The sequence below is a fragment of the Oncorhynchus nerka genome, linkage group LG6, assembly GCF_034236695.1.
Source record: "Oncorhynchus nerka isolate Pitt River linkage group LG6, Oner_Uvic_2.0, whole genome shotgun sequence".
Lineage (NCBI taxonomy): Eukaryota > Metazoa > Chordata > Actinopteri > Salmoniformes > Salmonidae > Oncorhynchus > Oncorhynchus nerka.
The window spans coordinates 61,680,240-61,752,328 of record NC_088401.1 but is presented as its reverse complement, the minus strand read 5'-3'; the positions used below and the strand labels follow the sequence as shown (position 1 = coordinate 61,752,328).

General features: G+C 42.9%; 2 protein-coding genes across 2 annotated transcripts in view; one reads left to right on the top strand and one right to left on the bottom strand.

Moving 5' to 3' along the window:
- LOC115131178 (leucine-rich repeat, immunoglobulin-like domain and transmembrane domain-containing protein 3) overlaps positions 1-10,719 on the top strand; it is a 25,725-nt gene extending 15,006 nt beyond the window's left edge. Inside the window, exons 3-4 of the mRNA XM_029662773.2 lie at positions 5,367-5,672; positions 5,874-10,719. Of these exons, the coding sequence (XP_029518633.1) occupies positions 5,367-5,672; positions 5,874-6,910 (1,343 nt within the window). The 3' untranslated portion in view covers positions 6,911-10,719. The remainder of the gene's footprint in view (positions 1-5,366; positions 5,673-5,873) is intronic.
- A 30,370-nt stretch (positions 10,720-41,089) lies between these two features.
- Positions 41,090-67,053, bottom strand: elovl6 (ELOVL fatty acid elongase 6). Its single transcript, XM_029662258.2, has 4 exons — positions 66,774-67,053; positions 47,100-47,231; positions 46,637-46,788; positions 41,090-42,735 (listed from the first exon to the last, which is right to left on the bottom strand). The coding sequence occupies exons 1-4, from the start codon at positions 66,854-66,856 to the stop codon at positions 42,272-42,274; spliced, it is 831 nt and encodes a 276-aa protein (XP_029518118.1). The 5' UTR covers positions 66,857-67,053; the 3' UTR covers positions 41,090-42,271.
- Between the last annotated feature and the right edge of the window lie 5,036 nt (positions 67,054-72,089).

The window sequence follows — 72,089 nt, the reverse complement described above, 5'->3', positions numbered from 1 at the left end:
CAACCTTTCACCCTCACGAACTACAGATGTAGGATCTTATTTTGATCACCCCGATGCTTATTTGATCACCCTGCATTGCAGTATTCCTGCAATGCAAACTTGTAGTGTATTTGAGTTTAAAAAAGGGTTCTGAAGTTTGTAATTTTCCATTAGAAATCTCTGACTTGATTTTCCTTTACAAAAAATGATTTACCCCTACAAAATGTTCACATTACATTTCCTGTTGCTGCAGAATTATTTTCCTGCTGTAGCAAATTGGCTCAAATCCTACAAGATCCTACATCTGTACTGGTTTTGCAGGCTTTTGCCCTGACTACAACACGTGCTTCTACTGATCAGCTACTCTTCAGGAGGACACACCTGAGATTAGCTGACCCATGTGTTAGAGCAGGTCTGGAGCAAAACCCTGAACTCCCAGTGGCTCTCCAGGAGGTGGGTTGGCCACCCCTGCACTAAAGCAGTGTTTGGTGATAACAGAACATGGCACTGGTCTGCGTAGGAGTTTTGGGTTGTTACGTAGCCGTAAAGGGCGTTTGCTGACGAACATTAGGAAGTTGTACATACATGAAATCCATGGCAATTGTTATGACAACACCTCAACGTGATGTCACTTTTTGTCTGGCACCTGGACTGCAACGCAATGTGTTTACTTAGTGATGGTTACATTTAACCCAAAGGCATATTTCCATCTTCACATTGAGGTTCCAAAACATATTTGGGCTGCTCTTTATTTGGAAAATCTATCTATAGATGCTCAGCAAACTATCAATAGACTATCACCTACACGTCCACAACGCTTGGACTTCTATGTGCTGTAGCTGCAGGTTAGCAGGGCAACCTATTTTAGATCCACCTCATAAGCAGCAGGGAGTTAAAGTTATCATGCAATGATAGTCCCTTTCTAAACTTTGGCTTTGACAAATCTAATTAGTTATCTTTCCACGCTCTGATTTGTACAAACATGCCATGTATTTTGGGCTTCACACTGAATCTCACAGAATGTGGGAAGGTGTAAGCAGGCCCTGAGATGTACCCAGGTTTTCATTTGCATGCCAGATGCTGAGTAGAACGCTGATGTACAAACCGACATATACAGTACATTGTAGAGAGCATTCGGATACAAGACCAAACAAATAAATACATCAATAAATAAACCGGGACTTGTTAAGGGGCATTCCTAAAACAAATCACATGTACAGTCTTCTTTATGAATGAAGTATAGAATTGATTATAAGTGACGATTGTCCATCTTTAAGAAAATACTCTCTTTCACTCTGTCTGAGAACTAGCTTGAGGAGTGAGATAATGTTCATGGGATGTTAAGGACCAGCTAGCTTATCCATGCTGAAAAAGCTTGTTCTATTCACTGGCATACTGGAAGGAGAAACAAGATCAGTCTATCCCAAAGGAAGACACATAACATCCCATGTACAGAATATAGACTCTTCCCGTACCATCACATGATAGAATTAAACTAAAAGGCATGAGGGGGTGTGGTATATGGCCAATATACCACGGCTATCGGCTGTTGTTATGGATACAGCCCTTAGCCGTGGTATATTGGCCATACATCACAAACCCCCAAGGTGCCTTTTTGCTATTATAAACTGGATGTTCTGTCAGCCAATCAGCATTCAATCTGCCAGTTCAAACAATAACAAAGTGTACACCCCGCCACGGTTTTGGTAAAAGCTGAGGAATGGGGCTGGAGAAATGTCAACACTCTCAAATTCATAGACAGAGCTATGGATGGAATGACTGACCATCCATGATGTCACAATATAGTTTTAGGAAAAGGGAAAAAGGAAACCGCACACTGCTCTTGATAGTATCACTGATCTTTAATAAGTATACGTATCGGCCTCACGGCCATCGTCAGAGCTTTTTGGATTTTTTAAAAATTTGCACCATTATGTAGACCGAGCCCCACCCACATCCGTTCCACACATCGAAGAGGGTTGGAGGCGAAGGAAAAACAAATAAGAGCTACCAAATATAACAAAATGCATTTCATAAATATTACAAAAGTGTATAAATAAGACATATGAAACACGTCTGTAAAACCACAATGAGGACATAGCAAGTTTTCATTAGTCACTGGGTACATCGTACGAACAACAGAGTCATCTTAAATAGGCACATAATTCATGTTCAAATTCAAAACATAACATACATAGGCATTTCATCATTAAGTCCTTTAGGAAATAATGTCTGGAGTGTGAAAATCCAAAAACATTCTCTTTTACTCAGAGTATTATTTTAACATCTCCTCCCCTGTCTGATATCTTAACTTTCTCTATGCCACAAAATCTAAAGGTAGAAATGTCATGCTTCAGGTCATTGAAATGCACTGCGACTGGATAATCCCTGTCGTTTCTCCTGATTTAACTTGTATGTTCACTAATTCTCTGTTTGAGAGAACGAGAGGTTTTACTGCCATAGCAGAGCCCACATGGACATAGCAGAGCCCACATGGACATAGCAGAGCCCACATGGACATAGCAGAGCCCTCATGGACATAGCAGAGCCCACATGGACATAGCAGAGCCCACATGGACATAGCAGAGCCCAAATGGACATAGCAGAGCCCACATGGACATAGCAGAGCCCACATGGACATAGCAGAGCCCACATGGACATAGCAGAGCCCACATGGACATAGCAGAGCCCACATGGACATAGCAGAGCCCAAATGGACATAGCAGAGCCCACATGGACATAGCAGAGCCCACATGGACATAGCAGAGCCCACATGGACATAGCAGAGCCCACATGGACATAGCAGAGCCCACATGGACATAGCAGAGCCCGCATGGACATAGCAGAGCCCACATGGACATAGCAGAGCCCGCATGGACATAGCAGAGCCCACATGGACATAGCAGAGCACACATGGACATAGCAGAGCCCACATGGACATAGCAGAGCCCACATGGACATAGCAGAGCCCACATGGACATAGCAGAGCCCAAATGGACATAGCAGAGCCCACATGGACATAGCAGAGCCCACATGGACATAGCAGAGCCCACATGGACATAGCAGAGCCCAAATGGACATAGCAGAGCCCACATGGACACAATATAGTTTTAACCATGTTGAGGCAATACAGTGTTTGTTTAAAATTAAAGTGTTTACAAACAATTGAGCAAAAAAAGTTTATATTTTGGGTTTTTATGGGGTAAGACAATTGAACTAAGCTCATGTAGTATTTATGAGTACAATTCTTCAAGAATCAATGGTATACTGTACATCGTTCATTCAGAAGTGCAAAAATGTAACAACTACAAATTGCTCCTTTTGTACAACACTTTTGTATTCTGGGAAGAAAGTCAACACCAGGTTTAGAGTTTGCGTTTGGGTTGTCCCCAGTTAAGTACAACTAATCTGGTTAAGCATAAGGGGTTTCCACAATACACATGCACTTCCACATGCGTGTGTGTGTGTGTGTGTGTGTGTGTGTGTGTGTGTGTGTGTGTGTGTGTGTGTGTGTGTGTGTGTGTGAGTGAGTGTGAGTGAGTGAGTGAGTGAGTGAGTGAGTGAGTGAGTGAGTGAGTGAGTGAGTGAGTGAGTGAGTGAGTGAGTGAGTGAGAGAGAGAGAGAGAGAGAGAGCGAGAGAGAGAGAGCGATTGTATATGTGTTTGAGTGTGTGTTTGTACAGTAGCTGTGTTTCCGTTTGCTTTTGTGTCTGTGTGTGTGTTCTGGGAAAGCGTCTCTACCCTCCTTTCCCACACATGTAACATGCTAGTAACTTAATGTCATTTGTAAGAGATGATATGACTCCAAATTTGACACGCCTGACCCTCGGTCTGGGAAATCCCATTATTAGGGTAATAGAAGGATGGCTCAGTTGTAACGTATTCATACCTAGATTTTTTTTTAAACTAGGCAAGTCAGTTAAGTCTTATTTGCAATGATGGCCTACACCGGCCAAACCCGGACGATGCTGGGACTCCCAATCACGGCCGGTTGTGATACAGCCTGGATTCAAACCAGGGTGTCTGTACTGACACCTCTAGCACTGGGATGCAGTGGCTTAGACCGCTGCGCCACTCACCACTGAATGAAAACACTAAGTTACACATGCTAGCTGTACAGAAAATTAACGGTGTATGTTTCATGTGTGTTTTGGCGGGAAAATAGATGAACATGGAATTCATAGCATAAAAGTAAAGATACCTTATTAGAAAATGACTCAAGTAAAAGTGAAAGTCACAAGGTAAAATAATACTTGAGTAAATATCAAATAGAATCTGGTTTTAAATGTACTCAAGTAAATGCTATACATCAAATTTCTTATATTAAGCAAACCAGATGGCAGGATTTTATTTTTTTATTTTTTTATTTACGGACAGCCAGGGGCACACTCCAACACTCAGATATAATTTACAAATGCAGTATTTGCATTTAGTGAGTCTGCCAGATCAGAGGCAGTAGGGATGACAACGCATTATATTGAGAGGTGCATGAATTGGACCATTTTTCTGTTTGCCTGAGAATTTGAAATGTAGCGAGTACTTTTGGGTGTCAGAGAAAATGTATGGGAGTAATAAGTACATTACGTCTTTAGGAATGTAGTGGAGTAAAAGTAAAAGTTGTCAAAAAATATAAATAGTAAAGTCAAGTACAGATACCCTAATACTACTTAAGTAGTACTTTAAAGTATTTGTATTGAAGTACTTTACACCACTGTTTATTCATCTTTACTCCCACATGTCAACGTCAGTAACCTAGTTATTCACACATTTACAAACAACTATCAAAGTGTTTAATAATGATTCATAAGATAATTAATGACATGTTAAATATAGGTCCTTATAAACCATGTATTAACCATTTAGCAGTCTTTTGCGTGGCCTAATGTGTGTTCTATTTATACTTTATAAATACTTTATACATTTTTTGAGTGACCAGTGGAATTTCTCACAAAAAGACAGACATGCCATTGGTTGTTTAGCAACAAAACCGATGCGTGTGCAACTATAGGGAAAAACAGACATCCTTTTTTTTGCCATGCGAAAATCCTTAACTAATGATTGTTTATATGGGACAATATTAAACATCTTATGAATGGAGTAATGATTAGTAAATTATGAATAAACTTTTTACCAATCAATTATAAATTATTTGTTACATGGAGTTGTAATAAAGTGCTACCATTTGTATAATTTGTGTATCAGCTAGGAGAGACTGGAATCCACTCTTTGAGTTTGTTTACATTCGCAGCCACATTACTATTAGCATTGATAATTGATAGCATGTTCCTCATCTCTGAAGCACTGCATGTTCCTAACCTTTTTACAAATATTCATGTACATTTTATTTAGCATAACTATCACAAACATTTCCTCTCTTGTCCCCTCCAGGTCTTCAGGACAACCCGTGGATCTGCGACTGCAGGATCTCCAAGCTGATCGAGCTCTCCAAAATGTCTGACACATCAGTGGTACTAATGGATCAGTTCCTGTCTTGCAGTGGGCCTGAGAACCTGGCCGGGGTTATGTTCCAAAGGGCGGAGCTGGACCAATGTCTCAAGCCGTCTGTCATGATGTCAGCCACCAAGATTACAGCCTCGTTGGGCAGCAATGTGCTTCTGCGCTGTGATGCCACGGGTTACCCCACACCTACCCTAATCTGGACCACTTCAGATGGCTCACCTGTCAACAACACAGGTATCAACAGTGAGACATTTTATTTTAAGAAAAGGAATATAGTGTCTTATTCAACATGGTTATCAAAAATAGTTTTAGATTATTTTGAAATTGATTTGATAGGATTTGCTTTTACTCCACAGTTGATCTTTGTGTTTCATTTAAAGAATGTCTACATCTTGGCGATTACTAAGTCTTGGCATTTTCATGATCTACCTACAGTTGTCCAGGAGTCTCCGGGAGAAGGTGTCCGATGGTCAATCATCAGCCTAAATGGGATCTCGTACAAAGACAACGGGGAGTACAGCTGCAAGGCTAAGAACTTCGCCGGTAATGCAGAGGCTGCCATCAGCCTGTCTGTGGCAGGTTATGTCGCTTCAACCATGCCCCCACAGAGGTCCAATGGAGAGACTGGAGGGAGTAGCCCATCCACAACATCCTCTGCTCCGGCAACTGACTTCTCCAACTCCCCTAGCACCCTGATTACCACTACCACCCCAGCCACGACCACACTGCCACCCGTTCCCACCAAGAAGAAACTCATGCCCAGCAATGTGCAGCAGAAAGCCCCACCCAAACCATCCAAGATCCAGCAAGGCAGCGACAGGATGCTGGCGGCGGATCAGAGCAAAAAGAAGGACGCTTCCAAGTCCGTCCAAGATCTCGAGATCGTGGAGGAAACGGCGGACAGCGCGGTTCTACTCTGGACGGCAGACGGTTTGCAGAGCGATGCCCCTCTCACCGTTGTGTACTCTACTTACGACGATGAGGACGACTCCAAACGGACAATGGATACTGATGCCGGGAGTGGCAAGGTCCTTCTCGAAGGCTTAACTTCTGGAATGAGGTACCAGGTTTGTCTGGTTGCCAAGGGAAGTGCGGCGGGGATAGACCCCTGCATCAACTTCTTCACCCTGGACATTGTTGAGGACGATGCCGAGAACCAGCTGCTGATGCTCATCAGCGGCATTGCCTGCACCGTGGCTTTACCTGTCATCGGTTTGCTGGTCTACAAGATCCTCTCACTCTACTGCCAGGGCAGTGTGCCAGGTTTGGACGACGAGCTGTCTAAAGACACGTATTTGAAGTTCGAGACGCTGTCGATGAAGCAGAGGACCTTGAACGCTAATCCCAGTGAATTGTGGGCCCACAGGCAGACCGAGGAGTCCCAAGAGAGGATGCTCCTCTTCTCCAGGTCCAGCATTGACTCACAAATGACATACAGGAGTGACAGTTCCAGGTCAGAATTTCTGTGCTAGCACTAGATGAAGACTACATGGCATCACTGATTGCTGAAGCATTCATGTCTTATTTTTTTAACCACACTTTGAGATTTGGTTTGTCACAATACCAGTATCGCAACATTCAGAAGTATCGTGGTAAGAAAAAGTAAACATGTTCTAAATGCTTTAGGAAAACAGCCCTAATACTGGAAACAGACAGCATCATGACAACTCAATTTTAAGATTGCTGTCTTTGCAGCTCAGCACTTATTCACATTTATTATCACATTTATTCTCAGTTTAATGCAATTTTCCATAATACCAGAATGAAATCATCTGCCACAGTGTTCATTATGTCTTGCTTCTTTGTCACTATACACCACACCAGGTTTAAACAGACTAGACATTCATTGATCTCAATATGGTATAAATAGACATGCCGACTATCCAACAACACATTGATTTAAACTGCTAGCAATGGTTCACTCAAAAGTCAAACCTTCAAGCTAATTGTTGCCTTACTTTACTAAAAAGCTTTCTCGAACCCTAGTATATTAGAATATTTGTCTTGCCCGACATACAACGCAACAGTTTCTGTGTAACGTATTGTTTTTACTTGTACATACAATGGTATTGTATTCTTCTTTTTAATAAAACAAATCTTTGTGTATTTCATGTCCTCATATTTCATATAAGCATTTGGTATATATGGCAGTGTTGGTCAATGTGAAATACCCCTTACTGTGCTGTCATCGGCTCTCTGTACAACAACTCCACTATTGTCTATGACGTGTGATATTTCCCAATGTGATCATCTCTGGTCTTTAGCCATGAGGAATAGGATTCTGTGCTTTTTCCTCACTTGAGCAACAGGTGTATTAGTGGTATAGATAGCGTTCAAACGTAGCGTTCAAACGTTCAAAATGAGATCCGGTGACTGTGCTGGCCACTCCATTATAGACAGAATACCAGCTGACTGCTTCTTCTCTAAATAGTTCTTGCATAGTTTGGAGCTGTGCTTTGGATCATTGCCTGTTGTAGGAGGAAATTGGCTTCAATTAAACACCGTCCACAGGGTATGACATGGCATTGCAAAATAAAGTGATAGCCTTCCTCCTTCAAGATCCCTTTTACCCTGTACAAATCTCCCACTTTACCACCACCAAAGCACCCTCAGACCATCACATTGCCTCCACCATGCTTGACAGATGGCGTCAAGCACTCCTCCAGCATCTTGTCATTTTTTTCTGCGTCTCACGATTGTTCTTCTTTCTGATCCGAACACCTCAAACTTAGATTCTTCTGTCCATATTTTTTTTCTTCCAATCTTCCAGTGTCTGCGTCCTTTTGCCCAATTTAAGCTTTTATTTTTATTGGCCAGTCTGAGATATGGCTTTTTCTTTGCAAGTCTGCCTAGAAGGCCAGCATCCCAGAGTCGCCTCTTCACTGTTGACGTTGAGACTGGTGTTTTGCAGATACTATTTTATGAAGCTGCAAGTTGAGGACTTGTGAGGTGTGTGTTTCTCAAACTAGACACTCTAATATACTTGTCATCTTGCTCAGTTGTGCACCAGAGCCTCCCACTCCTCTTTCTATTCTGGTTAGAGCTAGTTTACTCTGTTCTGTGAAGAGAGTAGTGGAGAGCGTTGTATGAGATCTTCAGTTTCTTGGCAATTTCTTGCATGGAATAGCCTTCATTTCTCAGAACAAGAATAGACTGATGAGTTTCAGAAGAAAGTTCTTTGTTTCTGGCCATTTTGAGCCTGTAATCGAACCCACAAATGCTGATGCTCCAGATACTCAACTAGTCTAAAGAAGGCCAGTTTTATTGCTTCTTTAATCAGGACAACAGTTCTCAGCTGTGCTAACGTAATTGCAAAAGGGTTTTCTAATGATCAATTAGCCTTTTAAAATTCTAAACTTGGATTAGCTAACACAACGTTCCATTAGAACACAGGAGTGATGTTTGCTGATCATTGGTCCCTGTACACCTATGTAGATATTCCAATAAAAATCAGCTGTTTCCAGCTACAATAGTCATTGTCAACATTATCAATGTCTACACTGTATTTGTGATCAATTTGATATTATTTAAATGGACAAAAAATAGCTCTTCTTTAAGAATCAAGGACATTTCTAAGTGACCCCAAACTTTTGAACGGTAGTGTATTTCTCAACATTTACAACCCTTCCTCTGTCCTCTCCACTTCCACTGTCTCACAGTTGTTACTTAGTGATTATGTGGATGTCTGTGTGTCCACCAACATGCATGTGGCTGTGTATTTGAGCATGTCAACATTAGAATGTATCTGCTTATGACCCATGGGTGTTCCTCTCCTATCCTTTAGCCCCACTGGCTGGCTGCACAGTGAGAGAGCGGGACCGTAATCAATGGGTCAAGGCCTACTGTGTGCCTGAATAGGCGTTACCATAAATCCTGATAACATGTGTGGAGCTAGAAAGCCATTCCCATGGATACCCTGGCCTATGCCACCCTCTGCACTTGTCTGGGCACTAACCGTCATACCAGCTATTCCATTAACATGACAACAACCAAGTTGTTTGACTAACAGATGGGTTGAGTTAGTGGGACCTGCTAGTCTTGAGGCCCACCCCCCCCCTTGAACACTTTACTGTGTTATTACTTCTGCATTCTGAAGGATCCGTGTAACATATAATATTTATAGGTAAACACTAGTTATAGTAACACAGTAATAAGAACCCTAGTTTGTTTGTTACCATGTCCCACATACATACTTAAAATCTTAGGTAGATGATTAATGTATGATTAATTTGGTCTACATGTAAACATTGTTTAGCATCAGATTGGGCATACTAACAAAACAGTGAACAGTGACGCAGTATTCCAAGGTGCACTCCATGACATTTCCCAATACATCGTAGTGTTCCGATGACAACGAGAGTTCAATATGTGCAGTATTTGACCTAGACTGACCTAGACTGACCTAGACTGACCTAGAGTGACCTGGAGTGATATATGTCTTTCAAGTGCTATCAACAGGGGTGAAATCGCAGGGCAAAAGCCATTGAGCAGGCACATTTCTAACTCAACTCAACTACAGCTGAAGACACTGAGCCCTTCCCAGCCTTGTTAGCCCTCCTACAGATACTTACAAAGCCACTTGTGACACTGCTGCTAACAATATGCTATAGTCATCCTGAGTATGAATGGTGGTTTGGTTGGTGGAGTCTGATGATGGCTCTCCTGAGTAAGCAGAAAACATGTCTTCCCCACTTTTCCGAGTTCCCCCGTTTACTCATCCAGCCTGATTCACTCAGGGAGAGGAAGATGCTTATACAGGATAGAGAGACACACATACCGGGTACACATTCTAATCTGAACACACACACTATCTGGACAACACGTTACATGACTGTCTCTGGTGGAGAAAATGGAGGGAAGTGGATAACACGTGATAGAGGAAAATATGGTTGAAATGACTAATTATGTATACATTCCAATCAGAAACTGACTAGTCCAAATGCTATAATGTACGGTACATGTGAGTTATCCCTCTTGCTCCCTTTCCCAATTGTATATAATGTAGTCAGGAGTTAGTAACAATAATAGGTCTGTTCCTTAGTTCATTCAGTTGTACAAATCTCCAGGTGGTGGGAACGGGCCATCTCCAAATGGTCGGGAATGTTGATTTATGCTGACTGGCCTTGACTTCGTGCTGATAACGCGGAGGCTTGAAAGTTAGAGGGGCCCTCTGTTTGTGAAACGGAACGTTTGGAAAACGCTGACGTCATTTTCAGTTTATAACCTGTGGAAATGTGTGTAAGCATTCAGTACTCTCTGGAATTAAACGCTCTTTACCTGGCTTTTAAGACTGGTCTCGATCTACTTCATGCATAATTAATGAACTTACACCTCATTAATGAATAGAAACGAGTGTGAAATTGGTTTTGGCAATTAAAACATAGAGTAATTTAGAATTTCTCTATCACACGACACGACACAACACACCACAATACAACACAACTAGCGTTCATGTTTTGGACCGTTTCACCGGGTGGCAAGAAAACGGTTGTCTCAGCTATTCGTTTGCCACTTAAAAATAATATATTGGAATCACCCAGTTAACAGTTTCTCTTCCAAACAACATGACATATTGATATTTTAGTGTAATATAACATTACATGCCAAAGAAAAAAATGCAATGTTCTACTATTTCAATCATTATTACTCTGCTTGAAAGATACAAACGATCTCCCACATAAGATATTGTACAAGCCAGACTGTCCAAGACTGTCTTCACTGACATATGAGGATGTTTACCATGTGAAAGGAGAGTGTGAACGCATATGTTGCTAAGAGACGACTGTTAATTGGGAAAGCCAGAGCTGCCTTGAACTCCACCCCATTAGGGCCATATGAAGAAGCTTTTATCCAGCAACATTGATTCAACAAAGGTATCAACACAATGGTCCACTGTGTTGAAATATTCTATTGAGATCATGTTGCATTAGGGCAGCTATCTGTGTTTGGCACTAGAGTAGTTCATAATTAGATATCACTTGTAGATTGGTGTATATCATTGCTAACTTCTCAGTATTCTTCCCATCAGGTGTCAATCTTTGGGGATGTTTGTGTCCCTGGATCAAGTCTACTACACTGATGTGAAATCCTGGACCATACGGCAAGTCAATTAGTACTCAGGGGGTGAGGCAGAGAACGTCAACCTAAAGTGAATGACCCACAATAATCACATCCTAGATGTCAACGACTCTTACATTCCAGGCTCCTACTTCTGCACATGTCCCAAGGGTTATGTTCTGCTGTTTGATAGGAAGACCTGCCAAAGTAAGGCAATGCTGCTGAACTACTGATTATCCTATGCTGCTCCTTGACCAAAAGTGGTATTGTCTTGTTGATTTGGAAAGTGTGGTTATTTATACTCATTCATGTAAGCAACAAACACTTTGTTGTACATGTTGTGTTTTTAGACTTTGAGATTGTGCGCAAAGGGAGTTTGTTTTCACATAGAAGTAATCATCACTAGTTCCAACCAACATCAGTAGTTCCCACATCATATGGTGTGGTATTTGTACACATTAATTCTTACACTGCCTTTTGTGGTATTTGGGGCCCCTGTGTGACAGGTATCAAAGCCCTGTTTGGGGCCCCTTTGTGACAGGTATGAGAACCCTGTTTGCGTCCCCTTTGTAATAGGTATCAAAGCCTTGTTTGGGGCCCCTTTGTGACAGGTATGAGAACCCTGTTTGCGTCCCCTTTGTAATAGGTATCAAAGCCCTGTTTGGGTCCCCTTTGTAACACGTATCAAAGTGCTGTTTGGTGCCCCTTTGTGACAGGTATCAAAGTCCCGTTTGGGTCCCCTTTGTGACAGGTATTAAAGCCCTGGTTGGGGCCCCTAGACCTTACCTTGACCCCTGAGGCCTAATAAAAGAGAAAAGAAAGACAGACAGAGGCTAGGTGCCAACTCTCACTCAGGTTATATAGGTATAATCACAGAAGTGGAGGGGACTTAGTCTTGTGACTGGCTGTATATAAGAGTATGGGGGGGCCCACTGGAGAGTAAGGTGTAAGGTAGACAGAGAAAAGAGAGGAAGAAAGGTCAAGGTACAAAATGTTGAATGTAGGCTGTACCATGTTTTTAAGCTGATGCAGAATATGATGTTTTCAAGGAGACCTTGAGCCAAAGTGGTCTTAATCATCATGAAGATGACTGAATCCTACGCATAAATTGAATTCTTATTGTGTGGTAGATGTGTATTTACATGTAGGGTATATGGTAGTTTAATAGCTTTTAAATGCTAGTGAATGTAGGCACTCTGTGTCAATGGCTTGGCAACGCTCAAACCTTCAGCGATGCATTCAATTACTCATGAGAAAATTGCATTACTAGATTACAATCAAACCCAAGTTAATTGGTTTAACCTACATCCTAGAATTATGACGACACAAGAAGGGTACTGTATAGGTACTGTATAAGCACTGCAGTGAGAGTTTGTTTGCAGTCAGCTGCAAAGCAGTTAAGTACCTGGTAACTGTGTCAACCTGCATAGCAGTTACAGTGTTTCACTCTTTGTGTAATTACATTGTAATTACATCGTTTAAGGGTCTTAAAATAACATTTATATATTTTTTCAATTCCAGGTCCATATCTAAGACTGGGATAATAAAATGAGAAATGGGACTGTAACAATTTTCAACATGGTCTCATTAGAATATATAACAATAGCAAAATCTAACCATTAAAAAATAAGGCACAAGAGAGTGCTATATTTAAGCAATAAGGGCCAAGGGGGTGTGGTATATGGCCAATATACCATGGCTAAGGGCTGTTCTTAAGCGTGACGCAACGCCCAGTGCCTGGACACAGCCCTTAGCAGTGGTATATTGGCAGAATATTAGCAGTGCCTTATTGCCATTATAAACTGTTTACCAATGCTTGGTACATTATTGAAGATTTATGTTAAAAACATCCAAAAGATTGATTCTATACACCGTTTGACATGTTTCTCTGGACTGTAACGGAACTTTTTGACATTTTTGGACCACGGGGCAGGGGTTTCCAGTACCTGGTTTACTGGGAGGGTTATGGCCCGGAGGAGAGGTGCTGGGTTCCCGTTAAAGACATCCTGGACCCAGCTCTCATCACTGACTTTCACCGCTGGCACCCTGGTCAGCCAGGTATGAGCCCAGGTAGAACACCAGGTGGCGCCCCTAGTGGAGGGGTGGGGAGTACTGTCACGCCCTGATCTGTTTTCACCTGTCTTTGTGATTGTCTCCACCCACCTCCAGGTGTCACCCGTTTTCCGCATTAGTCCCTGGGTATTTATTTCCGGTGCTTGTCTGTTGCCAGTTCATCTTGTCAAATCACAGCATGTTTTTTCATGCGCCTGCTTTTTCTTATCTCTCTTTTGATAGTCCTCCCGGTTTTGACCCTTGCCTGCTTTGACTCTGAACCCGCCTGCCTGACCATACTGCCTGATCTGACCTTGAGCCTGCCTGCCACTCTGTACCTCCTGGACTCTGACCTTGTTTATGATCTTTTGCCTGTCCACCACCACTTTATTGCCTGCTCCTGGGATTATAATAAATATCAGACTCGAACCATCTGCCTCCTGTGTCTGCATCTGGGTCTCACCCTGTACACTTATTGTAACAGCAATAAACCCTCCACTCAGTAACAGCAATAAACCCTCCACTCAGTAACAGCGTTAAACCCTCCACTTAGTAACAGCAGTTCCATCTGACGGAGGAAGCGCAGTAACGAAATCCAGGGAAATATGGGACCAGGGGTGATGAGGGACAGGAAGAGGCTGAAGGAGGCCAGACGGATGTGGCAATGAAGGCCGAGACATCAGGAGCCATGGTGGGCCACCAGAAGCGTTGTCGGAGGAAAGCCAGGGTACGATGAGCCCCAGGATGACAGGTAAGCCTGAAGGAGTGAGCCCATTCCAGGACCTGAGGCTGGGCCGAATGAGGAACGAACATCCATTTAGCTGGGCCCCCCCAGCGTTCCCCGCTGGGAACATTGTGCCTTGCGGACCAGAGCCTTAACAACCGAAGCTGGCAGGGAGGATGGTCTCAGATTCAGAGGGAGTGGCAGTGGAACTGTACAGACGGGAGAGAGTGTCCGGCTTTATATTTTTGGACCCAGGGCGGTAGGAGATGGTGAAAATGAACCTGGTAATTAACAGGGCCCAACGAGCTTGCCTTGGGTTGAGGCGCTTGGCAGTGCGGAGGTATTCTAAATTCTTATGGTCCGTCCATACCAAAAATGCATGTTCCGCCTCTTCCAGCCAGTGCCTCCACTCCTCCAGAGCCATCTTAACTACTAGGAGTTCCCGGTTTCCAACGTCATAGTTCCTCTCCGCAGGGTTGAAATGATTGGCATGAAGGCACAGGGATGAAGGCACAGGGATGAAGCTTTGGTCCTGGACGGATCGCTGGGAAATGACGGCCCCTACTCCCACGTTGAAAGCGTCAACCTCAACCACATACTGACGAGTCTGGATGGATGAGGATGTGGGCAGTAGTAAATCGCTGCTTTAGATCCCCAATATCCTCGTCCACTGCTGGAGACTATCAGAATGGTAACTTGGGAGAGGTGAGTGCAGAGAGGGGGGCCGCCAGGTTGCTGTAGCCCAGATTGAAACGGCGGTAGAAATTAGTAAACCCCAGAAACCGTTGTAGCTGCACCCTGGACGTGGGAGGGGGCCAATCGACCACCGCTCTCACCTTTTCCGGATCCATCTGAACATTCCCTTCAAAGATGATGTATCCCAGAAAGGAGATAGTGGAGTGATGGAACTCGCACTTCTCAGCTTTTAAAAACAACTGATTGTCCAGGAGGTGCTGAAGGACCTGTCCAACATGGATAATATGTTCCTGGGCAGAAAGAGAGAGAACCAGGACGTCATTGAGGAAGACAAAAACAAAACAATTCAACATGTCCCGGAGCACATCGTTGACCAGTGCCTGGAAGACAGCGGGCACGTTGGTGAGTCCAAACAGCATGACCAGGTATTCAAAGTGTCCACTGGCAGTGTTGAAAACCGTCTTCTACTCATCTCCTTCTGGTATCCGCACAAGGTGGTAGGCATTCCGAAGGTCCAGTTTGGAAAATATGGTAGCCCCCTGGAGAGGTTCGAAAGCTGAGGAGAGGTAGAGGATACTGATTTTGGATCGTAATGCCATTGAGGCCCTGGTAATCAATGCATGTACATAGGGTCTTGTCCTTCTTCCCCACAAAGAATAATCCTATGCCAGCAGGAGAGGCAGAAGGACGAACACTCCCAACAGCCAGAGAGTCCTTGATGTACTCCTCCATGGCCTCGGTCTCAAGACCAGACAGGGAATATAGCCAGCCTCAAGGCAGTGTGGTGCCCAGGAGGAGGTCAATAGCACAATCGTAAGGACTATGTGGAGGAAGGGAGGTAGCACGAGCCTTGCTGAAAACCCTGGAGGCAGACGTTCCCGGGGAAGGCTGCGCCGCCTTCTGGCAATGTAAATGGCAGAACGGGCTCCATCCCAGGATTGAACGCCTGGTCCAGTCAATATCGGGGTTGTGCTTCTAGAGTCAAGAGAATCCTAAAACAATAGGGATGTGGGGAGACTCAATGAGGAGAAGCTGTATTGACTCACTGTGGTTTCCAGATACCCGCATATTACTGGGAACTGTGCTGTGCGTGACTTTCAATGGAACGTCCAGTGCCCTGGCATCCATGGGAACGGAGAGGAGTTGAGTAGGGATTCTTAGTTCCGATACCAGGGTAGCGTCCATGAAACTCTCATCTCTCCCAGAGTCAATGAGCACATGGAGAGACTTAGACTGGTCACCCCACAGCAAGATCACATAAAAAGGAGTTAATGGGAATTAGAGGGTTCTCAGTCAGGCTCACAGATGTACTTGTGCCTACTAAGGATTCAGGTCTCTTCACTGGGCCGATGGCTATGTAATGCCCTACAGCACCACAATACAGACAACTACTGGAGCTTAGCCTGTGTGAACATTCCCTAGACGATAATCTAGCCCTTCCCAGTTGCATAGGTTCCAGTGTTTCCGACTCACCCATCGTCGATTTGTACGGGTCCAGGTTTTGGAGCTCTTTCAGAACATCTGCTATCTGGATTTGGGTAAAGGAGAACCTGGAGAGGCTTGGGCGAGGAGCTGCGGGGGGGACGGAGCTGTTGGCCGAGGTTGGAGAAGCCAGGCGGAAGGCATGGCCAGCCGTTGAGAAATGCTTATTGAAGTTTTCGATAATCATGAATTTATCGGTGGTGACCGTGTTACCTAGCCTCAGTGCAGTGGGCAGCTGGGAGGAGGTGCTCTTGTTCTCCATGGACTTCACAGTGTCCCAGAACTTTTTGGAGTTGGAGCTACAGGATGCAAACTTCTGCCTGAAGAAGCTGGCCTTAGCTTTCCTGACTGACTGCGTGTATTGGTTCCTGACTTCCCTGAACAGTTGCATATCACGGGGACTATTCGATGCTATTGCAGTCCACCACAGGATGTTTTTGTGCTGGTCGAGGGCAGTCAGGTCTGGAGTGAACCAAGGGCTGTATCTGTTCTTGGTTCTGCATTTTTTTGAACGGAGCATGCTTATCTAAAATGGAGAGGAAGTTACTTTTAAAGAATGACCAGGCATCCTCAACTGACGGGATGAGGTCAATGCCCTTCCAGGATACCCGGGCCAGGTCGATTAGGAAGGCCTGCTCACAGAAGTGTTTTAGGGAGCGTTTGACAGTGATGCGGGGTGGTCGTTTGACTGTGGCTCCGTAGCGGAGACAGGCAATGAGGCAGTGATCGCTGAGATCCTGGTTGAAGACAGCGGAGGTGTATTTGGAGGGCCAGTTGGTCAGGATGACCAACGATGATTCTCAAGGGAGCTCGGGTGGCCTCTGATCCTCTCTGAAAAACAGACTTCCAAATTCTTTCTGAGTTGAGTGAGTGGATGGACGAGTGTGACCTAGGCCAGACTTCCTCTCAGTCCTGTGTTCCCGTAGACGTCCACTCAATCCTAATGGTGAGGGCGATGAGGGAATCGAGGTCCACCAGTAACTCCTGGGCAGCTAGCTCATCTTTTACCACCTCAGATAATCTGTGACGGAAAATATCGATTAGGGGCTCCGGATTCCAGGCACTCTCGGCGCCAACGTGTGAAAGTCTACAGAGGTGGTGAGCTGCCTATGAGCTAACTCTCTGATTTGCTCCATAATAGCCTTGAACCCTTGGTCGTGGCGTTCCGTCAGGGAACGAAGCCCTTCCAAAAGGTCCAGCAGTAACTCCTCATGTCTCCCAATGGTGGCTCCCTGCAGGGAGACAGCGTGGCAGAGCTGGTCCAAGTCTGCTGGGTCTGTCATGGCCAGTTCGTACTATAAGGGCACAGGGCGAGCCCCAGATGCAGACACGGGAGGCAGATTGTTCAACAGACAAACAGGGAATCCCAGAATAAATACCCAGGGCCTAATGGGAAAAACGTTACTGATAGGAGGGTTTATTGCTGTTACTGAGTGAAGGATTAGTCATTGTTACTGAGTGGTGTGTAAATCATTGTTACTGAGTGAAGGGTTAGTCATCGTTACTGATTAGAGTGTTTATTGCTGTTACTGAGTGGAGGGTTTATTGCTGTTACTGAGTGGAGGGTTTATTGCTGTTACTGATTGAAGGGTTTATTGCTGTTACTGAGTGGAGGGTTTATTGCTGTTACTGAGTGAAGAGTTTATTGCTGTTACTGAGTGAAGAGTTTATTGCTGTTACTGAGTGGAGGGTTTATTGCTGTTACTGAGTGAAGGGTTTATTGCTGTTACTGAGTGAAGGGTTTATTGCTGTTACTGAGTGAAGGGTTTATTGCTGTTACTGATTGAAGGGTTTATTGCTGTTACTGATTAAAGGGTTTATTGCTGTTACTGATTGAAGGGTTTATTGCTGTTACTGATTAAAGGGTTTATTGCTGTTACTGAGTGAAGGGTTTATTGCTGTTACTGATTGAAGGGTTTATTGCTGTTACTGATTGAAGGGTTTATTGCTGTTACTGATTAAAGGGTTTATTGCTGTTACTGAGTGAAGGGTTTATTGCTGTTACTGAGTGAAGAGTTTATTGCTGTTACTGATTAAAGGGTTTATTGCTGTTACTGAGTGAAGGGTTTATTGCTGTTACTGAGTGAAGAGTTTATTGCTGTTACTGAGTGAAGAGTTTATTGCTGTTACTGAGTGAAGGGTTTATTGCTGTTACTGAGTGAAGGGTTTATTGCTGTTACTGATTAAAGGGTTTATTGCTGTTACTGAGTGAAGGGTTTATTGCTGTTACTGAGTGAAGAGTTTATTGCTGTTACTGAGTGAAGAGTTTATTGCTGTTACTGAGTGAAGAGTTTATTGCTGTTACTGATTGAAGGGTTTATTGCTGTTACTGAGTGAAGAGTTTATTGCTGTTACTGAGTGAAGAGTTTATTGCTGTTACTGAGTGAAGGGTTTATTGCTGTTACTGATTAAAGGGTTTATTGCTGTTACTGAGTGAAGGGTTTATTGCTGTTACTGAGTGAAGGGTTTATTGCTGTTACTGAGTGAAGGGTTTATTGCTGTTACTGAGTGAAGGGTTTATTGCTGTTACTGAGTGAAGGGTTTATTGCTGTTACTGAGTGAAGGGTTTATTGCTGTTACTGAGTGAAGAGTTTATTGCTGTTACTGATTGAAAGGTTTATTGCTGTTACTGAGTGAAGAGTTTATTGCTGTTACTGAGTGAAGGGTTTATTGCTGTTACTGAGTGAAGAGTTTATTGCTGTTACTGAGTGAAGGGTTTATTGCTGTTACTGAGTGAAGAGTTTATTGCTGTTACTAAGTGAAGGGTTTATTGCTGTTACTGAGTGAAGAGTTTATTGCTGTTACTGATTAAAGGGTTTATTGCTGTTACTGATTGAAGAGTTTATTGCTGTTACTGATTGAAGAGTTTATTGCTGTTACTGAGTGAAGAGTTTATTGCTGTTACTGAGTGAAGGGTTTATTGCTGTTACTGAGTGAAGGGTTTATTGCTGTTACTGAGTGAAGAGTTTATTGATAGCCAAGTAGAATATTTTCAATATGTTTCTTTATCAGTATTTTTGCTACACGTAGTGGATGGCTGAGTTATCATTTCTGGTTTTGTTTTTAGGAAGTTGTTCTGAACCAATATGGGTACCAGGCCTGTGGTGCAGAGTGCGTCTTTAGAAGGAAGTGACCATTCAGTCATCGCTGGTGCTGACTTGTTGTCCCCTAGTGGTCTGACCGTAGACTTCACTGAAGACAGGCTGCACTGGTGTGATAGCAAGAGTGGTGTAATGGAGATGGCATCCCTGTATGGCTCCAACCGACGAGTCCTGACAGAGAATAATGTAGATGAGGCTTCTGTGGAACACACACACACACAAATATGCACACATACAGTACACATATACACACACACACACACGCATGATTTTTTCTACAGATTCTGGAGATGGTGATTCTGCAGACCAGTTCTCTCTGAAAAACCAAACATTGAATGATGAGAGCATGCTGCTCTTCATGCCTGTTCTCTCCTCTGATGGGGAGGCAGAGGACAACATGGTCAAAGAGTGAGCCCACTCTCTTCACTGAAAAGATGGTGTCAGATAAAAACCACACCTCTATAACAACAATACTGGGGAGTACATACTGGCACAAATTGGCTGCCACTGATTTTTCCAGATACTGTACATATTATAGTCCCAGTGAAACTGGTCTTTTGAAAAAGTGTTGGCAACATCCTTGCACTTACAGACCAGGATGACTAATGTCTGCTGGATGGAGGCAACCCCACCTGCCACTGCCTGGAAGGCTTCACTAGGGATAGAGAGCTGTGTGTGGGTGATTGCAGCGCTACCCCATAGTATTCATGCACTCAGCTCGCTTTTCACATTTGTGTGTTCTCATTTTACATTCATCAATATCTAGATGGGAGTGAAAACGACATGAAAATGTTGAAATTAAGAAACTAATTTCCACCGGCTGTGTTGACACACGGAGCTCTGGCTACTACACGGGGCCTTCCCTGTGACCACCAGTAGCCATATTGACATCACCAGCCAGTGTCTGAACACCAACACAGTGGAGAGCTGCCTCTCCTCTCACCTCATGATACTTACTGTCTCTATGAGGGAGTCTGCTTTTACTTCGCAGAGATAGAGTCCTACACCTGCAACCAAGTCCCCCTCCTTGTACATGGATCAACACTATTGTGGACTGACTATTCTACAACATTAAGGGGGCAAAAATGCTGTTTTTTATTACACTAACTTGGAGTTGGGGTTGAATATTGTTTCTGGATAGGGATTTTCAAGTAAGCCAGTCTAGACAATGGCAGTAGGTGGCACTATTGTTCCATGTGTAAAGCATTTTCTTTGGTAGCTATGGTAACAACGTGAGCTGTAGGGTAAATGTCACGAATCCCGCTGAAGATGGTGCATCTTCCTGTTGGGGCGGCGCTGGGCGGTCGTCGTCGCCAGCCTACTAGCTGCCACCTATCCCCTTTTCTGTTTCATTTAGTTGTGTCTGATTAGTTGCACCTGTTTCGTGTTTAGGTTTTGGTTGTGGGCTATTTAAACCCGGTAGGTCCGCCGGCTTTTGTGCGGGCTTGTTTTTCTGTTTATGGTGTGTGATTTTTTCGTGGTATTAATTTTTCCGATCAGTTTCGTCCTGTTTGTTCGGACTGGGTCTTGTGTGTGTGACGTGACCGTCTCTCTGGTTTCTTGGAAAATAAAGATCCACATCTTTTGAACTACCCTGCTCTCTGCGCCTGACTCCTCCACCCACTACTTATAGAAGCCGTGACAGTAAAACAGTAATATTTACGATTCTAAAGTTTAAATCTGCATGGAACTGCAAGATATACAGGACGTCCTCGGTAGACTTTTCTCATAAATCAGCCAACACTGATTTTGAGCTTCTTGTTTTCAGAAGTTGTGTTATGTTTACACAAGTAGGTGAAACTGTGTGATCTACACTAACAGTGAGTTTTGTGCTGGTGAACCCAGCTGTGTCTCTGGCTACATGTGTGAGCGCTGTCAGTTCAGTTATCAGGAGTGGTGGGAGCTGCAGCAGGCCAAACAGGAGAAGAGGAGGAACATGGCCATCGCCCTGGGCATGCTGGTCCTCATTCCACTACTCGCCATCACTGCCTGCGTCAACTACTGCTACAGGTGAGAGGGGAATGGGGGGCGGGAGGCTGGAGGCTGGAGGAACGGGGTGAGAGGGGAATGAGGGTGAGAGGGGAAGGGGAGGACGGGGTTGAGAGGGAAACTGGGGTGAGAGGAGAATGGGGGACGGGGGCACAGTGGTGAGAGGGGAACGGGGAAATGGGGGATGAAGGTGAAAGGGGAACGCAGGTGAGAGGGGAACGGGGGGACGGGGGAACAGGGATGAAGGTGAGAGTGTAATGGGTTGAAGGGGAAAGAGGAGAGAGAGGAAGAAGAGAGGAAAATGAGATGAAGGGGGTTTGCTGGTTTGGTCACACTTTACATAAGGTGGGTCTTATACCACAGTAACCATCAGTGTAATAAAACCAATGTACTTACAGGCTATAGTCCTTACCACATATGCTAGCTTTCTTTATGTATCTTGGTGGAGGTGGTCGTGGTGATGGTGGTGGTGGTGGTGATGGAGGTGGTGATGATGTGTGTGTGTGTGTCTTTGTGTGTGTGTAAACGTATAAACGTGATGCATCAAATCTTGTTAGATGGAAGCATCTAAAAAACAGTTTAAAGACGTGGACCCTTCGTGGGGTTAACACCACGACAAGTATCCAATCCCTTTGTAGAAACATGCAGAGGTGTCCATCAAACGCACCTTGTCATGGTACGTGTAATATAGGTGAAGGCACAACAGCAGGGAATAAACAAGAATTAAGCTAATCACATGGAACAAATAGTGGCTTTTGCTGAGGTGCCTGTAGCATACATAAACTCTATATTCTCGTCCATTTGATGACACACACACACACACACACACACACACACACACACACACACACACACACACACACACACACACACACACACACACACACACACACACACACACACACACACACACACTCCCCTATCTGAGTTAAGTGGCTGATTCTCTTGACAGATGTTCTGGTGGCTTAAAGAGACACATAGGTGGCTCTGTGGTTCTTCTGACTCACAAAGCAAGGCTTTTTCGAGGGTGTTTTCGTTTGGCTTCCTGGTGGAAGAGGCACGCTTTCAATGACATGCTTGGTTTAGCTTGTTCTACAGCAATTACACACGAAAATAGGTAATTTCTCTGCCTCAAGATGGACCCACTGAGCTATAACCCAGTTCAATCTCTGCACAGTTGACAATAGGTAATAGTTCTTCCCCCAAATTGCCTTTCGCACTTGGCTGCATGTGCAGACATACCCTTGCGGTTTAGTTTTTCTAGCTGATGCACCCCACACATACAAGTGTTTGGGGACACTCACACACACACACACAGTCACAGTCACACTCACACACTCGCTCTCTCTCTGCCTGTCTCTTTTTTCACATCTGCTGAAAATGTAGTTTACTTTCAAACATACACACACATACATACACACACCTCTCTTCTCCAGGTGGAAGGACAGGTCACATAGATCAAACATACACCATTGTAAAAGTAATAAAGCCACTTACTCTATCCACTGTAAAACATACTTTATTAACTATATAATGTTGTTTTCCTTTGAGTCATGTCTGTTTGCATGTAATATTATCTAGGGAGTCTGTAGGCCGTGGGGGCAGGTTTTACTGTGGAACCGATATGGTCTGTCAAAATGATATCAAAATGATACCATCAGTCAGGATTCCCAGGTCACCATTTACATAGATAGGAGCAACCATATTTACATGACGGTATTTACACAGCTTATATCCGTAGTGACACTGGTGTTGGAGTTGTCATGTGAAATGTATTGAAGAGAACTGAACATAACGCCATTCCCTTGACCTTTGACCTGTGATTGAGACTCACTATGTTGCAATGGGTGCCAACATTATGATGTGAAGGGAAGTATCTTCCATCATTCTATGCTTGTTAACAGCTCATGGTAGCTAACAGCAACCTATATAAATCATGCTTATTATGCATTATGGACAGATGGATCACATGTTACTCTATTCTTTGTCTACCAGAATTATTTGAGACATATAACATAGGACACAATGATATACAGACTCGTGGCTGAAGGACAACATTAAGAACATACAGCTGGCGGGTTATACACTCTATCAGCAGGACAGAACAGCAGCCTCTGGTAAGACACGGGGTGGAGGCCTATGCATATTTGGAAACAATAGCTGGTGCACGAAGGAAGTCTCAGGGTTTTCCTCGCCTGAGGAATCTCATCAAGAGCTATAGACCACACTATCTACCTAGAGAGTTTTCATCTGTATTTTTCGTAGCTGTCTACATACCACCACAGACCGAGGCTGGCACTAAAACCGAACTCAATGAGCTATGTTCTTCCATAAGCAAACAGGAAAACGCTCATCCAGAGGCGACGCTCCTAGTAGCCGGGGACTTTAATGCAGGAAAACTTAAATCAGTTTTACCTAATTTCTATCAGCATGTTAAATATGCAACCAGAGGGAAACAAATTCTAGACCATCTTTACTCTACACACAGAGACGCGTACAAAGCTCTTCCTCGCCCTCCAATTGACAAATCTGACTATAACTCCATCCTCCTGATTACTGCCGACAACAAAAATTAAAGCAGGAAGCACCAGTGACTCAGTCTATAAAAAAGTGATCAGATGAAGCAGATGCTAAACTACAGGACTGTTTTGCTAGCACAGACTGGAATATGTTCCGGGATTCTTCCGATGGCATTGAGGAGTACACCACATCAGTGACTGGGTTCATCAATAAGTGCATCGAGGATGTAGTTCTCACAGTGATTGTACGTACATACCCCAACCAGAAGCCATGGATTACAGGCAACATTGGCACTGAGCTAAAGGGTAGAGCTGCTGCTTTCAAGGAGCAGGACTCTAACCTGGAAGCTTAGAAGAAATCCTGCTATGCCCTCCGACGAACCATCAAACAGGCAAAGCATTAATATAGGACAAAGATTGAATCGTACTACATCGGCTCCGATGCTCGTCGGATGTGGCAGAGCTTGCAAACTATTACAGGCTACAAAGGGAAGCACAGCCAAGAGCTGCCCAGTGATACGAGCCTACCATATGAGCGACATAACTTCTATGCTCGCTTTGAGGCAAGTAACACTGAAACATGCATGAGGGCATCAGCGGTTCTGGATAACTGTATGATCACGCTCTCCACAGCCAATGTGAGGAAGACCGTTAGACAGCTCAACATTCACAAGGACGCTGGGCCAGATGGATTTCCAGGACGTGAACTCCGAGGATGCGCTGCCCACTAGCAAGTGTCTTCATTGACATTTTCAACCTCTCCCTGTCTGAGTCTGTAATACCAACATGTTTCAAGCAGACCACCATTGTCCCTGTGCCCAGGAACACTAAGGTAACCTGCCTAAATGACTACCGACCCGTAGCACTCATGGCTGTAGCCATGAAATGCTTTGAATGGCTGACCATGGCTCACGGCAACACCATTAACCCAGAAACCCTAGACCCCCTCCAATTTGCATACCACACCAACAGATCCACAGACGATGCAATCTCTATTGCACTCCACACTGCCCTTTCACACCTGGACAAAAGGAACACCTATGTGAGAATGTTATTCATTGAGTACAGCTCAGCGTTCAACACCATAGTGCCCTCAAAGCTCATCACTAAGCTAAGGACTCTGAGACTAAACACCTCCCTCTGCAACTGGATCCTGGACATCCTGACGGGCCGCCCCAGGTGGTAAGGGTAGGTAACAACACATCTTCCACGCTGATCCTCAACACGGGGGCCCCTCAGGGGTGCGTGCTCAGTCCCCTCCTGTACTCCCTGTTCACTCATGACTGCACGGCCAGGCATGACTCCAACACCATCATTACATTCACATCCGCCACGCTGTTCACCGACAACGATGATACAGCCTATAGGTAGGAGGTCAGAGACCTGACCGTGTGATGCCAGGACATCAACCTCTTCCTCAATGTGATCAAGACAAAGGAGATGATTGTGGACTACAGGGAAAGGAGGACCGAGCACGCCCCCATTCTCATCGACGGGGCAGTAGTGGAGCAGGTTGAGAGCTTCAAGTTCCTTGGCGTCCATATCACCAACAAACTAACATGGTTCAAGCACACCAAGACAGTTGTGAAGAGGGCATGACAAAACCTATTCCCCCTCAGGATTTTGCATGAGTCCTCAGATCCTCAAAAGGTTCTTCAGCTGCACAATCGAGAGCATCCTGACTGGTTGCATCACTGCCTGGTATGGCAACTGCTCGGCCTCTGACTACAAGGCACTACAGAGGGTAGTGTGTACGGCCTTGTACATCACCGGGGCCAAGCTTCCTGCCATGGCTACCCAGACTATTTGCATTGGTGGCGATGGAAAGGTCATTCAGGTCATGAGCTGTCCAAGAAGAGCTGTTAGTCCCTCTTGCTCCTCCGAAACTGGTACCATCACACATGCTTGTTTTGAGGATTTCCAATCAAACAAAACATGTCATTAATGGGTTAAAACTATGTCATTATGAGTTTACTATGATATTTCTTTCGTAAATACCTTACAAATCCTATATAGTGAAGCAAAGCTCTGGTCTGAGATGAGCTTGGATTTTTAAATCTATTTTATGTTTTATTATTTAACTAGGCAAGTCAGTTAAGAACAAATTCATATTTACAATGACGGCCTACTTGTAAAATTAGCCTGTCCTTCATTCCACTGGGGTTTCAACTAGGATATTTGTTTATAGTCACTTTTCCTTGATGCTGGTTTAAAACAACATTGTTTTGTTCTGGAAGGTTCCATTGGAGATGCTGGGGGTGTCTGAATAAAAAAAGAAAGAAGAAAGAGAAAGCATCCCAAATAGCACCCCACTTCCTATGTAGTGCAGGGCCCATAGGGCTATGCAGGGAGCACTTTGTAGGCGGTGCCATTTGGGACGTAACCATAGCGACACACTATCTGTGAGTGCTGGTGTAGAACGCTACTAATAGGAAAGTGGAGACTTGTTATGCTGCTGATTTCTGCCTTTTCACTGCTTCAATGTGATTTTGTCTATTCCTGGTCAAGTTATTGACAGTGAGTGTGATTTTCAAGAACTTGATAACAACTGGTTTCCTTTTCTATTTGGTTTTGCTGTATTTTTGTTGTTCATCATACACATTCTCCATTTAACTGGACTGACCTGTTAAAGCTTACATATGGGTCAGTGCTTGTGTATTTTTGTGGCCGATAAAATACTTATATCCATAAAAAACTGTCTGATGGAGAGACGGATGTCTTTTCAACAGTACCAGAAAATACCATTTCAATCCAAGTGTGATATGAGTTTGTCTCAGTGCAAAAAAAAAAAAAAAGTAATACAAAGTCAGTAGTCAATAATCAATGGTAACAACCATACTACATGACCTTAGTTCTTTAAAAAGGAAAAGCATGTACCACCATCTCAAGATCATACCACAAGCACGCCAACTATGGCTAAGAGTAAGATGTTAAAAGATGTTAAAAGAAGAATAGTTCAAAAGCCTTGGGGGGAGATGACCCTTATCAGCCTAATGCCTCTAGCCATAAGAAGAGCTAACAACGAGGAGAGAACCATTGGCACTGACTTCTTTGAGCAGTCATTGTGAAACTTCTAAATAACCTTTTCGAGAAAGGCTATTGGTGATTATTTCATGGAATACCTCATGGATTGCCTGAGCCTCTCTGGCTACAATTCAAGAATAACAGATTATCTCTCTGTCTGTCTGTCTGCTTGTCTCTCTCTCTCTATCTGTCTGCCTGCCTTCCCGTCTGGCAATATTTTTCTCTCTCTTTCCCTGCCTCTCACCTCACCCAGGTAAAGACGGTTGTGCTCCAGCGATGATGCTTTCCCGTCAAGGGACCAAATGATTATATCTGTAACACTCTGGCAACTTTGGTGCCCAATGCACCTGCGTTTCTCTCAAGCCTCACTGGGGATGGTTAATGGCGGGCCAACGACGCTTCTTTGTTTCGAGCTGATAGGGGAAAACAAAATACTTTCCTTCAAAAACTATTAGAGGCCACATCGATATTGATTTCCTGGCAAGGGAACACATCTATATATTGCCCTCCATTGTAGCCTTTTTAGCTCTCTACTCTAAAATAGTGGTAGATCGGCCGTGAAATAAAGATGAAATTGGACCCGTGTCAATTTATTTTGTATTAGGGGCAATAGAGTCAATGGTAAGTAAAAGGCATTTTCTCTCACAATATTATCCTCCCATTTTCAAGGATGTTTTTATATACTCACCATCTAAACTTTTGTGTTTAAAGAAATTGTATTTGTTTGACGATGAGGTGCTAGTTGTTTGACCTTGAGGGATACATATTTAATCTAATGAATACATGACCTGGGTTGAGCTACAATTACTACTACTGCTACAACTACTGCTACTGCTACTACTACTACTACTTCTACTACTACTACTACTACTACTACTACCGCTACTACTAGTACTACAGCCACTACAGCTACTACTGCTGACAACTAATATGACTACAACTACTGCTACAACTACTGGTACAACTACTACTACTGCAACTACTACTAATAATATTACTACTACCACTGCTGCTACTACTTATACTACTACTACTACTAATGCTACTACTACTACTACTACTCCCTCTACAAGAGGGTAGAGGGAGTCCGATAGAGAGGGAGAGGGATTGATGATGTGAACTGTGTTTACCATTACCAAGGGCTACTACTACTACTACTGCTACTACTACTATTACTAATTCTGCTACTGCTACTACTACTACTACTGCTACTACTACAACTTCTGCTGCTACTACTACTACTAACACTACTAATAGTTCTATGGCAACTAATATGACCACCACTACTGCTACTACTACTACTGCTACTACTGCTACTACTACTACTGCTACTACTGCTACTACTACTGTTGCTACTACTGCTACTACTAATAATACTGCTACTACTACTGCTACTACTACTACTGCTACTACTAGTTTTACTACTACTGCTACTAATAATGCTGCTACTACTTCTACTACTGCTGCTACTACTACCACTGGTGCTGCCACTACTACTACTGATACTGCTACTAATACTACTACCACTACTGCTGCTGCTACTATTACTACTACTACTGCTACTACTACTAAATACTACTACTACTACTACTACTGCTATGACTACTACTACTACTAATGCTGCTACTACTACTAATACTGCTACAACTACTACTACTACTAACACTGCTACTACTGCTACTTATACTACTACTACTACTGCTACTACTACTACCACTGATGCTGCCACTACTACTACTGATACTGCTACTAATACTACTACTACCAGTGATGCTGCTACTGCTACTACTACTACTACTATTACGAGTACTAAATAATAATAATACTACTACTAATACTGCTATGACTACTGATACTATTACTACTGCTTCTACTTCTACTACTAATGCTACTACTACTACTACTTCTACTACTACTGCTACTAATGATACTACTGCTACTACTACCCCATACTGCTTCTACTACTCCTACTACTACTACTGATACTACTGCTACTACTACTCCAACTGCTACTACTACTACTACTACTACTACTACTACAAATACTGCTTCTACTGCTACTGCTGTTGCTACTGCTGCTACTACTGATACCACTGCTACTACTACTGCCATCACTACTACTAAGACTACTACTGCTACTACTTCATTCAGTGTGTGTGTCCAGTCCCATTTTCGCTTCAGCTGTTGGGAATTTAAAATGAGGGATCAAGGGATGAGGAGATTATCCACCTGAGAGAGGAAGGGAGAGACAGAGGGAGGGAGAGACAGAGAGAGGGAGGGTGAGAGAGAGAGAGAGAGAGAGAGAGAGAGAGAGGGAGGGAGAGAGAGACAGAGAGAGGGAGGGAGAGACAGAGAGCGAGGGAGAGACGGAGGGAGCGGGAGAGAGACAGGGGCGGGGGAGAGACAGGGGCGGGGAGAGAGGGAGGGAGGGAGGGAGAGAGAGACAGGGGGAGAGAGAGGGAGAGAGAGAGGGAAGGAGAGAGAGAAGGAGGGAGAGATAGATAGAGAGAGCTACAAAGAGAATGGGAGAGGGAGAGGAGAGAAAGAGGAGAGCGAGACCGGGAGAGTAAGAGAAAAAGCAAGAGAGCGAGAACGACAGAGAGAGAGAGAGAAAACAACAACACCTTACCTTCCCAGAAAAAAATATTGCTGTATCTTATTCTTACCCCCTAATTTCCCAGTCATATGGTAGATTGAAGCAGTTGGCCCAAGATGGCCATCGTCTATTCACTCTGCTAGGTCCACAGATGAGAGTGGCTAAACACAGTATTAGCTGTCCACTCAAAGGCTTTACCCTGATCCTTCAGGTCACTTCTTTGTCCCCCTGGCATCTAAACTGGGTACTTTAGGTCTGTTTTGCAAGCCTTTGGGCAGATTTAGAAAGAATGGGGGATAATGTTTAGTTAGTGTATTTTGGCATGAACACTTGTGCCCAAAAGCTGAGTGAGTGACTTACTTGTTACTCCCTTGATTGAGTTGTCGAGAGGTTAGAGGTGGTAGAGGGAGTCCAATAGAGATGGAGGGGAGGAGGGATTGGTGGTGTGAACTGTGTTTACCCATACCAAGGACTAAGCCATGCAAGATGGTACGCTGGTAACCTATATCAGCATTTCTGCAGCAGTATGTCTTCAAGTGGTGGTTCCATAGTGCAAAGAAGCATATATTCACAGAATATCAAGCAACTTGATCTATCCAAGAAAAGTCAACTGACTAAATATATGATAACATTTCCAACTATGTCTAAATGTACTTCCGGGTTGGAGCGAGCGGTCGCATCCGCACTCGGTCCGCAGGTAGTATTACATTTCATTACATTTCATTATAGTACAACGGTTTGATTTGTCTAATCTTAGCAATTTCTTCTTAGCTAGCTACATAGCCGTCTTTGTATCAAAGATAATTGCGTAATTATCGTATTTCGTCGTTCTAACGTAGTCTACACTGCTATCTGCCCAGCAGCTAGCCAGCTAGCTAACGTCCACCGTCTACCGATTAGCAGCACAACTATTACACTCAACTGAACGACTTGATTAGTGTAGTGTTAGCTAGCTACATAGTTGTCTTTGCTGTCTTCGTATCCAAGATAATTGTGTAGTTTAGAGTGTGTAGTGTGATTATCTTAATTTACCGAGGTTAGCTAGCCAGCTATTTGTCGTCCTTAACGTAGGAGACACTGCTAGCTAGCCAACAGCTAGCCAACGTCTACCGAACAGAACTTCCGCACTCAACAACCCGGTCGCATTTCGCTTCGCTCCACAGGTAGTATCACATTTTCATTTCATTTCATTACAGTACAACGGCTTGATTTGTTTGATCGTAGCTAGCTACATAGCCGTCTTTGTATCAAAGATAATTGTGTAGGCTAGAGCGATTTCCTAGGTTAGCTAGCCAGCTATTGTCGTTCTTTTAACGCAACGTAACGTAATCAACACTGCTAGCTAGCCAGCTAGCCCCGAATAGCAGCACAGTAGAAACTATTACACTCAACGGAACGACTTGATTAGTGTAGTGTCAACAACGCAGCCACTGCCAGCTAGCCTACATAGTCAACAACGCAGCCACTGCCAGCTAGCCTACTTCAGCAGTACTGTATCATTTTAATCATTTTAGTCAATAAGATTCTTGCTACGTAAGCTTAACTTTCTGAAAACTCGAGACGTGTAGTCCACTTGTCATTCCAATCTCCTTTGCATTAGCGTAGCCTCTTGTGTAGCCTGTCAACTATGTGTCTGTCTATCCCTGTTCTCTCCTCTCTGCACAGACCATACAAACGCTCCACACCGCGTGGCCGCGGCCACCTAATCTGGTGGTCCCAGCGCGCACGACCCACGTGGAGTTCCAGGTCTCCGGTAGCCTCTGGAACTGCCGATCTGCGGCCAACAAGGCAGAGTTCATCTCAGCCTATGCCTCCCTCCAGTCCCTCGACTTCTTGGCACTGACGGAAACATGGATCACCACAGACAACACTGCTACTCCTACTGCTCTCTCTTCGTCTGCCCACGTGTTCTCGCACACCCCGAGAGCTTCTGGTCAGCGGGGTGGTGGCACCGGGATCCTCATCTCTCCCAAGTGGTCATTCTCTCTTTCTCCCCTTACCCATCTGTCTATCGCCTCCTTTGAATTCCATGCTGTCACAGTTACCAGCCCTTTCAAGCTTAACATCCTTATCATTTATCGCCCTCCAGGTTCCCTCGGAGAGTTCATCAATGAGCTTGATGCCTTGATAAGCTCCTTTCCTGAGGACGGCTCACCTCTCACAGTTCTGGGCGACTTTAACCTCCCCACGTCTACCTTTGACTCATTCCTCTCTGCCTCCTTCTTTCCACTCCTCTCCTCTTTTGACCTCACCCTCTCACCTTCCCCCCTACTCACAAGGCAGGAAATACGCTCGACCTCATCTTTACTAGATGCTGTTCTTCCACTAACCTCATTGCAACTCCCTCCAAGTCTCCGACCACTACCTTGTATCCTTTTCCCTCTCGCTCTCATCCAACACGTCCCACACTGCCCCTACTCGGATGGTATCGCGCCGTCCCAACCTTCGCTCTCTCTCCCCCCGCTACTCTCTCCTCTTCCATCCTATCATCTCTTCCCTCTGCTCAAACCTTCTCCAACCTATCTCCTGATTCTGCCTCCTCAACCCTCCTCTCCTCCCTTTCTGCATCCTTTGACTCTCTATGTCCCCTATCCTCCAGGCCGGCTCGGTCCTCCCCTCCCGCTCCGTGGCTCGACGACTCATTGCGAGCTCACAGAACAGGGCTCCGGGCAGCCGAGCGGAAATGGAGGAAAACTCGCCTCCCTGCGGACCTGGCATCCTTTCACTCCCTCCTCTCTACATTTTCCTCTTCTCTCTCTGCTGCTAAAGCCACTTTCTACCACTCTAAATTCCAAGCATCTGCCTCTAACCCTAGGAAGCTCTTTGCCACCTTCTCCTCCCTCCTGAATCCTCCTCCCCTCCCCCTCCTCCCTCTCTGCAGATGACTTCGTCAACCATTTTGAAAAGAAGGTCGACGACATCCGATCCTCGTTTGCTAAGTCAAACGACACCGCTGGTTCTGCTCACACTGCCCTACCCTGTGCTCTGACCTCTTTCTCCCTCTCTCTCCAGATGAAATCTCGCGTCTTGTGACGGCCGGCCGCCCAACAACCTGCCCACTTGACACTATCCCCTCCTCTCTTCTCCAGACCATTTCCGGAGACCTTCTCCCTTACCTCACCTCGCTCATCAACTCATCCCTGACCGCTGGCTACGTCCCTTCCGTCTTCAAGAGAGCGAGAGTTGCACCCTTCTGAAAAAACCTACACTCGATCCCTCCGATGTCAACAACTACAGACCAGTATCCCTTCTTTCTTTTCTCTCCAAAACTCTTGAACGTGCCGTCCTTGGCCAGCTCTCCCGCTATCTCTCTCAGAATGACCTTCTTGATCCAAATCAGTCAGGTTTCAAGACTAGTCATTCAACTGAGACTGCTCTTCTCTGTATCACGGAGGCGCTCCGCACTGCTAAAGCTAACTCTCTCTCCTCTGCTCTCATCCTTCTAGACCTATCGGCTGCCTTCGATACTGTGAACCATCAGATCCTCCTCTCCACCCTCTCCGAGTTGGGCATCTCCGGCGCGGCCCACGCTTGGATTGCGTCCTACCTGACAGGTCGCTCCTACCAGGTGGCGTGGCGAGAATCCGTCTCCACACCACGTGCTCTCACCACTGGTGTCCCCCAGGGCTCTGTTCTAGGCCCTCTCCTATTCTCGCTATACACCAAGTCACTTGGCTCTGTCATAACCTCACATGGTCTCTCCTATCATTGCTATGCAGACGACACACAATTAATCTTCTCCTTTCCCCCTTCTGATGACCAGGTGGCGAATCGCATCTCTGCATGTCTGACAGACATATCAGTGTGGATGACGGATCACCACCTGAAGCTGAACCTCGGCAAGACGGAGCTGCTCTTCCTCCCGGGGAAGGACTGCCCGTTCCATGATCTCGCCATCACGGTTGACAACTCCATTGTGTCCTCCTCCCAGAGCGCTAAGAACCTTGGCGTGATCCTGGACAACACCCTGTCGTTCTCAACTAACATCAAGGCGGTGGCCCGTTCCTGTAGGTTCATGCTCTACAACATCCGCAGAGTACGACCCTGCCTCACACAGGAAGCGGCGCAGGTCCTAATCCAGGCACTCGTCATCTCCCGTCTGGATTACTGCAACTCGCTGTTGACTGGGCTCCCTGCCTGTGCCATTAAACCCCTACAACTCATCCAGAACGCCGCAGCCCGTCTGGTGTTCAACCTTCCCAAGTTCTCTCACGTCACCCCGCTCCTCCGCTCTCTCCACTGGCTTCCAGTTGAAGCTCGCATCCGCTACAAGACCATGGTGCTTGCCTACGGAGCTGTGAGGGGAACGGCACCTCAGTACCTCCAGGCTCTGATCAGGCCCTACACCCAAACAAGGGCACTGCGTTCATCCACCTCTGGCCTGCTCGCCTCCCTACCACTGAGGAAGTACAGTTCCCGCTCAGCCCAGTCAAAACTGTTCGCTGCTCTGGCCCCCAATGGTGGAACAAACTCCCTCACGACGCCAGGACAGCGGAGTCAATCACCACCTTCCGGAGACACCTGAAACCCCACCTCTTTAAGGAATACCTAGGATAGGATAAAGTAATCCCTCTCACCCCCCCTTAAAAGATTTAGATGCACTACTGTTCCACTGGATGTCATAAGGTGAATGCACCAATTTGTAAGTCGCTCTGGATAAGAGCGTCTGCTAAATTACTTAAATGTAAATGTAAATGTAAATGTACGTTTGCTATTTTTGAAAATATGTACATAAACACACATAAATCCAACAGATGCAGAATCAGAGGAAGAGATTGATCATAAAATATGATAGGAGAGCTGTAACAGAGATTCAAATGTCAGTGAAGTATGCAGTGCTCCAGGCCATGAAGTAGATTGACACCTAAATCTGAGTTGTATGTGTCTTTTGTCCAGGAGATGGCGATAGAGGACTGAGTAAACCTTGACAATAGTTCTTGCTCTGAGTCAGCTCTATTCCACCACTAGGGACAATCCACTGCTGAGTCACACATTCACAATGACAGTTTTTGACAACTGCTTACACATGATTTCTGAAACTATGGCTCCTTTTCTCTGGACTCTACACACAAACCCCCACAGACACAACATGCAAAACGTCACACAATTCTTGTAAAACCAAACGCTTCATTCTAAACTATTTAAACACTTCTCAAAATTGTGTTTTTGCGTCAAAACTCTACACACAAACCATCAAATGATCAGCTCTTATACACGCCAACTAGACACGGATGTGACAAATGTAAAACACGACTATCTTGTGTCTTTTGCATGTTCAGTGCGCAGTGGAGTCCACGGCAGTTTGTCATAGCACTCACACGTACATGTATGTGCACAAATATATACAGTATGTATACATATTCAGTATATATTTACACTATAAACAGAAATGGAAGGTGGGGGTATGAAATGTATTTCTTTCTGAAAACATTGTATTTTCATCCAGATTTCGGGATGAACAGTAACAGACAAAACACATACTGTAGATGATAAACAAACAGGCTTGTTACTATAAAGGAAAAACAATTAGGGTGCATCCTGTCTCCTATCTGGGTCTGGCCACAGCACCTAATCAACATCACAAGCGATGTTCTCTCTGGCTTAACAGCGGGGGAAGTAGCATCTGGAGGGGCGTATCCAGCCCTGGCACGCCCCCTCGTCTGTGTCACCACAGGCCTCCTCCGTCACCTGGAGAAGGGGTATGCGTTGGTGGGGTTGGCGATCGTACACCTTCCAACGCCACATCGAAAAGATCTCTTCTATTGGGTTTAGAAATGGAGAATATGGTGGCAGGTTGAGCATCAACTTGCGGATGGTCAATGAACCAATTGCGGACCACAGCAGCCCGTGTCCCAGATGACAACAAACCTGGACTGCTCTGGCCCATTCCTCTGGTCATTGGGAATGAGGATATTATGCAGGGTGTCAAGGAAGGTGATAATGTGGGCAGTATTATAAGAACCAAGAGTGGCATATTGATGAAGGACACCGTTCTGACTAATGGCTGCACACATTGTGACGTTACCACCACACTCTCCAGGGATATTGACGATGGTGTGGTGTCCTATGAGGTTTCTTCCCCTGCGTCTTGTTTTGGCTAGGTTAAAGCCGACCTCATCAACGTAGACCAAATCATGATGCTCTGCAGCAGCATCTAGATCCAGAACTCTCTGAAACAGACAAGACAAAACATTATTGTATGACAGTATGAATAGACATAGAGCAGTCAATATGTAGCACAATACACTGGAATACAGTACCAATGACAGGAGAGTGATAGTATAGCTTACTTGTACGTATTAATAGCGCAGTTGTTTCAGTTTGTCAGAATTTCGCTCAAATGGTACTCTGTAGAGCTGCTTCACACGAATCTGATGGCGTTTCAGGAGACTGCCAATGCGGATAAACTCACCATATTTATGTTACTGAATGTTGTGTTGTCCGTGATGATGTTGTGTTGCAGATGTTGTAAACGTATGCTGTTGTTTGAAATGACCATATTCACTATGTGTTGCTCCTGCTCTAATGTGAACAGCCGGTTTCTTCGTCTAGCAATTCTGCAAAAACATGGTGTGAATGGTTAGGGTACAAGATTTCTTTCTGTGTGAAATGAAATGTTACTGGAGTGCTATAAGGGCTACAGTGCTGTAAGTACACCAGCATGGTATAGAGCAGTGGTTCCCAAACTGTTTATAGTACCGTACCACTTCAAACATTCAACCTCCAGCTGCGTACCCCCTCTAGCACCAGGGTTAGCACACTCTCAAATGTTGTTTTTTTGCCATTATTGTAAGCCTGCCACACACATACAATATATTTATTAAACATAAGAATGAGTGTGAGTTTGAAAGCATGCACATAACTCTGCAATGTTGGGTTGTATTGGAGAGAGTCTCAGTCTTAAATCATTTTCCACACAGTCTGTGCCTGTATTTAGTTTTAATGCTAGTGAGGGCCCAGAATCTACTCACATACTGTACGTGGTTGCAAAGGGCATCAGTGTCTTAACAGCGAAATTTGCCAAGGCAGGATACTCTGAGCCAGCGACTGCATTTATTATTATTTTTAAAGTGAATCACATTTTTATTTGGCGTACCCACGGCGGCATTGCGTGGACCCCTGGAGGTATGTTCAATCTTTTGATGTTAAAGTACTGCAAAGTCTCTCTCTCTTATAACACTCACACATTTACAACAAATTTACAAAAAAAATATGGCAAATTGAAATCACAACTGGTTTTCACAGATAGATGGGAGGGGTTGAGCGTAGCTTGAAGGATGGGACTAAAAACAAACAAAAGATAACTCATGTAAAATATACTGTTCTTGTAAAATGTATATAGTATGTATAAGATGGAAGCAGGAGCCTAAATGTTGTTGTCCATTAGTTTACTCAAATTAGGGGAGAGTGGTAGGGTTATGGGAAAATAATAACGATACCAAAAATAATAATAATAACAAAAAAATAAGCTATTTTTGTTTATTTTTGAACAATATAATCAAAATCAATCACAGTAAGATACCTAATTGTCATCCAGAAATGATTTGATATTGAGATAAATAAAAGAGCTGCATTGGAACTTTAAAGTATTTTTTAAAGATATTATTAATGTTACTGTCCCCACTACAACAACAAACATACTTAAATACATTTTGTCCTTGAAACATTAAATTGAAATCCTGTAGAATTCTGTTAATTCCTATGGGGAATGCTCTGTTACGTTCCCCAGTTTATGTATTGTAGTTTGTATATTTGCATGTGTTTATTTTAGGAAATGGCTTCCTGAAATCCCTCAAGCAGCTGATTGGTCGACTCCATGGCTAATTGGAGAGCTGACCCCGCCCCCTCGTCAAGACTCAGCTGTCTCCAATTACCCATTCAATCTGAAGCTATATAAAAGCCAGTGTTCTGTTCAGGAGGTCTTTTTTTAGAGAGATTTGCTGGGAGGTCAAGAGAGATTTTCTGGGAGGTCATTGCAGAGAGATTTTGATAGAGGTTGATTTTGCTGGGAGTTCATTACTGAGAGTTGGTATGTTTTGTGAGTTTGTTGCTCAGATTGTTTCTTAGTTTGTTTGTGAAATTGTTTAATATTCTGTTTCATTTGTTCCCAGGGGGGGAAGGGGAAGGCACCTTGGAAGTGCTTAGGCAAGAGGCCCGCGGGCATACATATACCCGTAGCATATTCGCTGTCTAGGCACACTAGGTAAGACCTGGGCGGACCACCCCCTGTATTTTGGTTAGGGCACCAGGTGGTGCTAAATTAGGTAAGTAGTGGATAGGCAGGTAAGATAGGAGAGGGGGCTTTGAGATTTACTTTCTTTGCTTTGGTTCCGTCCAGCCCCTTTTCCCCATATTACCGTGTAAAGGAAAAGTCCTTGTAAACGGTACCACATTCTGCTTGTTGTCATTCTTACTCGCACCTACAGTCCATACCTTTTTCACTTCACGGAGAGTTTAATTGTAGCAGGGTGTTGCGTTCCCTCTTCATAGAGGCGTGCATAACATGCTCCAACTGGGGAGTACCAATTTGGCCGCCAGTGACTTTAAAGCCTCTCAATGGGCGATACATACCATGAGCAATCCAGGGTTATATAAACACTGAACAAAAATATAAACACTACACGTAAATTGTTGGTCCCATGTTTTATAAGCTGAAATAAATCATGTAAAACATAAAGGAAAACGCTGCACACTGCTGCTTATGCTCCCAGGTGATTTTATTTATAACAAAGTTTTGACCCTTAGGGCTTCACCAGGCGTCCATATCCTAGGTGGGGGTGGAAGGTCCTGTATATAGGGGCAGTACTCAGTCAAATAAATAATAAATTATGCTATAAATGTTCCATACGCACAAAAAGCTTATTTCTCTCAAATATTGTGAACAAATTTGTTTACATTCCTGGTAATGAGCATTTCTCCTTTGCCAAGATAATCCATCTACTTGACAGGTGTGGCATATAATTTGATTAAACATGATCATTACAAAGGTGTGCCTTGTGCTGGGGACAATAAAAGTTAGTTTTGTCACAACACAGTGTGCAGTTTTGTCACACAATGCCACAGATGTCTCAAGTTATGAGGGAATGTCCGATTGACATGCTGACTGCAGGAATGTCCACCAGAGCTGTTGCCAGATAATTTAACGTTTGTTTCTCTACCATAAACCACCTCCAACATCGTTTTAGAGAATTTGGCAGTACGTTCAACCGGCCTAACAACCGCAGACCACATATAACCGCGCCAGCCCAGAACCTCCACATCCGGCTTCTTCACCTGTGGGCTCGTCTGAGACCAGCCACCCAGACAGCTGATGAAATTGAAGAATACATTTGTAAAAAAGTCCTTTTGTGGGGAAAAACGTATTCGTATTAGCTGGGCCTGGCTCCCCAGTAGGTGGGTATGTCTTCCAAGTGTGTGGGCCTATGCCCTCCTGGGCCCACCCATGGCTGCGCCCCTGCCCAGTCATGTGAAATTCATAGATTAAGGCCTAATTAATTTATTTCAATTGACTGATTTCCTTATATGAACTGTAACTCAGTAAAATCTTTGAAATTGTTGCATGTTGCATTCATATTTTTGTACAGTCTACATTATTGGTCTCTCCTCATGTTCACAGTAAGTATCGGTAATGTAATCCATTTCTAATGTATCTCGGGTGAAATGGTGAATTCATTCTAACTCAGTTCATAACTTTGTCAAGTCCCATTTCTTTCTCCTATGCCGGTCTTTTAGCCTAAATATTTTCCTTTAGATTTCCTATTTTTAATGGAATTGATAATGCCAGTAGCACGGTAACATGCTCGACAAGTACTCATCTCCTGCATTTCATTTGATGAAATGTTGTTTTATATCCAGTCTTTATATCTTCCATAATTGTCCATAGTCCTACATATTTAAGTAATATGTTGATCCAGTTACTGCTATGTTGAAGATGCAATCCCCCCAGAGCCTCACACACACACACACACACAATACCTTTATCTCAACATTGACCAACTCTCTAAAATGCAGTGTTTATGATAACACCAGAGATATGGCGGAATAGAAAGGATATTGAGCTTATCTGACATGAATTTGCTTATCTTAATCTCTATGATGATAGCAGCCTAATTCCACATGTATGGTATGACTGCTTATCACCCACCTACAGCTACTGACCATAATTGCAGGTTGATTCACATGTGACTATAATTGAACCAATAGCAGGGTTGATACACATGTGACTATAATTGAACCAATAGCAGGGTTGATACATATGTGACTATAATTAAACCAATAGCAGGGTTCATACATGTGATGGCCAAAGGTTCCAGTGTTATGGCACCTATACAGTACCTGATTGTTGCTTGTGACACCAGTGCAGACAGATATGCTTGTTGCCATCGAGAGTTTTCATTCTCTTCAGCTGTAATGAGCAATGAAATGTTCTCACTTAGGATATAATTACATGTTTATTTTGTTGTAGAATAATGCATGTTTCCAATTACTTCCATTGACATTTGTGAGAGATGCAGTTACTTCCGGATGTGATTAACAATGTTTCCTTAACCTTAGGTCATTTAGTTCCGTCTAAACTTTAAATAACCTCATTTGTTTTGTACCTATGATGCGTGTTTCAAGGTATGTTCTGTGTGTGAAGCTGTTTTCAGTATCCAACAAACACTAGAACCATAATCTATTATGATGTTGTGGCTTTGGATTCTCAGCCTAAACTAGCTGGTGGAATCTCTGCAATGTTTTGGTCAGACCATGCTCCAGGTATGCAACTTAACCAGTTTAGCTCTTGGTTAAAGGCCCAGTTTAGTCAAAAACATGATTTTCCTTTGTTCTATATATATTGCCACACAATGAGGTTGGAATAATACTGTGAAATTGAGAAAATTATGATAATGCAATTTGTTAATAAGACTAATAAGAGAGTACCAAACCTCTCTGCCAATAACAGCTAGTTTTCAGACAGTCCTAGCAAAATTATTGTTTGAGAAATTGCGCTTTGCTAAGAAGCTATTTTAATTTAATTTGACCCTTTAAATTGAAAGCAATCACAGTAAGGTACTTAATTGTTACCCAGAAATGATGCGATATGAGGATAAAAACGGCTGCAATGGACCTTTAAGATGTTATGCAAAATAGATGAGGTGCAAAAGCTCTCTTTCTCACACTCTCATACACATGCAGCTCTCACACACATGTGCATGCACACACACACCTTCTCTGCCTGCTGTGAATAAACTCCAATGAAATTCAAGCTGCTAAGGTCCGGGGCATGATTTCCCCTTGATTTGTACTCTTCACTTTTACTGACATACAACTAAACCACAATGACTAATTGGTATGGAGTAAATGGTATATGTGATGCCAATGCCAAGACAGTCGTTGCTGAGATTAAAATAAGCAGACGTGACACTGTAGGCATAATGACGCTCCTTGTTTGCACTCTTGGTTCTTTAGCAACAATGATTTAAATTGATACAGTGTGAATGCACAATAACATGACAGACACCATTAAAAGATACAGGTTCCTTAAAGTTATAACATTGAATTTTAACAATTGCATGTTTGTTTTTTTAACATAAATATGTTTTAAATTCAATACACTTCGATGTCCACTGGTCTTGAGGCATTTTTCCGTTACCGTTTCTTTCATTAAAGTCTTTGGAAATGTATAGCGTCTCACTTTCAAATGTGGTCTGCGACTTTGTGAGGTCATTACTGGCAGGTGAACAGATCACTGTCAGACTCCGTTTCCCATCATGCCACACATTGAATCAGTGTGGTCACAAGATTCATTTTCTCCAATGGGCCTTCAGATGTTTGTATGTAACTAAGCAACCTTTCCCTTTGATGCCTTTTGGCATTGTTTAAGCCCATATCTGACCTTTATCAAGATCTTTATCAAGATGATATGCATATAATATGAAAAAATTGAGGGAAACCTAAAACCTGAGAAAATATTGTGTTGCAATGATGGGTACAGAAGTTACAGTGTCATTCGCTCCATCAGCACACAAAAGTCACACAAAAGTCTACCTCTCACACACTCCCAGTGTCTAAAACGATTCAACAAAAAACAGAAAAGAAAAGGACAATGAAGAAATGACAAAACACACCTAGATGGTTTCAATCGTACATTTAAGTCCCCGCATTCTTCATAAGTACCAATAGATTTCCTATTTATCAAGTAACACCTTTTCAAGTAGATGTACTTCCTTTATCAGGTAAAAAATTAACTGTCCCATTAATATGGAGAATCAAGCGGGAGCCAAAGAAACATCAGATAAAGGACACACTGACTGTTTATCGCCTTGGTAGGTAGTGCTTCCTTCATCAGTGCAGCTCTCTTGAGATGGCACCTCCGTCAAAGTGAAGGACTTTACATCTGCGCGTTAGTAGTATGCTCAAGCACAAATAGACAGCAGTCCCACCTTTTGTTCACTCGTGTTCTACCCCCCCTCCCTAACCTCCCTCTTTCATTCCTCCACCCATCCGTCAAATCATTCATCCATCCATTTGCTGATAATTCTCCCCACCTCCTCAGTCCTCGCGTTTCGTGTCAATCAGTCTCCCTTCTATCTTTCCCTCTCAAAATGCGTCTACTGGGCCTTCCTGGTAGCTGCGGCAGCGGCTTCTGCTCTAGCTGCTGCGGCCTTCTTGGTCTTGTCAATGTAGGCCTCGTGGAAGAACTGGCAGAAGAGCACAAAGTAGCTGAGGTACATAAGCGAGGACCACACAATGTTCTGCACGTGAGACGGGCACTCCTGACCCTGCTGCATCCACGAGTACACCAGGTAGTTCACCACGCAGCCAACCAGCATCTGGGTGATCTGCGTGAGTGTGATGAACATGGCGAATTTCCTTGAGACCTTGAAGCCGGCCGCCCTCAGGGCGTAGTAAGAGTACATGACGGAGTGGACGAGGTAGTTCATGGTCATGAACCAGCCGCCGCCAGCCACCATGTCCTTGTAGGAGTACCAGGAGTAGAGCAGAACAGTGATGTGATGGTACCAGTGGAGGAAGATGAGCTTCTGCTTCCGCAGCACGATGAACAGGGTGTCACCTGCATGGTGGGTGTGGAGAGAGAGAGCAAGAGAGAGAGAGAGAGAATGTTAGTTACAAATGGAAAGGAATCAAAGCGCACACCTTTACATAGCAAGTCATCAATTTCAGGTAACACTTATTTCTAGCATTAAGTGCTATTTAAGCGTCATCTTCTAATACCCTCATGTTCTTGGTAAATCAATGTTAAAAGATCATGATGGCAACATTTAGGAGCGATAAGACAAAGCAAGGACCCAAATAAATATTTTCAGTGCTCATGTTTAATCAAATTTAATCACAGATAAATGCACTGTGGGTTCCCAGCATTGTTATGCTGTAGGTGTCAACATACAATAACAATATGTGTGAGCAGAGCAGTCTCCAGGGTGTATCTGTTTTAAAGCAGAGCAGTCTCCAGGGTGTATCTGTTTTAAAGCAGAGCAGTCTCCAGGGTGTATCTGTTTTAAAGCAGAGCAGTCTCCAGGGTGTATCTGTTTTAAAGCAGAGCAGTCTCCAGGGTGTATCTGTTTTAAAGCAGAGCAGTCTCCAGGGTGTATCTGTTTTAAAGCAGAGCAGTCTCCAGGGTGTATCTGTTTTAAAGCAGAGCAGTCTCCAGGGTGTATCTGTTTTAAAGCAGAGCAGTCTCCAGGGTGTATCTGTTTTAATGCAGAGCAGTCTCCAGGGTGTATCTGTTTTAAAGCAGAGCAGTCTCCAGGGTGTATCTGTTTTAATGCAGAGCAGTCTCCAGGGTGTATCTGTTTAAAAGCAGAGCAGTCTCCAGGGTGTATCTGTTTTAAAGCAGAGCAGTCTCCAGGGTGTATCTGTTTTAAAAGCAGAGCAGTCTCCAGGGTGTATCTGTTTTAAATCAGAGCAGTCTCCAGGGTGTATCTGTTTTAAAGCAGAGCAGTCTCCAGGGTGTATCTGTTTAAAAGCAGAGCAGTCTCCAGGGTGTATCTGTTTTAAAGCAGAGCAGTCTCCAGGGTGTATCTGTTTTAAAGCAGAGCAGTCTCCAGGGTGTATCTGTTTTAAAGCAGAGCAGTCTCCAGGGTGTATCTGTTTAAAAGCAGAGCAGTCTCCAGGGTGTATCTGTTTTAAAGCAGAGCAGTATCCAGGGTGTATCTGTTTTAATGCAGAGCAGTCTCCAGGGTGTATCTGTTTTAAAGCAGAGCAGTCTCCGGGGTGTATCTGTTTAAAAGCAGAGCAGTCTCCAGGGTGTATCTGTTTTAAAGCAGAGCAGTCTCCAGGGTGTATCTGTTTTAAAGCAGAGCAGTCTCCAGGGTGTATCTGTTTTAATGCAGAGCAGTCTCCAGGGTGTATCTGTTTTAAAGCAGAGCAGTCTCCAGGTTGTATCTGTTTTAAAGCAGAGCAGTCTCCAGGGTGTATCTGTTTTAAAGCAGAGCAGTCTCCAGGGTGTATCTGTTTTAATGCAGAGCAGTCTCCAGGGTGTATCTGTTTTAAAGCAGAGCAGTCTCTAGGGTGTATATGTTTTAAATCAGAGCAGTCTCCAGGGTGTATCTGTTTAAAAGCAGAGCAGTCTCCAGGGTGTATCTGTTTTAAAGCAGAGCAGTCTCCAGGGTGTATCTGTTTTAAAGCAGAGCAGTCTCCAGGGTGTATCTGTTTAAAAGCAGAGCAGTCTCCAGGGTGTATCTGTTTTAAAGCAGAGCAGTCTCCAGGGTGTATCTGTTTTAAAGCAGAGCAGTCTCCAGGGTGTATCTGTTTTAAAGCAGAGCAGTCTCCAGGGTGTATCTGTTTTAAAGCAGAGCAGTCTCCAGGGTGTATCTGTTTTAAAGCAGAGCAGTCTCCAGGGTGTATCTGTTTTAAAGCAGAGCAGTCTCCAGGGTGTATCTGTTTTAAAGCAGAGCAGTCTCCAGGGTGTATCTGTTTTAAAGCAGAGCAGTCTCCAGGGTGTATCTGTTTTAAAGCAGAGCAGTCTCCAGGGTGTATCTGTTTAAAAGCAGAGCAGTCTCCAGGGTGTATCTGTTTTAAAGCAGAGCAGTCTCCAGGGTGTATCTGTTTTAAAGCAGAGCAGTCTCCGGGGTGTATCTGTTTAAAAGCAGAGCAGTCTCCGGGGTGTATCTGTTTAAAAGCAGAGCAGTCTCCAGGGTGTATCTGTTTTGAAGCAGAGCAGTCTCCAGGGTGTATCTGTTTAAAAGCAGAGCAGTCTCCGGGGTGTATCTGTTTAAAAGCAGAGCAGTCTCCAGGGTGTATCTGTTTTAAAGCAGAGCAGTCTCCAGGGTGTATCTGTTTTAAAGCAGAGCAGTCTCCAGGGTGTATCTGTTTTAAAGCAGAGCAGTCTCCAGGGTGTATCTGTTTTAAAGCAGAGCAGTCTCCAGGGTGTTTCTGTTTAAAAGTTTGCAGTTGTAAATGAGAACTTGTTCTCAACTGGCCTACCTGGTTAAATAAAAGTGAACTATATTTGTTTCGTTGTAAAGCAGAGCAGTCTCCAGGGTGTATCTGTTTAAAAGCTTTGGGAACATTTTTCAGCTTTGCTCTGTGAAATGGGGCCCACAGAGTACACTTACATCTGACGTCTCAGCTACAGGTTATACAGGAAAACCAACTAACATATAAATGCAATGCATTCAAGGTGACCTTACCTCTTACCATACCATACCTGACTAATTGGTGAATCCACTGCTCAACAGTGAGAGTGTGTTTGTACAGCATCATTCTCTCTCTATCTCTCTCTAAAATCTCTCTCCCATATGCCTCTGTGACAGTGATCAGTGTCTGGGCCAGCAGGTCTGTACTCCACCCTCCAACAAGAGAGCCAGAGCCAGGCAAGGGGTAGGGGCTTCTATCCCCCTCCCTGTGCCCCTGAGAGGGGGCTCCTGCTCTGGGCATCGTACTCAGAACTGACAGGGTGTGGAGCCCCAGTGACGGCAGGACTGGGCAATAACAAAAGGGCCAAACAGGCAGAAAATGGATTCCCAGACACAAAAAGGCCAGACTCTGGGTACGAGGGAAAGGTCACTAAAACTAGGACCGGTTGGGGTGAGATGACACGCATGTCTCTGAGGTCATTGGAGGACAGAAAAGACAGATTCATTCCTAAAGATCTGTGTGCCGATCCTTTCAGCCAACGGGAGCAGAGATATTTCATGGGTATTATCTCAACATACTATATGGCCAATGCCACAGTCTCATAAATCTTTCTAACCACAATGGACACTATTGACAGAAAAAAGCACATGTAAAACATATTGATATATTATAGATAAGGATATTAGTAGTAGCAGCAGTAGTAGTAGTAATAATAGTTGTAATAGTAGTAGTAGTAGTAGTAGTAATAGTCGTAATAGTAGTAGTAGCAGTAGTAGCAGTAGTAGTAGTAGTAGTAGTAGTAGTAATAATAGTCGTAATAGTAGCAGTAGTAGTAGTAGTAGTAGTAATAATAGTTGTAATAGTAGTAGTAGCAGCAGTAGTAGCAGTAGTAGCTGTGTTAGTAGTAGTAGTAATAGCAGCAGTGTTAGTAGTTGTAGTAGAAGTAGTAGCAGCAGTAGTCGTAGTAGTAGTAGCAGCAGTAGAAGCAGTAGTAGTAGCAGCAGCAGCAGCAGTAGTAGCAGTAGTAGCTGTGTTAGTAGTAGTAGTAGTAGTAGCAGTGTTAATAGTAGTAGTAGTAGTAGTAGTAGAAGCAGTAGCATTAGTAATAGTAGTAGCAGCAGCAGCAGTAGTAGCAGCAGTAGCAGCAGCAGTAGTAGCAGTAGTAGCTGTGTTAGTAGTAGTAGTAGTAGCAGTGTTAATAGTAGTAGTAGTAGTAGTAGTAGTAGTAGTAGCAGCAGCAGTAGTAGTAGTAGTAGTAGTAGCAGTAGCAGCATTAGTAATAGTAGTAGCAGCAGCAGCAGTAGTAGCAGCAGCAGCAGTAGTAGTAGTAGTAACATCAGCAGTAGCAGTAGTAGAAATAATAACAGTCAACTTACCCAATTCTGGTGCTTTACTGAGCACAAAGGCGTAGGCCCAAAACTTGCTGACAGGCCCGTTGTAGAAGCTCTGATCACACACTGACTGCTTAAGCCCTTTAGTCATCAGAATGTATGTCATGTAGCTTCCAGTGCGAACAGCACCAAATATACTGGACAAGAAAGAAAGAGAAAGAGAAGGAAAGAGAGAGAGAGCGAGAGAGAGAGAATGGTGTAAGTGAAGCCCCAGGACTCTGGTATACAGTCAAGCCCCAGGACTCTGGTATAAAGTCTCTCTCCAGTCTCTCCTGCCACAGCAATGTTTGTGCAGCATTGTTGTTTGAGTGTGTAATTCTGAAAAGTGGCAGCATGACTTCTTTATTCCAAACTATCCTGACTGTTCCTTTAAGAGGAACCTAAGGCCACAAGATGCTTACAGAATGTGCATTGACTGGACCAGTGTTGTAAATGTCTGCCCTCTTACCTGAACACTGCGAGAGTGAGGGACCATAACACCAGCGGTTTCCTCAGATTAAATTTCTCCCTCTGTTTCATTACATGGCGGCCGCCTAGAATGCAGGCAGCATAGAGGGCTGAGAAGAGGAAGGATTTCTTCCTGTAAAGGAAGGATGGAGTTTGGTGAACATAATCAGCACTTACAAGCGTAAAATAGTGTAAGAACAGATGGCCTAAAATATACAGTATAAAGTACACAGTATAAAATATACAGCAGCGCAACATTAGATCACTTTTGGGGAAATACGAAAGCTTCTGACAAACTTTGATTTTGGAGCAGACTACTCCATTACTTCCACACTGATCACCAGCTGATACACCACCTGGCCAGTTGAGCTACATACTGAAGTGCTCAGCATTATCATCTGAGGGGTTGGATGCTGAGAGGCCCAAAATAAAGTGACGTTTCAAAGTTTTTGTTTGGTCCCAGTGGGCTCAGAACGAGACTTGAGGTCTAATCAATCAAATTTGGGTGGCTGATGATGCAGCTTATGCAATAAATTACTATATATAACAAAGTGATGTTAACTATAAACCAAGAGGTACCCAGAATTTGGGCTCCCATATGTTATAACCAAAACCCTAAAGATAACTCCCCTTTTCCATTCTGCAACCTCAGCTTCATATGGTGACAACGACACTATTTCTTGCTCTTTTCAGCTGACTAGGTGGGTCTACAAGAACTTAAAACCAAGAGGTGCTTTTTTTTAAACGTTGCTTCCCTGTGAAAAATGAAGAGAGGCAAAAAGAGAGCTTATTTAGGATAATGATGATACATTGAGGAAGAAAATGTGGCTTGTCATTATGCTTGAGTTTTATAACTCTATGATAGCATAGACTTTGCCTCTCAGCCTCTCTGCCATTCCCATTGGCCAGATTGGAGTTGTCTTTTCATTTGTCATCGCAATGCAGCAATATGACGTAAAATCCCATTCATACCTCTACCTACTTTGCCCTGGCCATCCTTATAAAACTGTTTAAGACCTAATTCTCAGAAGCAAGATCATGCCCCATTTCTTGTCAAGACACTTCACCCCACATAGCCCCTATCATCTTTCCCTGAACCAGAGGTACCTAGCATATTGGAAGTAGGGAAGTTTACATTTGGGTACTATATCTGATTCTGGTTAGATCTACTGAAAAAAATATGCAACATGCAACAATATCAACGATTTAACTCAGTTACAGTTCATATAAGGAAATCAGTCAATTGAAATAAATAAATTAGACCCTAATCTATGGATTTCACATGACTGGGCAGGGACGTAGCCCTGGGTTGGCCTGGGAGGGCATAGACCCAACCTCTGGGGAGCCAGGCCCAGCCAATCAGAAAATGTTTTTCCCCACAAAAGAGCATTATTACAGACAGAAACACCGTTCAGTTTCATCATCTGTCCAGGTGGCTGGTCTCAGACAATCCCGCAGGTGAAGAAGCCGGATGTGGAGGTCCTGGGCTGACGTGGTTACACGTGGTCTGCGTTTATGAGGCCGGTTGGATGTATTTCCAAATTCTCTAAAATGACATCGGAGGCGGCTTATGGTAGAGAAATTAACATTCAAATATTACGTGACAGCTCTGGTAGACATTCCTGTGGTCAGTATGGAAATTGCACGCTCCCTCAAAACTTGAGACATCTGTGGCATTGTGTTGTGTGACAAAACTGCACATTTTAGCATGGCCTTTAACTGTCCCCAGCACAAGGTGTAATGATCATGCTGTTTAATCAGCTTCTTGATATGCCACACCTTTGAGGTAGATGGATTATCTTGGCAAAGGAGAAATGCTAATATGGACGTAACCAAATTTGTGCACAGAATTTGCGAGAAATAAGCTTTTTGTGGGTATGGAACATTTCTGTGATATTTTATTTCAGCTCATGAGACATGTGACCAACACTTTACATGTTGCGTTTATATTTTTGCTCAGAATATTTTCCTTGAAGAAACGGAATACATTTTCAAAAAAGGGTCTGCAAACAAAGTAAATCTAACAATATAGAAAAGTAATATATCCTAACTTCCTATAGTGAAACTCACTAGCTTGTGTTGACCAGAACTAACACTTCTGAACAACCTCACCAAGAACAATATCCTGAAAGAACATTACTGTTGTTGACAACGAGTATCCCCTTTGTGCAAAATGCAAATAATCAAACAGCTAGTGTGTTTGCTTGCAGGCTTGATAACTGATTGAACAAAGGACAAAGCAGTGCAGTGAAAATCCAAAGAAGCTGCTGTCACACAATGATAGCACAGTTCAGAGCGCAGAATGACATCTTTGTTCCAAAGAAAATAAACAAGGGTGAAGAATGGAGAGAGTCAGAGTAAGCACCTTATAGTGAGGCAGAGCGAATTCCAGACGAGCAACAAGCCCACATTCCTCAGACAGTCTTCACAGCCAAAAAGGTTAAAGGTCACAATGATAAACAGATTCCTCAGAACAGTACAGTTAAAGCTTCAGAGATGTAGATACTAGGAAGTAGAGGACCAAGTACCCTGTTCACACCATCGAACCCAAACCAAACTGTGCTGGTTGTGATCTTTCACGCGGTCCTATTCAGCACAGTTCCCAGCAACTATGGTGAATGCTCAACCAGGTCAGCACAGTAAAACTTGGTTTTGTTCAGCTTGGTTTGTCTCAGTAGTGTGTAAAGCCCTACAGAGTACAGTCTGAATGAGGTACAATAACATGGACCAAAACCCACTAAGGTCAGAGAAAACCTGGGGCATGGTCAAAGTTGACAAATGGGTTCGAGGGCTGTCTCTCTCCTTGCTCAATTGGGCCAGCTGTAGCTAAGCAATGCCTCCAGGAATGGGAATTAATTTGAGACGTCAGTGTGAATTCACATCATGCCTCCGTGCCTCATAGTACCTGCATGTGGCAAGAGCATTCACGTCGGAGCTTTGGTTAGGGGCTGGGGGCTTAAAGTGTCTCTTGCTGCCTCTCTATACGTAGGTCTAGGGGTCAGAGGTCATCACCTAGATGCTGATCTATGGTCAGTTTTGCATATTAAAGATTGACTGCCTTTAAAAAGCAATGAAACCCTTTGAAAACGGCCTATGTGGCATCAATATGAGTCAGAAACAGTTATTCTAGTGTCGAAACAGAAAAACAAACGAGCGATTCGACGAGTTCAGTGGCTCTTTAAGGTCATGATTGGCGGAGTATAAATTAATCCTAGATCTGTGCCTCTAAGCGACTTTTAAAAGAGAAGCTCTGTCAGGGAGGGTTATAGTCAGAGATATGCAATCGTCTCTGAATGACGGCAACAGGGATGGTGGACTAATCCAAGAGATTAATCTTCACCTGAAACAAGATTTATACACAGCACTTCAATCAACTCCAAGACATTAGACTCTTGGCACTGGACTCATTTCTTCACATCTGATTTATTTGTTCTTTACTCCCATCCAACAATAATGAACCACAAAGCGACCTGAGACAGGATATATTTAGATGAAAACTCCGTTTGGAGTCAGAAACCCCAGCACTGAGTGTCTGCTAGAATGTAAATGCAATACTATTTGGAAAACCCTAACAGGAAACTCTACACTATGAATGCTGTTCATGACTAATGACGATGGCACAATGTATCAGTGGATGGAGTACTACTGTTGCAAGTACAGTAGAGCAATCAGAAGAGACTTCTCACACTCTGCACATTCAGAAACCTTACTTTATTCTTCCAGCTGAGATTTGTTCAAAATACCTTTACAATTCAACTCAGCTTCAAAGGCAGTTTAAAGCACAGCATAACAGTGATTCCAAATGAATAATAACTGTGAAAATAGTAAACGTCACATACAGCAAAGGTCGAACATTGAGTGGGGACATATTTGGGACATATTTACTGACATTTTCCTATGCTTTAAAATGGAGTTGTGTCTCTTTTTCTTCATTATTATAGTGTACCTCTCACATCCCTGAGAGCTATCCAACAGAGCTGCAGACTGCTCCATTTTGCCAGTCATCATCAGCATTCGTGGAGAGCAAGCCACCTCCCATGCATTCCCTTATCACTGAGTGAGACTTGCTGGGCGGTGGCCGAGTCTGTACCAGAGCCTTTGCTGGAGCTAAGCAAACATTAGGGGCTGATCTAATGCTTTCTGATAGAGCGAGCAAAGCAGTGGCGGCCTTCCGGGGGATCCCATTCCCTCCTATGTCTGCACAATGTATCAGGTCATCCTGCCAAACAGAGCTAGCTAGTGGCTTGAACTATAAATATTATATTTAATATGGAGGTCACAGAACTAATGACTGAGCCTGGTTATAATCATAATGTAGTATTGCACAATATTGTACCTGTGTGCATTTACTTTTGGAATAATATGTCCCCTGGTTTAGGGCTTGTTTAAAATATCATTGCAATAGGTATCTCGCTCTGTAAATATTTAACAGTCTAAGTGGCCTATTTCAGAGAGAGATTAGATAGGGAATGTGTGGACAGATCTCTAAACAAATCTTACCTGAAGGCATAAATCACACCTGATCATGAAATTGGACCATGGCAGGAACTATTTGACTCAACTTTTCTAATGCAAAAGGAGTCTTTCAATATTGATGGCTAGATCTGCATGCACATTCTAATGGTTGGGCTAACCTAGTGTTAGCAGTTCACAATAACTAGGCTAGTCACACTTGTGGCCCTTTCCCTTCCCCTAGCTGTTTTGGTCAAAGCTGCTGGCTAACCTGATGTGTAACTTGGATCTGTATTAGCTGGAGCAGGAGATTTCACCCCTTATGTAACACTGACTATAAGGATGAGTGTGTGTGTGTTCGGTCTGAGAGCTACCTTCACAGTAAAGCAACTCAGTTCAGGGTGAATGGCCTTGTCCTTTGGCTTGTTTTAGTTGTTTGTAGGTTGCACAGTAGCAGTGGAATCAGTTGTGCCGTCAAGGCATACCCTTGAAGTACACCAAACCTTTGGTTCTGTAACAAAGTGCTACATAAGGCCAAGATATAAATAGGCCCTGGATATAACAGATTAGACAGTCCGGTAAGAACCACCCTGATGCCCGATGTCCACCAGATGCATATGCGTTTTGTTTTGCTGGATGTCTATCCCGCATTTTCCGTGTTTGATGCAAACGTGCTTCTCTTTTCAACTCGCTAAAAGCTAGCTAGTTGGAGTCTGTGTGTACCTCCATTTGTACCACTGCACGGTAAAGCAACGCACGAGTTGAAAATATTGAACACATGCGGTATACAGAACTCACCGCCGCCTAGTACGGCACCCCCAATGTAGAGCTGCAGACGGCTCCACTGACAATTAATGACTTCCGCCGGGAATGCAAAGAGTTTGATGCATCTGGTGGCCTTGAGGCGGGAGTCGAATTCAGTGGTGAACAGAGAACTATACATCTAGAACTGGACATACAGCAAGAAACATAATTGTTACATCCTACAAAGCCTAACACAAAAAAAGTGTTACCTCTGGCACTAGTGTTATGATACAGTTTAAAACATTTACACCAGTGTATTCAATGGGAAGAATGAGTTTGATAATGATACATTAAAATGTGCACTGTTAGTTACACTGCCTATTTCAGTTGAGCTGATAATAACTGTACAACTAGGCAAATTATTTTGTTTGGCTCTGGCAGATAATCGTTTCAGCTTGTTAAGGGATTAAAGTGTAATGGTGAGTGGCTGGTTTATTTATAGTAGGAAGAGAATGAAAGCTTTAGAAGGTTTGAATGAGACTTATTGCATTTTGCCAAGTGTAGATCATTAGCGAATAAAAAGATACAAGGTGAGCAGTGCAAATTAGATGTATATTTGACCTCATGGCCACTTGAGCAAATGCAAAAACACATTTACATTTACATTTAAGTCATTTAGCAGACGCTCTTATCCAGAGCGACTTACAAATTTCATTTGATACACTGGCAGGTTGAAAATGAATATCTGCCTCTGCAAAAGCTGTTTGATGAAATACAATTGAATGACTGCTCTTTCCTCTGTCTGCATCTTGACTCTCAGCTGACACTTTGACAAGATGGCAAAGTCACCCCACATCTCCCTCTCTGTATCCTCCATCCAGATGTACTGCTGGGTGACAACATCAAGCCAGAGGTAGGCTCTGGGTCGATGCAGTCAGCAGCAATCACCATCATCGCATCCTATCCTTCTGGGAAAAGCAGCATGTAAAACATCCCTCCCAGTAGTCGATACCATAACTCATTGGGGACCAGCTAGCTGGCCTAACCTTTGCGAAAGGAACATTCTAACCTTTGTCAGAAAGTCACAATCAGTGACTATGTAGTATTAGCTACTGAGGGGAGAGTAAGGTTCCTTAGGAAGTTGGAATGTGATGGCAAGATAATACTGGGTATTGTCCAAAGACTAACCCTAGGAACTGCTGTAGGTCTGAAACAATTGGATAGATAAGCAATGTGCGTTGCAGTTCTTGACAGAAACCGGTGCGCCTGGTACCTACTTCCACACCCGGTTCAAAGGCACTTAAATATTTTGTCTTGCCCATTCACCCTCTGAATGGCACACATACACAATCCATGTCTCAATTGTCTCAAGGCCTAAAAATCCTTCTTTAACCCGTCTCCTCCCCTTCATCTACATTGATTGAAGTGAATTTAACAAGTGACATCTATAAGGGATCATAGCTTTCACCTGGATTCACCTGGTCTGTCAATGTCATGGAAAGAGCAGGTGTTCTTAATGTTTTGTATTCTCATTGTATGTCCATGCAGTAAGCTAACATGGTATCTATCTCATCACGTTTTGTAGAGGTCTACAGCTCTTCCTTCAGAATTGCATGAAACAACTGATCCTACAATGACATGCAGTCGCCCATGAGGATGGTGTCCGATTGCTTGGAAGTCCACTGAGGGTTTCAATGACTGAATACACTACACAACCTGAGCAACCATCACTGACTCTGAGCAATGGTGAAGTTTGTGGGGGGATTGACTGGGAATGACTCAGCAGGTAAATGGAATATATGTGTACTTCAGTGTCAGGCAGCCACAGTGTGTCGGACATTAAGACCAGCCAGCTGTACTGTAAGTAGACAACATTATGGACTGATCTGTGTGTTGTTTGGTCACTTGCTGGCACAGAGCCATACACTCATACTTATACTCTTGCTTACACAAGCACACACATGCACACACACAAGGGCATACACACAGGGGCCTACACACACACAGGGGCCAAGGCCGTAACTACATATGAGGACACAGAGGACTGGACCTCTGTAATATTTTCTATTTTTCTTTTTTTTAAATAATACAAATATATATTTTGTACACAATCATAAAAAATATATAGATCAACATCTAAATATTGCTCCCAGCGTCAATCAGCTCATTCTTGATCTGACTAAGTTCGAGTTGCGCCTGCCTCTTTGCGAATGAGTGGATAGTGGTGTGTTTGTTATGTTTGCCTGCTTCCCCTGGATTTATCTTTAGCAGCACATTCACCACTCTCTCAAATGGCTAACTCCACCCTCTCGTGGCACAGGCCGAGGGCCATAGACATGAAATTAACTACCCTAGCACGGAGTCGGTTCAAGCAAGCAAGCAGAGAAGTTTCTGACAGTGTATTTGCGAGATGCCGGACAAAATGCAATTTTAAAACCGTCCTGCGCCTCCGCCCGTGTCTATAGACATCCTCCAAACAAACAAAAACCGGCTCTCGGATAACAAGTGCACAACTGGTAAATAGTCGCTTATAGATGTGGCAGTCAGTCAGGTGGCTAGCTTCCGGCAGAAACTTATATTGCAGTAACGTTGAAGGGCTCCGGCTATGTATTAGCCAGCTAGGATGAAGTAAGAAGCTAACATTAAACGTAGCCTACCTCAACAGGAGTAAAAAAAAGAGGCTACTAAGTTCTCATAATACCTGGCGAGGCTGAGGCAGGCTGCAATGCATTCAGGAGGAAGCAGAGGAGACAAAGAGCGAGAGGAAGCAAGTAGAGAGAGAGCGAGAGAGAGAGAGAGAGAGAGAGGTTATTTCAGTGGTTCCCAAACTTGCGGTCAGGGCCCCATGTACTAATCTGCAGGGGCAGTATTGGGTAGCTTGGATGAAAGGTGCCCAGAGTAAACCGCCTGCTCCTCAGTCCCAGTTGCTAATATATGCATATTATTATTAGCATTGGATAGAAAACACTCGGAAGTTTCTAAAACGGTTTGAATTATATCTGTGAGTATAACAGAACTCATATGGCAGGCAAAAACCTGAGAAGAAATCCAAACAGGAAGTGGAAAATCTGAGGTTGGTCGATTTTCAACCCAGCCCCTATTGAATACACAGTGGGATATGGATCAAGTTGCACTTCCTAGGGCTTCCACTAGATGTCCACCGTCATTAGAAACTTGAATGAGTCTTCTACTGTGTTGTGGAGCCGGATGGAAGCTGTTTGAGTCAGTTGTCTGGCAGAGAGCCAGGTCCTGGTCACGTGAATTTCACTTGATAGTGACCTGCATTCCATGGCTTCTCTACAGACATCGCAATTCTCCGGTTGGAACGTTATTGAAGATTTATGATAACAACATCCTAAAGATTGATTATATTGATTCTACAAGTTTCTTTGACCTGTAATATAACTTTTTGAAGTTTTCGTCCGACCCGACGTTCGGATGGACCTGCACGAGCATTTTGATTTGTGTACTAAATGCGCTAAAACAAAAGTAGCTACTTGGACATAAATAATGGACATTATCGAACAAATCAAGCATTTATTGTGGAACTGCGATTCCTGGGAGTGCATTCTGTTGAAGATCATCAAAGGTAAGGGAATATGTATAATGTTATTTCTGATTTCTGTTGACTACAGCATGGCGGATAATTTTATTTTATTTCTGAGCGCCGTCTCAGATTATTGCATGGTTTGCTTTTTCCGTAAAGTTTTTTTGAAATCTGACACAGCGGTTGCATTAAGGAGAGGTATATCTCTATTTCCATGTCTAAGAATTGTATTTTCATCAACATATATAATGAGTATTTCTGTAAAATGATGTGGCTCTCTGCAATATCACCGGATGTTTTTGGAACTAGTGAACGTAACACGCCAATGTATACTGAGATTTTTTAAAATATGAACTTTATCAAACAAAACATACATGTATTGTGTAACATGAAGTCCTATGAGTGTCATCTGATGAAGATCATCAAAGGTTAGTGATTCATTTAATCTCTATTTGTGCTTTTTGTGATTCCTCTCTTTGGTTGGAAAAATGGCTGGGTATTTCTGTGAGTTGGTGGTGACCTAACATAATCATTTGTGGTGCTTTCGCTGTAATGCCTATTTGAAATCGGACACTGTGGTGGGATTAACAACAAGAATGCCTTTAAAATGGTATAAGATACATGTATGTTTGAGGAATTTTAAGTGTGAGATTTCTGTTGTTTTGAATTTGGCGCCCTGCACTTTCACTGGCTGTTGTCATATCGATTCCGTTAACGGGATTGCAGCCCTAAGAAGTTTTAACAAGTTAGGACATTTTTTTTACATTTAACTCAACATTAAATTACTTCACCAATCATGCAGTGCGGATAGAGCAGCTTGAGATGGAGAAGGCAAGCTATAGATCAGTGAGATGTTTACATGCATGACAGAAAGACAAGAGGCAGCTGAAATTTTGCGGGTAGGGAGAGAGCGAGTGAGGGTGGAGGAGGAGGCTTGGCTTGAAGCACTGGGCATCTTGTTATGACATGCATCATTTGAATTAGGCCCACAGCATTATACCTACGGAGGAGCGGCTTCTATGGAGGAACTTTGAATGTCTTTCAGCTAGCTAGCAAACAAGCTTGTGTGGTCAGAGCAGCACCTAAATTAAAAACCCGTCTTACAATTTTGTAGTCAATAAATCCAATGTCAACTGTGATAACTATGTATCCCTAACCAGTAGCAGTGCATGGTTAAAATCACGGGGGGAGGCAAGCCAAAAAAAAAAGCCATATTAGAACCTGTGTTGTGATAATTGTGTTGTTTGCTCTATAACCTGTTAGTTCATATGCCTTGCCACTGTGATATATAGGACGAAGGCTGAGACAATAAGAAGACATCGTGGCAGAATAAATTAAACCACACCTTGGTTCACAATACTGGAGAGCAACCGCTGTCCAGTGAAGTCCGCAAAGCATATTGCATGTAACAAACAGTTACATGACCTATAGCATATGCAAGCAAGCTAATGTATCCGACATTTTCGGACCACTAAATAGCCTTTAAAATAGAACCACGGAGAGTTACAGCAAGTCGCAAAGAAAACAGGAGCTGCCTCCCCTATTCCAGCACCATTTCCACATTTCAACATCATCAAATCACCTATGCTTAGTCTAATACAGTGACAACTAAAATATACCAAAAACTATTTAGTCCAATCAACATAAGCTAACTATGATGTGGCTGTCCATTGTGTGTGTGTGTGCGTTCGTGCAAATAGAAAAAAACATGTTGTCTCACCCTACAGGTAGAGAAACGCCAATGCCATCCTTCTCTCTTTCGTGTTGCTTAAAAGGTCTATGGCTGTCATACAGTACACATTCTTATTTTTTGTTGTCCTAGGCTACCTGGATAAAATGTGTTAGCTAGTTACATATTGAAAGGCTGGTCATGGCTCACATCAACACCATTATCCCAGAAACCCTAGACCCACTCCAATTCGCATACCACCCCAACAGATCCACGGATTACACAATCTCTATTGTACTCCACACTGCCCTTTCCCACCTGGACAATAGGAACACCTACGTGAGAATGCTGTTCATTGACTACAGCTCAGTATTCAACACCATAGTGCCCTCAATGCTCATCACTAAGCTAAGGACCCTGGGATTAAACACCTCCCACTGCAACTAGATCCTGGACTTCCTGACAGACCGCCCCCAGGTGGTAAGGGTAGGCAACAACACAACATGGGAGCCCCTTAGGGGTGCGTGGTTAGGCCCTCCTGTACTCCCTGTTCACCCACGACTGACTGTGTGGCCAAACATGACTTAAACACCAACATTAAGCTTGCAGACGACACAACGGTGGTAGGCCTGATCACCGACAACGATGAGACCTGGCAGTGTGGTGCCAGGACAACAACTTCTCCCTCAACGTGATCAAAACAAAGGAGATGATTGTGGACTAAAGGAAAAGGAGGGCCGAGCACGCCCCCATTCTCATCGCCGGGTCTGTGATGGAGCAGGTTTAGAGCTGTCCACATCACCAACAAACTATCATGGTCCAAACACACCAAGACAGTTGTGAAGCAGACAGGACAATGCCTATTTCTCCTCAGGAGACTGAAAAGATTTGGCATGGGTCCTCAGATCTTCAAAAAGTTCTACAGCTGCACCATCGAGAGCATCCTGACTAGTGGCATCAGAGGAAGCCCTTAAAAATGGCCAAAGACTCATGCCACCCAAGTCATAGACTGTTCTCTCTGCTACCGCACGGCAAGCCGTACCGTAGAGCCAAGTCTAGGTCCAAATGGCTTCTTAACAGTTTCTACCCTAAGACATAAGAATGCTAATCAGATGGCTACTTGGACTATTTGCATTGACCCTCCTATTTATTCATTTCTTACGCTGCTGCGACTCGCTGCTAATTATTGATGCATAGTCACTTTACCCCTACCTATACGTACAGTTGAAGTCGTACGTTTACATACACCGTAGTGAAATACATTTAAACTCAGTTTTTCACAATTCCTGACATTTAATCAGAGTAAAAATTCCCTGACTTAGATCAGTTAGGATCACCACTTTATTTTAAGAATGTGAAATGTCAGAATAATAGTAGAGAATGATTTATTTCAGATTTTCACGGTAAGGTCTACACTTGTTGTATTAGGCATATGTGATAAATTAAATGTAATTTGATTTGATTTGAACTTCCATCCTCTCAGTCCAGAGGCACAATGTATGAATTTATGGTTGGATCAGAATCACCGTTATAATCACTGGCCAGAACGGAGAATTAAGTAAAAGTCCAAATCCCTATCTCCATCCATGGCTAATTTAGGAAAGGGATAATTCAAGCTAGCTAGCTAGCCACCGGAGGACAATACATCGAGATGCAAAAAATCCAGTTGTTTCTGACATATTTCTCGCAATGTGATGTGATAGGAGTGAAGCCAAATCCAAACTGGCTTCCCTTGACACTTTTTTATGTGTGCCAGGACAATTCACAGTTGAGCTCACTAATTTAAGCTCAATGCTGATTGGCTATTATTTTATTTAAACAATGATCAAGGGAGGCCAAATGCTCACTGGCTTCCCTTGCATTTAATGCAACAATGTCATACTCTTTTTGACCAGACAGCATCAGATAGATGGCCTACACATACAGAGACAGAGGGGAGCTATTTCGCTCACTCGGATGCTTTCTCTGGTGAGATACATTCAGCCTCTTGCAAATTGAAGACAAATTATGAAACACAGAGACACAAAATATAAATTATGATATGTTTTTTTCTATTTCTAACCCTAACCCATTATTTAGGGAAGCCTGGCTTCCCTTGGCAACCATGAATACACACCACTGTCCCTAACTATCATTGAAAAAGTTAATCCATTCTTCTATAATAAAAAAAATCTCTCTCCCTATCTTCTGAATCACGCTTGTAACATCAGTAGGCTACTGCTATGCTTCTGGAGGGGAAAGGCAGGTTGCCTAGACACACACACACTGGCAAAGATTTTCAACTGGCAGGAAGACACTGGAAGAAGTTCCTGATTGACAGAGAGAGGGCTTTGCAAAGGCACTTTTTTTCATCTTTTGTGGGACTGGGAAAAAAATGCCCATAACTAAAATAATGTTATTAACGGGTTTAAAATAATGTTTCTGTTCCAGAACAGTATACTGTAGATCACTTTCATTCCCGGTTCTGATTCTGTTCCTTTAAAAATTGGGAATGTGATAGTTAATAACGCTATGCTGAGGAAAAACAGTCCCTTGGTTTTTTTTTCTCTCACTGGGCAATGTCTCATCAGGTTTATACTTAAGACCACACAGAGAACAAACAGCGTCCTCTTTATAAACGTAAAAATATCGAGACATTTGAATGTAAAATTATTTTCAGTTATAGCCACATCATGCATTCTATTGCCACTGAACGGTGATCTCAAAGTGATCTTGTGAATGAATCTATTTAATGTCAAACCATCATCAAAATGTCACAGTGCCACTTTGTTGACTAACTCCAAAAGAACAAGTGTCTGTTGCCAAAATGCTGTATGTGCCCAGGACTGAGATTCTTTGTTTGTTTCAACATCATTTGTCAATGTAAGTCAAAGTAAACTGTTGTTTTAAGGTTGAAATTTTAACCACAGAATTATGTCATCATGGTAACCAAAGTTCAACATAGACAATACGTAAAATGTGTACCTTCATTAAAACCACATCAGATCATTATATCCACTATCAGAAAAAAAAACTATAGGCTGGGCAACACCTACTGTCGAATTCATCTATCTACAGCTATCATTTGGTCACTCATCCAGGGTTTTAACCAAGCCCTGTCCTGCTTAGTTATGATATTTGTCACTATTACAATGCGCTATTATAAGAATGTTTGTTGAGAGATCTCCTCTTAAAAACTAAATAGTTTCACTGTTGTTATCCAAGTCATTCCAAAGGGTAGGTTTATCAGAGCAAATGAAATGGGACAATACTTTATCACTCATATATCATAAATTATACTATTTTAGGTCATCAACAGCTATTGTTCCAATTCAACCCAGAATTCAGCTAAAATAGACAATACAATAGGTCTAACGATTTAAGCTCTGGTTGGCGTCAAACCTTAAAATGTGGCCATGAATGTGTTACTCATTTTAAGGTTGAATGTTACTTACTGTTATTTACAGTATAATATTGATACATTGGATTCACGTCTCCGTCTCAATCAAAAATCTAAGTTAAAGAATCGGACTAAATCAAATCAAATTTGATTTAAAGTGCATTTAACTTTTGATTTGATCATATTGTTTAACTTTGATTGTTGGTTGAGATGGAGACGTGAATCCAACATATCAATTATTAATTTGTAGAAAAACTGGAATTAAAGACAGACTAAGTCAGTGGCACAGATGGAACTATCCAAGCAGAAAATAAATCCCCTTTAAAATGATTATATTTGGTTGTGTTGACAACCAAACATAATTCAATATGACTTTTGAAATCACTTCTGAAATACAATAAATAGCCTATTAACTTGTCCACAAGTTAAAGGAATACTTTGGGACTTTGACAATGAGGGTCTTTATCTACTTCCCCAGAGTCAGATGAACTAGTGGATATCATTTTTGTCTCTAGCATCCTAGTAAATATCCACAGACTTCCTAATGCAAGTTAGCATTGATGCGCAAAACTACCTCTAACCTCCTTCATAATGATAATACATAAAAATGGTATCCTTTAGTTCATCTGACTCTGGGGAAGTATATACATACAGTGCCTTCGGGAAAGTATTCAGACCCCTTCCCCTTTTCTACATTTTGTTATGTTACAGCCTTATTCTAAAATGGATTAAATAAATCATTGACATCAATCTAGCACAATACCCCCTAATGACAAAGCTAAAACAGTTTTTTGAAATGTTTGCAAATGTATTAAACATTAAAAACAGAAATACCTTATCTACATAAGTATTCAGACCCTTTGCTATGAGACTTGAAATTGAGCTCAGGTGCATCCTGTTTCTATTGATCATCCTTGGAGTGTTTTTACAACTTGATTGGAGTCCACCCGTGGTAAATTCAATTGATTGGACATGATTTGGAAAGGCACAGAACCTTCCAGGAGAACAACCATCTCAGCAGCACTCCACCAATCAGGCCTTTATGTTAGCGTGGCCAGACGGAAGCCACTCCTCAGTAAAAGGCAAATGACAGATCGCTTGGAGTTTGCCAAAAGGCACCTAAAGGACACTCAGATAATGAGAAACAAGATTCTCTGGTCTGATGAAACCAAGATTGAACTCTTTGGCCTGAATAGCCAAGTGTCACATCTGGAGGAAACCTGGCACCATTTCTACGTTGAAGCATGGAGGTGGCAGCATCCTGCTGTGGGGATGTTTTTCAGCGGCAGGGACTGGGAGACTAGTCAGGATCCAGGGAAAGATGAACGGAGCAAAGTACAGAGAGATCCTTGATGAAAACCTGCTCCAGAGTGTTCAGGACCTCAGACTGGGTGGAATGTTCACCTTCCAGCAGGACAACGACCTTAAGTACACAGCCAAGACAACAAAGGAGTGGCTTCGGGACAAGTTTCAGAATGTCCTTGAGTGGCCCAGCCAGAGCCTGGACTTGAATGCGATTAAACATTACTGGAGAGACCTGAAAATAGCTGTGCAGTGACCCTCCCCATCCAACCTGACAGAGCTTGAGAGGATCTGCAGATAAGAATCCCCAAATACAGGTGTGTCAAGCTTGTAACGTCATACCCAAGAATCAATCAAATGTATTTATAAAGCCCTGTTTACATCAGCCGATGTCACAAGGTGCTGTACAGAAACCCATCCTAAAACCCCAAACAGCAAGCAATGCAGATGTAGAAGAAGACTCCAATCTGTATTTGCTGCCAAAGATGCTTCAACAAAGTACTGAGTAAAGGGTCTGAATACTTACATAAATGTGATATTTCAGTTTTATATTTTTTATAAATTTGCAAAAAAATCTAAATCACTGTTTTTTCTTTGTCATTATGGGGAATTGCGTGTAGATTGATGAGGGAAAAAACAATTCAATCAATTTTAAAATAAGGCTGTAATGTAACAAAATGTGGAAAAAGTCAAGGGGTCTGAATACTTTCCGAATGCACTGTAAATGGCCTCATTACCAAAATTCTAAAGAATCCCTTTAACAAATTATATGTTGAGTGGAAAAATATATGGCAGCTAGACTGTATGGTCTTCAGAGATAGATGGGAGGGGTTGAGCTTAGCTGACGGGTGGGACTAAAAACAAACAAAATATAACTAATGTAAAATATACTGTCCGTGAAATGTGTGTAGTATGTATAAGCTGGAAGTGAAAGCATAAGTATTGTTGTCCCATTAGTTTACTCCAATTACGGGAGGGGTGGTCAGGTTAGGGGAAAAGAATAAAGAAGGAAAATATATATATTTTTTAAATGTACAGTACCAGTCAAAAGTTTGGACACCTACTCATTCAAGGGTTTTTCTTCATTTTTACTATTTTCTACATTGTAGAATAATAGTGAAGACATCAAAACTATGACATAACACATATGGAATGATGTAGTAACCACAAAAGTGTTAAAACAATCCAATTATATTTTATATTTGAGATTCTTCAAAGTAGCCACCCTTTGCCTTAATGACAACTTTGCACACTCTTGGCATTCTCTCAACCAATAACATTGATAGAAGCCACAATCTATTTACAATATTAAAGCTGATCTACACCCCCCCCACCCCACCCCACCCAAATAAAAACAAAATAGAAGAAAATAAATTATAACTCAACCACAAATACAAGTTAAAGAATGGGATGAAGCCAGTGGCTCAGATGAAACTATGCAAGCAGTAGATACATCTCCTTTAAATGTTGATATTTGGTTGCATTGTCAACAAATACAATTAAATAATATTTTTGTAATACAGAAAATAGCCTTAAATGAAGGCTCTTACAAATTAAAGTAACATTCAACCTTAAAATGAGAAACACATCCATGGCCACATTGAGGTTACTGTAACTATAAAGGTATTCTTATGTAATCATATGTTCAAGATAGGGTGCATAGGTTGTCGCAGGTCTGTGAAAATCTTCACAATTGCTGTAATGATCTGTGCAGAATCTTGAACGCTATTGATCACTTGCACCATGTACTTTTAATGTAATCTCAACTGCAACACAGGTCATGTGGTTGTGCTATTAGATGAACAGTGATATCACAATTTGTTGTGTAAATAAACAAAATATCTGAAATTGTATTCCCATTTGAGTGATTGTAATCTCATTGAATAAACATCGCAACCAAATATTACCCAATTATCCACCTTGAAATGACATGGTGTGCCCAGTGGGAGATTTTATAAATTCACGGAGATTCAACCAAAAACATTTGTCCTGAGGGGGAGGGTATTTTGCAGGAGCTAATGGCAAGTGAGGGTAGTTTAATTAGCAATTATGTGAGGGTAGCTATATGCTGTTTTTCAAGTTAAGCACACTGCACACTGCCCCCTGAAGCCGAAGCAGTGATTTGAAGATCAGATGCCATTTCCAGACATGCTGAGTCAACCATGACATTTTTCTCCCGTTTGGATTGAACACCCCAATAGCAAAGAGCAAGCCTTGTTATAACAACGAGGCAAGGTTTGCGTAAGCTTGATTCTTTGCAGTCGTTCCCAAAAGAGCTTATCATCTGTCCTCACTTTCCCCAGGGGTTTTGTCCTCGCTGGACTAAGGTGCACTTCCTCTGAGTTTGTTAGTACTGGCAGCTACAGAGGCCGTCCCTGCAACTATTTCATCACACAGTAGTCAATAGACTGCAGCAGCCTACCATTAAAACTTTCCTCTATTTCCCATTGGTATTTGGTAGGCCTCAACATACAGTAGCCCATTCAAGAAATGTGATGAGAGAGAGAGGGAGTTCACCTGCATAGTGAGAACACATGCTTCAATTACAATGCTGTAGAGTTTGAAAGTGTTGTTTTGATTAGTACATGCATCAGAAAGTGCCATTATGGTATTTTGTTTCATTGAATAGGGCCCCAACGGTTAAAGGCAGTTGAAATGTGCCAGAAAATCACCCATGAAGCAATGCATTGTTATTGTATCTGTACGGCAGAGAAAGAAACAGGTTGGTTAGCATTCAATTATGATTTTTCTCTTTAGGAGTTTAGGCTGAAGGGCTGCACCTATTTACAACTAAGTTGACTACTCTATAACATATCTCTCAAAACATGTAACATGTTCATACCCCTATTGTGTAATGTCAATTTGGGTGAATATGACTAACCACTCGTGAATTTGTGCAGTGGTTATTTCCTCTCAGAACCATGCGGTATGGTCTTGTCAGAGCAGACATCCCTGCTGCAGTGCAAACGCTGCCCAGAAGAGTGGGCACAGATCATGAGCTGCGATGTGATTGGCTAGCACTCTGTCAGCAGACATCATAAGATAATTTCTATTGGTCCGTTGGTAGCACCAACTTATGGGCAGCTCCTGCACAATGTTTCCATACGCTTGATTCTGAAAAGGAACACATTGGACTTCTGTAAATTGTTGAATGTTTAATTGCAACATAAATGTTTCTACTATTACAAATTAACACACTTCTTTTTTCTATTTCCTAGTTCTGTAGCCTACCAATAAACCAGCATGTGGCATTAGTGTAGGCTGCTGTTGCATTACAAATTAGATTTTTACCTGTCTATTGAAGGTTTTTCAACAGGTATAAATACTTGAATCATTATTTAAGTCAGTTAATAACCAATGCATAAGTGGTAACCTCCCATAGGCTATTACAATGGTAAACACAGGAGACTAATTAGACACTGATGGTCATGGATAACAGTCAATTATAAAAATGATTTTTTTTTAAACATAATGGTGATTTATTTCCTAGACACTTACAGGTATTAGTAGGGTGTGATTTCAGATGGAGCATAACCTGATTATGGCCGTGCTCATCACCTGCATCATCCGGCATCAATAGGCATTACCAAGACAAGTTTAGTTCGTTTATTCAGTCTGTGGTGGATATATAATGGTCTTACCCTGTCTTTGGTGAGCATATGTCTATGTTAAGGGTTTGGCCAGAACATGAACATATAGCCTATCCAGGCAGTGATGTTATTTTGAGTGTTTGCCTATAATTTGGTCATCTTTTCTTTAGGAATGTGTTTGTAATGGTTAGCACCTTAGATTTATAGGCTAGGAAGGTTAGAGTCACAGGCACTGGTGCGCTTTGTGTCAATTAATGAACACGTTTGTTTAGTTATTCTGTCTGTTTGGCCAGAGAAACGAGACTACAGACTCCAAACCGGTATTGTGCGTATTGTAGGTCTAAATGTAATCAGTTTTTTGGAGCGCAACGGACTAGACAAAATAGTATGCTGATAAATGAAAGGTCTACCTCTGTCAACTCTCGGCATGTGGGATGTATTTCATTCATAGTGTACCGGTTGTAATACAGGGCTATTGGGCAGCGGTAAATGTAAGAGGACGGAATTATCTGGTCAGCAGACAGATAACAGTAGCGCCGCATCACCTTGAATACCTGGAATCTGATGCCTAAAAATAAACATTCTACATACGCAAATCACTGAAAGTCACATCAGAAGGCAAGGAAATTGTAACGAGATGTAAAACCTAATAATAGAGTGATAGGTTCAGTTGGTAGGCTATTCACCAATGGGCACTTTCTTGATTCATTGTAACTAATTCACAGCCAGGCCTCCATATGTTGTGAATAGGGTAGGCTACTGTCTGTGTGCGGATGATCCTCTAGCTGCTTTATGAAAAATATTTTATTATAGGAAAGCCTAAGCAGACCACAACATAAGCTATTTGCAAGCTTAACGTTAGCAGCATCCAGAATATGCTATTCTTATTCATTCATTTCCTGTTTCTATTAATACGAGTATGAGGAAATTTTGTCACATATACACAAACAATCCTCCCCACATCAATATGATATTTCATAGACTATATCTACCAGTTTTCTTGCATCCATCGTATGGCTTCGTCCTCGTTGAACTGTCTCTCAAATTCGTACTCTTGTAGCGCCAACACCGACATGTTCACTGTGCGCTTTCCTGTAAACGAATACAAAGTTATATTCTGATTAGGTGTTATATTTAACTGGTTTCCTCTTTATCTCTCTATCTCATCTACACTCCTTGTCTTGCATCGCTCTTGCCACTGCCAAAAACTATCAAACTGAACGCGAACGTCCGACTATATGACAGCTCGATCCGGCATAGGCCCTCTCCACCAAGGAGGTGGATTCACGGTCCTAAAGCCTGAATCGCCGAATTTATTTTGCAAGTAGATTGTCACTGTGATGCCTCGTTCACGTTAACCGTAGGAACCCCGTTAAATTGCGCAGGATGTCATTCATCTAAATGGGGACGTCCACAACAAAGTGTAATCGCAACGCCCCCGTGCGGTTGAAGGCTCTGCTGCGAGAAGGACGCCGCACACTTAATTTTTCCAAACTTTGCATCATCTTCAGTCCAGCCTGAGTCCGTGGAAGAACAGGAAGTGACCAACCACAGAAAAAGATAAAAATGTGTGGTTTTTGCTTTTTGGGATAGCTAGCAACTTCTAAACAATTACCCATTCGTATAGGGTACTAACGTTAGGGGGTAACTAGCCCGTTGGGGTAGTTACCAAATACGTTCTCTGACTGTCACTGCTCTTGCTCAACAACAAAAATCCTCTGTGTCTTCACAACTTTTGGACATATTTCAACAAAACTATTTTGTGGTAAATGTATCCATTTTTTTTATTTTTTTTTTAAGTTGATATAACGTTACTCCAATGAAGTTGGATCTATAATTGTTTTTAAATGTACAAGCCTTAAGATAAATAATCCTCTTGTTTACAGATAAATATTTAAATAACTTTTAAATAATGTTGGATGAGTGTTTTGGGGGCTAGTTACCCTTTTACAGTTATGAATGTTTCTACCTGTCATTTAGACAATGACTAGCACAGTTAGCGCTAGTTTATGCTAACTTGCTAGCTAACAACTTCAATAGCAGTAAATGCTAGCCAGCTAACTAGTTAACAAAAGCTGCTAGGAGTGCTAGCTAGCGACCTTACTACAAGATCGTCTGAGGTAAAATACATTAAAAAGATAACGTAACTTAATTTCAGTTGTAAATGACTGATACTTTTGCAGTTAATCTTACTTTATTGAATTTTAGTTATTTTACACAGCATTTGATGTCATATGGCTAGATAGCCAGCTATGCTTTTAAGAGAGAGCTTTTAAATTGGCATATCTCCCCATTTTCAGTCACAGGTGGGGACTGGATTAGGTTTGAGCATTGCAGGAGGTGGGCTCATGAGTTGTGCTCCAATTTTACTGGGGATAGCTTTATTTGTGACCTATGTACAAATTAGAATCATGCAATAGCAGAGCATAAGAGAGTTTCCACATCAATGTCACACTGAATTAATGAGTTAAGTTATTGTTATTAAATGTTATATTCCAAAGTTATTTAATGTTATTAGTTATATTCCATTCCAATATTATATTCCAAATAATATATGTTTTTTAATTAATGAAAAACATCTATTGAAAACCTTTTGCTCCTGAATGTCATTTTAATGACTGCTGGGATTGAACATTTTGCATTATTCAAATAATATTTAGTGGAATTGTACATAATGGATTGTATGGAAAAGGAACAGCAAAGAAAGTACAAAAAAAATGTGCAGGTGTCACGCCCTGACCATAGAGAGCCATTGGAGTTCTCTATGGTGCAATAGGTCAGTGCGTGACTAGGGGGTGTTCTAGTCTTTAATGTCTATGTTGGTGTGAGTATGGTTCCCAATTGGAGGCAGCTGATGATCGTTGCCTCTAATTGGGGATCATACTTAGTATGGTCCTTTTCCCATCTGCGTTTGTGTGATATTGTTTCATTTGGTGCTATGTGCGCTACGGATATGGGCGGATGCGAGACCCTTCCTTGGCGGGAGTCGCCAAGGAGTATAGGAGGACAGTGACGACACTGGGGTCCGCGGCCACAGAAACATTTTTTGGGGGGAGGCACAAGGGGCTGTCGGTCGAGCCGAGGAGAGAGCCAGAGACCGTCGGGGAGTCGATGGAGCTGTTTGAGAAGGGAGATCGGAGAGAGATGTTGGTCAGGTGAATTCTGCAGCACATTCGCCCTGAAAAGCGCCTTCCTAGCCCGGTACATCCTCTGCCGGTTCCTCGCACTCGCCCTGAAGAGAGTGTCATCAGTCCGGTGCCACCTGTGTAGGCTCCACGCACCAGGCCTCCAGTGCGCCTCCCCAGCCCGGTATGTCCTGTGCTGGATCCCTGCACTCGCCCTGAAGAGCGTGTCATCAGTCCGGTGCCACCTGTTCCGGCTCAATGCACCAGGCCTCCAGTGCGCCTCCCCAGCCCGGTACGTCCTGTGCCGGCTCCCCGCACTAGCCCTGAAGAGCGTGTCATCAGTCCGGTGCCACCTGTGCTGGCTCCACGCACCAGGCCTCTAGTGCGCCTCCCCAGCCCGGTACTTCCTCTGCCGGCTCCCCGCACTCGTCCACCAGTGCGTGGGCACGGTCCGGAGACTCCATCGACGGTCTACAGCCCGGAACCTCCAGCGACGGTTCACAGTCCGGAACCTCCAGCAACAGTTTACAGTCCGGAGCTTCCAGCGACGGTTCACAGTCCGGAACCTCCAGGGACCGTCCACTGCCCGGAGCTTCCTGCGCCGGTGCCCAGTCCAGGCACGGCGTCAGTCCCACTCCATGGCCGGAGTCTTCCTCTGCGCCGGTGCCCAGTCCAGGCACGGCGTCCAGTCGCAATCCATGGCCGGAGCCTTCTTCTGTGCCAGTGCTCAGTCCAGGCATGGCGTCCAGTCCCGCTCCATGGCCGGAGACTTCCTCTGCTTCAGCCTGGCTTCAGGGTCAGATCCGCTGTCTGAACGGGGGCTACGTCCCGCACCGGAGCCACCACCGACGCTAGTTGCCCACCCTAACCCTTCAGGTTTTGCGGTCAGAGTCCACACCTTTTTTGTGTGTGTGGGGGGGGGTATCACACACTGACCATAGGGAGCCCTTGGGGTTCTCTATGGTGCAATAGGTCAGAGCTTGACTAGGGTGTGTTCTAGTCTTGAATTTCTATGTTGGTGTGAGTATGGTTCCCAATTGGAGGCAGCTGATGATCGTTGCCTCTAATTGGGGATCATACTTAGTGTGGTCCTTTTCCCACCTGCATTTGTGGGATATTGTTTAGTTTTGGTTTAGTGCTATGTGCGCTATGAACTGCACGTTTGTTTATTATTTGTTGTTTTTTGAAGGTTCACTTTAATGAATATGTGGAACTCTACTCATGCTGCGCCTTGGTCCGCTCATTATGTATACGACGAACGTGACAGCAGGTAAGTAAAAAGACTTTACATCAAATCTCCTCATAATGCAGATATTAAAGGTGACATGTGCAGCACCCTTTCCCTCCCATATTTTATTTAAATAATAAAAATAAGACAACTACACTTAGCTTTTAAGTATTACTTACAAATAATTCTAAATAAAAGTGATTAAATGGATTTTAACACACTTGTATGAAACTCTATGCCATAATCTTCTACCTGGGTAACTGGCACCCGAAAGGTTGCTGGATCCAATTCCCGAGCTGACAAGGTAAAAATCTGTTCTGCCCCTGAACAGGGCACTGTTCCCGGGGAGGCCGTCATTGTAAATAAGAATTTGTTCTTAACTGACTTGCCTGGTTATGTAATAAAAAAAAAAGTGTTCACCTAAGCATGACCTTCATCCAGATGCCACATTTTTTTCCAAACTTAGCTTTTTTTTGTCAGGAATTAAACGTTCTTAGGGGGGGCTAGTTACTCCCTAGTACCCTAAATTAGTACTATTTTAATAGTAATGTTAAATAATACACATTGGCTGTTAATCCTATTAAATTATATGACTGTTGCAACCCATTTAAGTCAGTGTTGGTAATTAAGTTTGATTATGATAATTATTAGGTGGGGTGGAGGTCGCTAGCTAGAGTGGTATCTTCAAGCTTGCCTAACGTTTAGCTAGCTAGCTTGACTTGCTACAAAGTTAGAGAAACAAGTTGAAGAAAAAGTAACTAAACAAAACATGTTTTATTATCACCTGAAACAATATTTTTCCCCTGTCTTGAATGAAAAGGTCATATTTTACAATCTCCCAAAATAAATGCTATCTCTGATGAAAGACTCTCCTCCAACTTGTGTTAGAAACACTACACTTGTCCATTCATTAGCGGGCAAGACTCTTGTGAAGATGATTTAAGGTGTAATGAAATACGTCACGGTGTGTACGGGGCATAAGACTTATGTCATCACTGACACTGCAAATGCTTACTACATACAGCCTATTGAGAAATATGCAGCAAAAATAAGTTTCCTTTACTTATAGTAGTGCATAATCATTTGGTAATACTCCATATGAATACCATCTTCATACTGCATTAGAGCACATTCCTAATGCCTTATAAGCTATGTATAACATGTGCTGATAACATTGCACATAAACATACATACATTGCAATATCCACAGAGCATTACAGCCAGTAAATTATAACACTGCTTCCTAAGCTGTTATTCAGTCTGGCCATAATGCTCTGGATGTTATAATGCACTACATGAAATGCTCCACAGGTGGGTAATGACATCAGAATCCATGCAGGAGTTCCGTATTCAGGTTTGCAAGGTTTTCAACTTGTTATGCCTTATGAAGCAGTATTATAATGCCCTGAATGAAATGCTTTACAGGAGTGTAATGACTTCAGAGACCATGCAGGAGTTCCATATTTAAGGAGTTACATTAAATGCACATTCTTGTCAGTGGTGGAAAAAGTACCTAATTGTCATACTTGAATAAAGGTAAAGATACCTTAATTGAAAATGACTCAAGTAAAAGTGATTGTGACCCAGTAAAATACTACTTCAGTAAAAGTCTAAAAGTATTTGGTTTTAAATATTCTTAAGTATCAAAAGTAAATGTAATTGTCAAAATATACTTAAGTGTCAAAAGTAAAAGTATAAATCATTTCAAATTCCTTTTATTAAGCAAACCATGTGGCACACTTTTCTTGTTTTTGTATTTATTTAAGGATAGCCAGTGGCACACATTTACCAATGAAGCATGTGTGTTTAGTGAATCCGCTAGATCAGTGGCAGTAGGGATGACCAGGGATGTTTTCTTAATAAGTTTGTGAATTTTCTCTTCCTGCTAAGCATTTAAAATGTAACAATTACTTTTGGCTGTCAGGGAAATGGATGGAATAAAAAGCACATTATTT

What these genes read in the sequence shown, in the direction of transcription:
- elovl6 (XM_029662258.2), bottom strand. Translation starts at nt 66,856, where the DNA reads ATGTCGGTGTTGGCGCTACAAGAGTACGAATTTGAGAGACAGTTCAAC. An exon ending in CGATGGATGCAAGAAAACTG is followed by an intron (nt 47,232 to 66,773) that starts GTAGATATAGTC and finishes CTTCCTTTACAG; the next exon opens with GAAGAAATCCTTCCTCTTCT. An exon ending in CTCACTCTCGCAGTGTTCAG is followed by an intron (nt 46,789 to 47,099) that starts GTAAGAGGGCAG and finishes TTTCTTGTCCAG; the next exon opens with TATATTTGGTGCTGTTCGCA.